The following is a 72,089-nucleotide window of genomic DNA, read 5'->3' as shown; positions in this document are numbered from 1 at the left end:
GACAGCCTCTTCCCAGGTACGCTCTCAGGCCCGCCTCTCCCTGGCCCTAGACCTCTGCTCAAAGGCACTCAGCTTTCTCACTCCAGGGGCCAGGAAGCCATCTCCTGCTGCCAGGTCTCTACTGTGAGTCTCTCCTGCCACTGCTTCTCACTGTATCAGGGTTACAGCTCACTCTCTCTCTCTCTCCCTCTCTGCCTCCAGGAACTTCTCAATGCAGGTATCCAAAGGACATGCTGGCTCCTGGCTGTTCTTCCTTGGTATCTTCTTTTTTCCACTCTGGAGTGGCTCACATCAAGCCCAGTGGGATGGCAAACTGACCAACCCCTTTGGTGGGCCACAATCGCAGTATCACACAGTCCCATCCAATCACTTGGGTGGGATTTACAAGACCATGGCTAAAAAGGCCACACACAAAAGTGACCCACCACACCACACTGTTTCACCTGCCTGCCACTCAGAGAAGTTCCTGGCAGTCTCAACAATTTCGTGGGTGACCCAAAAGTGTCCTCAAAAGCAGAGAAACAGTGACCAGAACAAGCTGATTGCCTAAAAGGCAGTAACATCCAGCTCAGGATCTGTGACAAAGATAAAAATTCCAGACATACTTAAACGCTGGCAAGCAGCCATCTAAAAGGCTTCAATTGGTGTCAACCCACCTGGAGCAAAGCAGAATGAAGAACACCAAAGACGTTAGGTAAAGATGAGCCCAATAGACATCAGAGACTATATCAGCCTGAGACTGAAGAACCAGATGGTGCGCAGCTACAAATGATGACTGCCCTGACAGGGAACACAACAGAGAATCCCTGATGGAGTAGGAGGACAGTGGGTTGCAGACCTCAAATTCTTGTAAAAAGACCAGACTTAATTGTCTGACTGAGAGTGGAGGGACCAGGAAGGACATGGTCCCCAGGCCCTTTGTTAGCCCAAGACTGGAACCATTCCCAAAGCCAAATCTTCAGACAGGGATTGGACTGGACTATAAGACAGAAGATGATACTGGTGAGGAGTGAGCTTCTTGGCTCAGGTAGACACATAAGACCATGTGGGCAGCTCCATTCTAGATGCAAGATGAGAAGGCAGAAGAGGACAGGAGCTGGTTGAATGGACACGGGGAATACAGGGAGGAAAGGAGTGTGCTCTCTCATTAGGGAGAGAGGAGCTAGGAGTACGTAGCAAGGTATGTATAATTTTCTGTATGAGAGACTGACTTGATTTGTAAACTTTCACTTAAAGCACAATTAAAAAAAAAAAAAATTCAGACATATTTTGGTCCTCACTGAAGATCTGGTTTAAGTGTCTTGAATAGTCATAGGACATACTTGAAATCATAAGTCATGGTCATGCCCATACAGTCTAAAATCAATGGCACAACTACCCAAATATCCCTGCATACACAACACAGGGACGGGGGCCTAGCCCGGTGAAAGTTCCAGAAACAGCCAACCCATAAAAAGGCAGAAACCAAGAATTGTAAGATATGCCCTCGAAGCAGGTCAGACTGTATTTTATGGACAAATAAATCAGCCTCAGTAAATAATATTTATGCTGTCGTAGGCCATTTCCTGGCTAAAATTGGCATGCAAATCAGTCTAAGGGTGGAAAGATAAAGGAAAAAGGGAGACAATTGGCAATCAGAGTCAATGAAAAGCCTTTGCAGTGATGAACGTATGATGACAAGAAATAAACCCCTGGGGAAATATTAACAATTCAGCACGTTAAAATATGCATTCCACGTGCCAACGAAAACATTACAGTCATGGCTAATACAATGCGCAGTATCACCGCAGAGTGGGCTGGGTGTCTGAGCTGGGGTTCCCTTCGGTTTCACTGTACAAAATTCACGAAGGTTACACTTTAGGGGAAAATACAGCTTTGTTTTCTTCTGCTGGAATAAGTTCTACTATTTGAACTCAGAGCCAGTGTTCAGAGTTCTAGGCTGCCTCCCACACTTTCCAATTCCAGCCTCTTCTCCTGTCCTCTCTCCTTCTGATACCCAAGCCTGAAAAAAGTAGGGAATCACAGCAGAGATGTTTCCAAGCATACTACACTATTACTCAAGACCCTGGATCTTTTCGAGGTTATTTTTATTGCCCTTAAATGGCACTATTAGAAGCTCACCAGGATCCCAACCACTACCATTTGCCTTCGAATTGATTCCAACTCATGACAACCCCATGTGTGTCAGAGTAGAACCGTGCTCCCTAGGGTTTTCGGTGGCTGATTTTCTGGAAGTAGAATACCAAGCCTGTTTTCCGAGGTTCCTCTGGGTGGACTCAAATCACCTACCTTCCAGCTAGCAGCCAGCGTTAACCAGCTTCACCACCCGGGGACTCCTGGAACCCTGATACTCACTTTCGATGGTTTACCTGGAAGGAAGACAGCGATGGTAGGGCAAATGGAGGAGCAGCTGGCTCCAAACCCAAACATGAACATTAGTAAAAGGAAAGTTTAGAAGGGAATCTATTTTATAGGAAGAGAAAAAGGCATCAAGTTAGCTGGCAGAAGTAAAGTGGGTTATATTTGTAAATTCAAAGAAACAGAGCCACCAGATCTTGTAGAAAGACAGGGGATGGGGAAGAAGAAAGGATAGAAACCAGAACTGAAGGGTGATTTGTGACCTCAAAAGACAGCAGAGGATCCAACTGAGGCTGAACTACATACATCCACTACTAATTGACCTGGTAGGGTAGCCCATCACGTCATTTTCTATTGGCAATGACATAAGAACCCAAAAAACAAAACAGTAATGTGGGCTAAATGTAGACTAATTGGCTCTGCCCTGATGAGGGACATCAAAAGAGGAGTTTGCAGAATTTGTGCTTTGGACAAATAACGAACATGGAGAATCTGATTAAAGGAATGACTTGGACGAGAGGGGGCTGCTGACTTGTCGCTCCTCCCACTGGCCAGCGGGGGAATAAATCATGGAACGACATAGCTACATCCTCCACCTGTTCTACACGTCAACATCACCACCTGGAAGGAGCCACAGGCTGGGAAAAGAGCATTCTCCCAGAGTCCTGTGTACGCTGGCCTGGATCAGAAGCACACTATACAGGCTGCCGTTGAATTACACCCTATTTGTTAGGCATTCAGCTCAGAGTGATCAACAAAAAAACTGTACACCCAGCTGTGAAGGAGGATGGGAAACGCAAAGTTTATTCCAGACAGTCATAACCAAAAACCAAACCAAACCCACTGAGGTCAAGCCAGTTCTGACTGACAGTGACGCTATACGTTAAGCTAAAAAATCAGGAGTTCTATTATCATAGAACAAATCAAAAACCAAACCAGCTGGTTTATAGGGTAGAACTGGTCCATAGGGTTTCCAAGGAGCTGCTGGTGGATTTGAATTGCCAACCTTGTGGTTAGCAGCTGAGTTCTTAACTACTGCACTACCAGGGCTCTGTTGTTACAGAAGGGGAGAACAAATACTGGGTGAAAATTAGCAGGCATTGCCTTTCTCTCCTTGACCTTACCATTACCCAGACAGGGTGAGGAAGGGAGAGCCGGGAATAAACTCACAGCAGTATATCAACGACTCTAAACGTCAATGCCCAGACTGATGGTTAGAGGTTTAGTCCAATGTATATTTTAATTTTCACAGGCTAAAGTAGACCCAGAACTGACCTTTAGGAGACAGGTGTAGTATCTTGGATGACCACTGGCCATGGCAGCAGGAGAGTGGTGAGGAGAAGGGCACAGAGCAAGAGTGAGGCGTGGGCAGGACCCTGGGAACCTGAGAAGACAGGTCATAGGCTTTCAGGAGCTGGAAAAGAGCAAAGAAAGGAATGTAAGCGGATGTCAAAAACAAACATCATCTACACGTTTGCACCACTGTAAAACTTCTCCAAGCACCTCGGGTTGCTGAAGTCCAACTAATTTTAAGCTCCACCTCAGATATCCTTACCTCTTAGAACCCTTACCTTCCTCTTTGAAGCACATCAACAAACGATGTCAGGGAGAGAACTAAAGGGCAAACCCAGCTTGGCGGAAGCCTCCATGTCAAAGACCTAGAGGAGTCCTATAGTTTCAAACAATTTATGGACCACACACTAGGTTTTTTTATTCTTGTGTGTATTATTAACTTGTTATTGAACTCTGAAGACATCTGAACCTACATTTTCCTATTCATAAAAACGGGAGTAATATTCCTGCCCTCTGGCCATCTCTGGGAGTATATGGGAAGGTAAAGCAGATGGAAGTAAAAAACTTGAAACTCCTTGGATATATATATTAAAAAAAAAAAAAATTGCCATCAAGTCAATTCTGACTGTCAGAGCTCTGTGTGTTTCAGAGAACTGTGTTCCACAGGGTTTTCAGTGGCTGATTTTTCGGAAGTAGATCTCCTGTCTTCCAAGGAGTCTCTGGGTTCACTCGAACCTCCAACCTTTCAGTTAGTAGCCAAGCACGTTAACAGTTTGCACCACTCAGGGTATGTATTATATAAAATAGTCTCATAACGTTCATGGTTTCAACTAATCTGTAACATGAGTTAGAGGTTTAATAGAAAATCTGTGGCAGAAGAAATCACTTAAGGAGTCCCAAACCGTGCCTCTCCCTGGACCTTCACAGACAGAGTGAGTCCATTCTACAACGCTGCATCGGCCGCTCCTGTGCCCTGGTTGCAACGCAGGCCCTTCCTTAGCTTCTGCTGAGTCACTAATGAATTCCCCTCCACGTACCTTCTTGCTAAAAAGAATCACAAGGCACTGAGGTAAACTACCCTGCAAACATTTATGGATCCTACAGTGCACTTTGTAGAGGACCCTGGCCACGGAAGAAATGAAAAGGATTGATTCCCTCTGGCTGAAAGGACTCGTATTTGCTCTCTCTCCTCCAGCAAGGTGCTTGCCCCAACAGTCAGCCGCAGCTCCGCCAAACCACCATCCAGGAACCGACCACGGGGTGTATTCTGACCCCTTCTCTGCATCTGCGACTGGTGCTGAGCAATCCAATCCCGAAGCCAGGACTGCCCTGGTGCCAGCTCTCAACCCCAACCACCCCACCACTGGATCACCCGGAGACCCCTGTTCCCGCTGGTTCCATCCTCACCAACAGCTCCAGGTTCCTTCTGCCAGCCCCCTCTGTGCTTACCACCCTACCCTACCGCCGTTGTCCTAGAGTCATCTTACCCTGCCCCGCTGGGCTCTTCTCGCTCTAAAGAAGCCACCGCTACTTCCAGGCCTCAGTCTGCGATATGCAGAGGTGACACAGCGACCTGCGATATGCAGAGGTGAAACGCAGCGACCTAACATGACAACCTTTAAGCAAGAACCTGTGGGTGCAGCAGCCACTTAGCAACCACTCTGCCTCCCCCACCCTAGGAAAGGAGCCCTGGGGGCACAATGGTTAAGGACTCGGCTGCTAACCGAAAGGTTGGTGGTTTGAACCCACCAGCCGCTCTGCAGGAGAAAGACCTGGCAATCTGCCCCTATAAAGATTACAGCCTAGAAAGCCCTATGGAGCAGTTCTACTGTGTCACATGGAGTCACTACACTTTGAAAATCGACTTGACGGCACCTAACATCGCAACAGCTCACTGCAGGACCTCCATGGGGTCTACGGCTCAGCCTCATCCAGAGGGCCCTCGCTGTAAGGGCCAAGGCCAGGGCACACTGGTCACCTTGTCAGGGACTCCAGTGCCCTGTACTCACCACTTCCACGCCTGTCCTCACTGCACTCACGTGCTCCTGGGGCCTGGCTTTGGAGACCCTGTATCTGTTGTCAAGACACGTGTGATCCAAACTTCCAAGGAGAAGGATCCTGTGTACTAAATAATTTTCAAGGGAGGAGGGGAATAGGCAAATGAATCTAGAGCAGTCACTCCCGACCTGTCCCTCGCCTCACCTCATCCTGGTTTCTACCAGCAGCTACTCCCTGAGGTGGGGAAAACCTCTAGGTTACAAATCTACCAATTTTCATTTACATCCAACAAATGACTGGCTTTGTGCTCAACACTACATAAAAAGAAGTTCGGTGGTATCCTACCCTCCAAAAGCTTGCAATCACTTTAGATTGGCAAGAGAGGCAGGCACAGACCAGTAAAAGAACAGCATAATGGCACACGATGGTGCAAACTGTGTGGAAGAGGCTATAAATCGGCATTTCTTTAGCATGCATCAGGGCACTGGGGGAGCTGATTAAAAACACAGATTTCTGAGCCTCACTCGCAGTTATTTTTATTTAGTAGGCCTCAGGGAAGCTCAAGACCTTTTTAAGAAAAACTCCAGGTGGTTTTGATGCTAGAAGGCCAACGGTAAAGCTGAGAGCTAATGGCACAACAGCTACAATGGATTACTTAGGGTTTTCACAGCAACAACCAAATTGCAGCTAAATGATTTAAGACTGGGTCCCTAGGTGGCACAGACAGTTTGTGCTCAAGTACCAACCTAAATGTTGGTGGTTCGAACCCACCTAGGGGTTCCATGGAAGAAAGGCCTGCAACCTGCTTTTGTAAAGATTTTATCCAAGAAAACCCTGTGGGGTAGTTCTATTCTGCACAGATAGAGTTGCCATGAGTCAGAATCAACTTAACAGCAAATAACAACAACAAAGTCTTTAGTTCCACCACCCATCTGTCAATTTGTTGTACTGTGGTGGTTTCTGTGTTGCTGTGATGCTGGAAGCTATGCCACTGGTATTTCACATACCAGCAGGGTCATGGTGGACAGGTTTCAGCAGAGCTTACAGACTAAAACATACTAAGAGGGAAAAAAAAAAAAGGATAACCAAACCCGTTGCTGTCAAGTCAATTCCGACTCATAGGGACCCTACAGGACACAATAGAACTGCCCCGTAGGGTTTCCAAAGAGCAGCTGATTCAAACTGCTGATCTTCTGGTTGGCAGCCAAGTTTTCAACCACTGCACCACCAGGGCTCTACCAAGACAAAAGGCCTATCAATCTACTTCCTAAAATTAACCAATGAAAACTTTATGAATCACAACAGAACACTGTCCAGCTTGCTTGCTTTGGACACATCATTATGAGGGATCAATTACTAGGGAAGGACATCATGTTTGGTGAAGTAAAGGGCTAACAAGGGTGTGGGTGACTCCTCGGTGAGACAGATTGGCACAATACCACAATGATGATCATGCTGGCGATTGCAATGACGCAAGACTGGGCAACGTTTCGTTCTATTGTACATAGATCACCATGAGTTGGAGTCAGGTGGCTGCTACACACACAGGTTCTTGCTTAAAGAATGTCTTAGATTGCCAAAATGAGTTTTCCACAACCGAAAGACATCTGAAAAGGGAAGTAAAAAGCAAATTGTTTTAGGGAGATTTATATGAAATTGCTACTGACACAAGAGGCAATTAGAGGGCACATTTGGTTTCTTGTTATCTTGACTTAGCCTCCAGGGCTATGAACCCTAGATCCAGAGACACGTATTCCCTACGTTCCCAAGGAGACAGATGATGTCAGAGGTGCGAAGCATAGGCTTATAGGGTCACCATCTCCCTACACAGAGCCCAGAGCAAAAAGCAACCTGGTGGCACAGTAGTTAAGAGCTCAGCTGCTAACCAAAAGGTTGGCAGTTTGAATCCACCAGCCAGTCCTTGGAAGCCCTATGGGGCAGTTCCACTGTCCTGTAGGGTCACTATGAGACCGAATCGATTCCACTGCAGTGGATTAAGCCTACAAGGTCTGACAGCCAGAGTTTGCCCAACCATACAGAACAGCATCTCAGCAGCCTAGCGCCCCCCTCCCCGGAGTGGGCCTGGGGAACCCCGGGCTGGCAGCTCCAGGACTGGGGGGCGGCGGGTCTTCGTGTGCAGGGCCCGAGCGGGGACAGGGGGAGGAAGGAGGCTCTTCCTGTGACTCATCTCCCCCTGCAGCTGCTGTCCCTCTCCCACTCTGCCCTGCCCCACTCCCACCAATTTCCTGATTTGGGTTCAAACCGTAGCAACTAGCACCCACAGATAAGGACATTTGCCCACTCAACAAACTGGCACGCAGTCAAGGGGCCGAGAGAGAAGCCGAGAACTCTGAGAGAGAAAAGAGCAGCTCAGGGAAAGGCTGCCCGCGGGCAACACGGCCACTTCGGCTCGCTCGGCCCACTCACCCCATCGGTAGAGCCCGCAGGAACAGGTGGCAGGCGTCGGCTCTGGCTGCTGCACTGAGCGCTCGCCACAGATGCAGCGTCACTTTCCTTACAGGGTTCTTGGCATCGTCTGGCCCTTCCTGAGCCAGCGCCTCACAGGAGCTGGCTTCCTGGGGCCGCATCCAGTCCCTTCAACATACCATCCAGATCTGTCACTCACCCCACAAGACGTGGGGCCTGAGTATTCTAGGTCCCGGAAGCCTCTACCTAAACCTCACTGCCTGCACTGCTGCCTGGTCACACAGACACAAAGTGAAGGAGAGGCCCAGAGATGAGAGGCCTTAAGGAGGAGGGTCGTCCTCACTGAGGAATGGGCCCCTCTGAAAAGCAGGCCTCCGTGTGCCTGTCCCACCCTGGGCAGGCCAAGCTGCCCCATATTCACACAGCTCTCCTCACACTCACATGGATCTGGCTGGTTAAAAAAAAAAAAAAATTTTTTTTTGTTTTGAAAAAGCTACTGAATATTAGATTTTAAGTCACTAGAATTTTCTGTGTATGAAATCAAGTGTCTGACCTCAAGGCACCTACACTCGAATAGGAACAGTAAGGTAGGCAACTATAGGTAATATTATCTTGTAACAGGTTCATGCCACTTCATGACACTGGGGATATAAGAAATGCCTTGTTTCTTTATTTTTTAATCAGATTAAAACTAACGAGACTCTACTTTCCAAAAGGGATGGAAAGTCTAGTTTTTGTCATCTTAGGGGGTCTTTCCTCTTCCCATGAGTACAAATACCCATGCGCTTAGAAGAAAAAAAAAAAAAAGAACAAGGACCCTGATCATCACCTGGAGATGATTTATACTGCTTTGCTCCTTGTCCAGGATACAGGCTCCCAAGCATTCAAAAGCAGGCCATTTTATGGCCTTCATGCCAAGTTCAACCAGGGAGGAGAATCCCTCGGTAACCTGTACTCAGACAACCCAGCAGCCATTGGCTTCAGAGCTCTTTCTGTCTCTGATATGTTGAATTCAAGTGAACGTAAATCTCCACTGTTGATAAAACTCTGAGCAATTTCACAGTGAAATTGTTCACCACAGAGGGTCTGGTAAGCAAAGTAAGCACTGTGCTTATCTTGCTTGTTGGATAATCTGTCCCTGCTCCTAACCCTCTTCCCAGTCCTGGGGGACTTCAGCCACTGCCTCCTCAGCCTTCCTAGGCCTCAGTTCAAATGATGCTCCTGTCACTGTGTGTCCCATGATTGCATTATATTTTTTTCTCAGAACCGATCTCTATCTGAAAATATCTGACTTATGTGTTGGTTTTCTGTGTTCCTCAGAAGAACATAAGTTCCATGAGAGCAGGAACCTTGCCCATCCTATTTGCTGATGTATACCCAATGCCTAGACCAGTGCCTGGCACAAGTCAATGACAAGTCTCTGTTGAATGAATGACTTACTGTAACAAAGCTCCAATTCCCTGCTTACACAGCATTCATTTCTTAGGGCTGCCATAACAAAATACCACAAACCGCATTGATGAAAACAGCAGTATTACTCTCTCACTGTTCTGGAAACTAGAAGTCTGAAATCAGGGTGTTCGCATATTGATTCCTTATGAGGTCTCTGAGAGAGAATCTGTGTTCCATGCCTGTCTCGTAGCTTCTGGTGATGATAGCAATCCTTGGTGTTCCTTGACTTGTGGCAACATAGCTCCAAACTCTGCCTCGTCTCCACACAGCTGTCTTCCTCTTTTGTAATGACACCATGTTGGATTTAGGGTTCATCCTTTGCCAGTATGACCTCCTGTTAACTCATTACATCCACGAAGACCCTATTTTCAAATAAGGTCACATTCACAGGTACAGGGGTTAAGACTTCAACCTATCTTTTTGAAGGACACAATTCAAACCATAACATATACTTTCCAAATTTCTTTGCCAACAAGCCCTATGCCCCAGGGACTTATATTTTCAAAGAAATCATATCTCAGGAATGGAAAATGGGAACATGTCTATTTTCTTTGAAGTTGACAGCAGAAGGAAATGCAAGTCAATTTTTCAATCACTTGTTACACATATACATACAGATGGTATCTATAATGCCAGGAGTATTTTGAGGATATAGAGCTGATTAGGGACAAAAGCTGGTCTGGACTCAGCGATTTTCAGAACGATGATTTCGACTTGGGTTAAGATTGCGTTTGCTTTTGTTTGTTACTCAACTAGCAAACAACCCGTGAAGAGAGTATATACAAAAGCATGATGGACAAAATTAATGTCACTGGGCTGTACATGTGAAGACTGATGAAATGTCAAATGTTTTGTTACATATATTCAGCACAATAAAAAAAGGATATACACGGGAACAAAGATACGGATGAGAATACTTCTTGTTTCCTTCCTAATTCCTCACAGGAGAGCTGCATAATTCAGTGGTTTCAACAAGTCAAGTACAGTAAGGAATCCACAAAGACAAAAGAGTCCAGAATCTTGGTTCATTGACTTTTATAGTAATTTCTTATACCATCTAGGGAAATTCCTGCTGCAAACAGGTACATACTTCTGTGTTCTATTTCTGACAGCACCAGTGGGCCTGCTTCAAGGTTTGTTGGGAGGACATTTGGCAATAATCCACCATAGAAGTGATGCTGACATGGCAGAGAACAGCTTGGTATCATCAGAAAAAGATAATAAAATAAGTTATTGGACTATTTGAGTCTTGAGCTATGGTTTAAAGAAGAGTAATGTGCTGCGGAAGATAGAAGCAAGAAGATGCTTCCAGACATACGAAACGGCTTAGTTTAAAGACGGAGAAGAGTAGAAGTTGAGTGTGCAGAAGGAAGAAACCCACAAGAGCAAGCCTGGCTCAAAAGAAGGCTATAGGTGAGGGTTTACACGAAGAGCCTAGGGCCATTTGGTGGAGAATTTTAAAAGCAACAAAGAATAATGAGAATCATTGAAAATCTGCTAGTGAAAATGAATCCTAGAAGTGTTGACTGGAAGAGACCTCTTTGCCTTTATATGTGAGGAAATTGAGACCCAGCAAACTTAAGTGATTTAAGCAAGATGAGTAAATGTATATTGTGTTTCACTCCTGAGAAGGCGAGGTGTATCTGCTACAGAGGCTATTGTTACTCACATTGATTTCTTCCAAATTAAGTCTTGCCTGGGCCCACCTGATTGGAATAATCTAGATTGCATGCTGTACCCTAGCTGCAAGGGAGTCTGGTGATGCAAGTTTTCTGACATCAGCCTGATGAGGGCAGGATTCTGAATGTGGGTGGTTACCGAGAGAAACTTAGAGCAGCAATAAGTTAAACATGCTCCCTACAGAAAGGAACAAATGTTTCACAGAAAAGGAAGCCTAAATGCCCAGTAAATATATAAAAAGGATTGTCAATTTCAGTAGTAATCATGGAAATGCAAATTTGTTTTAAAATAGACCATTTTATACCCATTAGTTTCCAAAATTTTATAAGGCTTACAAATTTGGCGATTATGTGGAGAAATAGGCGTGCTCATATCACCCTAGACAAAGTGTAAATTGTTGCAAACATTATGGGGAGAAAAATCGGACACTGTATTATAAAGTTGAAGATATACATTACAACACAGTCCAGCAAGTCTGCTTCTAGACATGTATCTTAGCAATGGAATGTCTCACATCAGTAGTTAAGTGCTTTGACCCAGAAGTGACACACATCACTTCTATTCACAGCCTGTTGGCCAGAACTAGTCACGTGATCTTGCCTCACTGTATGGGACCAAAACCAAAAAACCCACTGCCATTGAATTGATTCCAACTCATAGCAACCCTATATGACAGAGAACTGCCCTATAGGATTTTGAAGGCTATGATCTTTACAGAAGCAGACTGCCACATCTTTCTCCAGACTGTAAGGGACAGGGGAGGGTAATCCTCCCACGTGTCAGAGGAGGAAAAGAACTGGATATCAATTAGTGCTAGAAATCTCTACCACACTTTCTCAAAGAACTCGAGTGCTGAAGTCTTTGTTGCATGAATCTGCAAAGAAAACCTGACCATAAGACCTCACAATGCAGAGATTTGTCATCAAAGGACAGCAAGAACTTCTTGTTGAAGCAGAATCCATAATTGATGAAAAGGAAATTTTTGTAGCTCTAAATTTAGAAAGATAAAAATCATATTCCAAAGATGAGGTCAGAGTGATTCATTCTTTCCCCAATTTACAGACTCAGACAGTCTATGACGACATCCCGCCATCTGGTGTAACCTGAGAGTCCCAGTATCTGCATGTGAAATCACCTCTCTAGAACTCTTGGGAAGCAGTAATGGCACCTTGTTTTCTTACTATTGCCCATCCCAAGAAGGCATCTTGAAACTCACATGTTGGAAAGCAGCCAACAGTTAAGTAGTGATTGGACCTATGACGGGTATATGTACAATTATCCAGATAGTCCAAGCCTAGCCAAGTCTGCACTGTTGAACCCACATAATCACAATTCAAGCAAACAAACAAAAAAACCTACTGCCTTCCACCTGGATTACATTCAAATTAAGGTGATGTTTTCACACTCGGTTCTCACAGCAGCACCTTCGCTTAATACCTGGCACGTAGATACTTGACAAATGGTTTTTAAATCAATGAATCAACTCAACAATCAATCTGGGTAATCATATGCATACCACTGATATCTGGTCTACAAACTAACTTCCAGGATAAACATGGCCAGTAAAAATCACAACCAGAGCTAGATGGTTGTATATGTACATGGAATTTTTGTCCCAATGCCAAGAGGAGGTGGAGGAGGAAGATGGGAAATATCCCAGCTGGCACAGCTTTATATATACCACTGCCAAAGGAAGCACAGAGGCGGAAACAGATCTTTGAGCCAACTCAGTGAATTCAGGGACTCGGGGATTTCATCCCATCTCAGCTCATGAATGACTGAGGCAAATCATTTATTCTCGCTAAGTTCCTGTTTTAGCCATCTTTAACAAGCAGATTAGGAAGGAAGGGACTGAAGTTCTGATCAGCTTCTCAAGCAGGCAGAAAGGAGCAATTATTTTGCTGAGTAATACTAAGTTCTTAGCTGTAACATCCCAATTTTCCTGCTTGATTTGGAAATTGAGGTAAAGACCCGTGCAAAAGAGAGATCCCAAACTTACCCAGGTAAAGAACATACGTGTCCCTAGGAACTATTTTAAGTCAAACCCACCTTGATCTTTGGAGGAAGCAGTCCCTGAAGAAAGAATTTCCAAAGAAGGTGGAAGGATCACAGCACTGCTGAGCTACCTGGGTACCTAGTGACTGTTAGATCCAGGCAAAAAAAAAAAAAAAAAAGATGCTGTTGCTGAGATAAAACAGTGAAGGGAGGGTTCTGAGTGAGGACACTTGCAGTCTCCTTGGGTGGCGCCTATGCAAAATTTGAGATAATCCAATTTTCTTTTTCTCAGGTGCCTTCTTTTCACTATTTCTCTCCCTTAATCTAGTTTGCTATTTTTGTATTCCTTACTCTCTTGGCTTCTAGACTTGATGGTTATTAGGGTTTTTCCTCACTCAAAGAAAAGTCACCTAAAAACAACTGAATGCTTACTCTGTGCCAGAGTCCCTAAGTGGTGCAAACTCTTAATGTGCTCAGCTGCTAACTGAAAAGTTGGAGGTTCAAGTCCACCCAGAGGCACCTTGAATGAAAGGCCTGGTGATCTACTTCTGAAAAATCAGCCACTGAAAACCATATGAAGCATAATAGTTCTAGTCTAACACACATGGGGTCACCATGAGTCAGAGTCCACTCGACAGGACCTGGTACCGGTTTATTGAGTACTTACCATGTGCCAGATACCATGCTAGGGCTTTGTATACATTGTCTCTTTCTTCCCAACTCCCACTATGAGATAAGCATTATTACTCTCTTCTAACAGATGGAAACTCTGGTGGCGTAGTAGTTAAGGGCTATGGCTGCTAACCTAAAGGGTTGGCAGTTTGAATCCACCAGGTGCTCCTTGGAAACTCTATGGGCAGTTCTACTCTATCCTTTTTTTTTTTTTTTTTTGGTTTTTCTAATAGATGAGAGACAGAGGCTCAGAGAAATTAAGTAAAATATTAGCGTTTTTAGAGCCAGGAAAGGCGATTTCTTCATTCTCGCTAACAAGCTCGGAGAATTAACTGTTATCCTTCCCAAGTATGTTTATGCTTTAAAAGACCACCACCCCATGCTGGGGATTTTGTTGTCTAAAATTAATCCGTGTCTTTTAGAGACACACCCTAAAATATTTACAGATGAAATATGTGCAGGACTTTTTTCTAAATAATTTTGAGGATTGTAATAGATGAAGCAACATTGGCCAAAGTAAACAACTATTGAAGTTGGGAGGTCATGTTATTCTGTTTTTACATATACTGGAATTTTTCCAAAGTAAAATGTATTTTTAAAAAAATGAGTTGAAACAAAAATGAGTTTTAACAAAAGGCTAAAAAGCAAGGGCAACCCTCCTAAAGAAGGCAATGTTTCACCCAAAGGAAAAGAAATTCCAGTAATTATGGCATCCCTATGTTAAACAGGAAACCCTGGTGGTGTAGTGGTTATGAGCTACGGCTGCTAACCAAAAGGTCGGCAGTTCCAATCCACCAGGCACTCCTTGAAAACCCTATGGGGTACTTCTACTCTGTCATAGTGTCACTGTGAGTTGTAATCAACTCAATAGCAGCGGGTTCAGTTTGGTTTTGGTTGGTTTTGTTAGTATCACCATATTCTTCTGAGTTAGAAGAGAGATAATTGTCCACCTCACCTTTACGTCTTCTTCTGTACACCCCTCAACCTACCTCTCACCCACCTGGTTAATTTCTACTTCCACCTTACAACTCAACTTATGGGTCACCTCTTCTGCAAAACCTTCTACGACTCCAATGCCCTTCCTCTGCGCTCTCATAGCAACTTGTGCTGAGTGCTCATAAGAAAGGTAGAAATAGGGCAGGCGGCATGAGTGACTTAGGTATGGACAGCCTGCCAAGGATTGAAGGTGGTGCAGGTGTACCTGGAGAAGCCCATCCCTGCTCCAGGACACACATGCCTACAAAGCTGCCATGATAGGCACCAAAGCCCACCCATGCCCCAGGTCTTCCTCAGTTTATCTTTCTGAGTATCTGTTCTGTACTTCCATCTTGTGCAATGAAGAGCCCTATTTGGCACTAGCTTTATAAATATCAATATGGTGATCAACTGCAAAGGAAAAAAAAATATCTTCAATTTTTTGTCAACCCAGATATCTGTACTAGAGACCTTCTGTGACTGGCATTGTGGTTTTTTTTTAATAATTTAGCAGACATTTCCAACCATCTTCTTCTTTATTACCTCTCCTATATAGACTAGAAAAGCTAAATACTCCCTTTCCCAGCCTCCCTTGCAGCCACAAGTGACCATGTGACACAGCAGTGACAATGAAATGTAAACAGATGCTTGTTTAGGACTCTAGGAAGGTTTTTCTTCTTTGATAAAAGAGGTTGATGCCAACCTGTGATTGATTGTTTCTTATCACTCTGCATAACCACCACCCACCCCCAAGATCTTCAAGCATCACAGAGGAGAAGCCAGGAACTACATTTCCCAGGATTCCTTCTCCCATATGGTTCTGAGTTTGAGTTTACCATGAGAGACAGTCACCTGAGATTCAGAAGACAAAAGAATGAGAGACCATCATCCTTCAGATGGCAGTGGCAAGCAAGTTCATGGACAAAAGTAGGTTTAAAACTGCATCCGGAACCCTTGACAACAACACGCTTTGCTATTTCTTATGGAGATCATTGGTGGGAGCTTTGTCAAAGTCCTCGAGATTTGTAGCGGCTTCTGAGTGAGCTCTGAGACCACTCACTTTGCTGCTGCATGCTGAGGTCTTCAGTAGTGGTGGCCCTCAGCTTTGCTCCCCCATCCCTTCCAATGGTTATATAAACTACTAGTTCTGTGTATTAAAATATTTCATGTTTGGGATACATAGAGTATTTTTCTTTTTCTTGAACAAGTTTTGGTGATTTCTGAAATATTCGATGCCTGGAGCCATGACAGCTCTTTTGTGACCATGAGGGAAAGGCAAACAGAATCACAGAGATGCCAGCTCAGAGGTTTGACCTCACCAAGCTTCAAGCAGCCACCAATCTCCAGACTTTTCCTTACTGAGAAAATGAACCCTTGTTTGGTTAAGCCAGCTTTGGGTGGGTTTTCTATTTGCAGCCTAATGCATCCCTGATACATGTTCCAATTCTTCGACAATAAATTAGAGTGGGAGAGAAAAGGGGGAAAAAAAGCTATTCCTGATGAAAAACAGTCAATTATTTTTAAATCTAGGTCTGGCAGATGAACAATGCCCATCAAAGTGCTAGTGGTAGCGAGTAGAAAGAATTATTTACGGGAAGACTAAACAATCAGCAGAGAAGCATGAACACCGCTGTTTCCGTAGACCGCTCCCACCAGAACAGATGGCTTTTCATCCAGCAAACTCATGTGTGGAAACCCCAGGAGAAGAGGGAGGAGGTGGTTTCTCTCTGAAATTTGAAAGAGAAAACCGGGAAAGAGACGGGAGTATATACACTACAGGGTCACTATGAGTCAAAATCGACCTGACGGCAATGGGTATATACATGACTAATGTTATAGAATCATAGAATGCTAGTATTGGAAGGGACTTTAATTTCACATCTTCATTTCACAAATGAGAAAAATGAGATCCAAGGTGGCTATTTAACGTGCCAAAAGTCGCTGATGGGAACAACCACTTTTTGTTGTTGCTGTTCGTTTGCCTGATCATTTTTGCTCTTTGATTGCAGCTCCCTCCCCACACAATTTTGCCATGAGACTATGAGGCTGGCTGTGGGGACAATCCAAGGAACAGATCTCCAGTTGTGCTCAGAATCCCTTCTTCTCGAAATATCTAGACTAGGCAAATGTATAGAAACCAAAGTTTATTAGTAGTTACCAGGGGAAGGGGGAGGTGGAAGTGGGACATCATTGTTTAAGAAGCATTGAGTATGTTGATGGTGATGGGAAATTTGGCAACAGATCTGGGTAAGTCTTGTACTCATGACTAATGTAATTGATATCACTGAATTTTACATGTTAAAAAACACTGAATTAGCAAATATTGGGTTATATATTTTTTACCACAATTTTAAAAAAATCCCTCCTTCTCTTCTCTGCCACCTTGACCTACTGTCTTTGAAGTAAGCAGGTACATATGACCATTTCTTCCTGATGAATAATTTTTTTGCCAAGTGGCTCACAAAATGAACTCCAAATGAGCTCACTCACTGTCCTTCAGCATGGTGAGATCTGTCTGACTCTTTGGGTGGACAAAAGTTGCGTTTTCAGTCTGTGACCTTTATGACATGAGAAAAATTTCCAGCTGAGCACCAGTGAAAAACCATTCATCTTTAATTGCACCATCTTCTGGAGACATGCCTCACCTTTCAGCCAAAGTTGTGTGTCCCTTGGGTGAAATTCTCTGGAACGTAATGATTAGTGTGAATGTCTCTGAAATCAAAGGAACTGTCCACAAAAAAAGAAAATACTCAACCAAAGTATCTTATATACTCTCTTCCTAATTATCACAATAGAAGATTTTTATTACTTTCAGGCCCTGGATAGAAAGCTATCCATCCACGAAATTTTAAACAAAATCAGAAAACATCATCTTCTGAAAACAAAGCTCAAAAACATTATCATGAGTGGCGTAGTTATCAGATGACGTACCCCCAATTTTATAGATTGCAAATATATTTCTTCCCAGCTATGGAAGGATGCTATCTAAAGATAACTGAAGTATTCGTGATATGTTAATGACACATATTTATCATTGGCTGAGTTGTAGTCTCAGTAACATTAGAGAGAGAAACATTGAAAATGTGTCAACCTTCCTCACTTTTATAAAAATACAAGAAGAGGCAAATGTATGGAGACCAATGTTTATTAGTGGTTACCAGGGGCGGGGGGGAGGGAGAAAGGGAGAGCTACTGCTTATGGAGCACCGAATTTCTGTTTATGGTGATGGAAAATTCACATCGATTAAGGGAAATGCTTGCACAGCTAGTTAATGTAATTGATGTCAGTAAGTTGTACACCTGTTAAAAGTTGAATTGGTAAATATTGTGTGATATATATTTTTATCAAACAAAAAAAGCAGCTGCTGAGGCTGCTTATATACAACCAAAAGCCTCGTGGGATTTGGTTCCTTGGTTTGGATGTTTAGGGTCATGGTTTCATGGGATATCCCAGTTAATTGGCTTAAAATCATTTTTAGTGCTTCTGTTCTACCTCCTAGTTTGTTGTGTAGCACCTAGTGTCTTAAAATCTTGTAAGCAGTTATCCAAGATGCAACAATTGGTCTCTACTCACCTGGAGCAACAGAGGAAGGAGGAGAGTCAAGGATAGGAGGAAAAGGAATATGTGGCTGATTGCCTCCATGAACAACTGCCTCCTCTGCCATGAGACCAGAATGCTCAGCTACCATTATTGAACGTTTCGGTCAAAGATTCTATAGAAGAATCCTGTTCAAAAAGGGGGGACATGCAGAACAGAATTTCAAATTCTCATGGAATCCAGACTTTCTAGAGACACCGAGGCTAGATGAACCCCTGAAACTATTGCCCTGAGATAATCTTTAAACCTTAAGCCAAAAATATTCCCTGAAGTCTTCTTAAAACAAAACAATAAAAAAATCTCAGCTAAATGAGTAAAGAATGTCTGCCTTGAGCATTGTGCTCTTTTAAAGAACTATCAATATGGGATCATACTGACAACAGCAACTTGAAAGGCTAGACAGGAAGCTTAGGACACCGTGAGTTTATGTTAATGAGGGAGCAAGAATTTGGTAAAGGAGAGTGAAAATGGTTGCACAACTTGAAGAATGTAATCAATGTCACTGAATTGTACATGTAGAAATTGCTGAGTTTGTGTGTTTTGCTGTGTATATTTTCAACAACAAAAATAAAATAAATTATTTAAATTAAAAATATGTGAATCTTTTCAAGAAACATAGGTTCCTTCCTATACTGTAATACGTAAAATGAGGAAATCACCAAACCACCACAGTTCAGTAACAGAATCTCCCAAATCATCCAAAACCACACTCCAATTTTGCAAATGAAGTAAGCATTTGGTATTAATCTACTTTCATTAGAGAGGCAAGATAGCATAGGATTCAATTACTGAGTGACATCAGTGAAAATGGTGGAGTAGGGAACTCTAAAAGTTTGTGCCTCCACAAGAGCAAAAAATGTACTGGCAAAGAATGTCAGAATTAACTTTTTCAGGACTCTGGAATCTAGCCAAAAACTTACAGCAACCAAAGGATGATGTAATAAGAAATAACAGCTGAAATCTCAGTAAGAGAGCCTTTTGGTATTTTAACTTATTCTGGTACCATACCACACTCTCCAGCTTAGGGGTGGTCTTGAAGACAAAAAGCAAACCAGTTGCCAGCAAGTTGATTATGACTCACAGAAACCCCATATGTGCAGAGTAGAACTGTACTCCATAGTGTTTTCAAGATTGTGACCTTTTGGAGCAAATAGCCAGGCTTTTCTTCTAAGGAGCCTCTCAGTGGGTTTGAACCACCAAACTTTCAGTTAGTAATCAAACGCTTAACCATTTGCATGACCCAGGGCCTTGAAGACAACAGTCCACATTCCTGGTACAGGTACCAAGTACCAGAGGAAATAAAACAAACCTTATCCTCAAAGAATTATGGTTGTTTATTTTCACCAGTCTACAGGACCTGCCACAGAAGGACCAGACAAACTCATAATTCTCCCAGGGCATTGGCAGCTAACTGGGCAATGTTTGTTGAAAATATTTAAAGACAAATGTATTATCGCTGCCACCTGGAGCAAGGGGTAAGAGTTGAGACACAACAATAAACTAACCAAAAAGCTTGAAAGAAAATGCTGGTAAATGGCATGTTTTGGGCAATAAGGACTTTAAAAGCTCTCACATAGTCCTGGAAATCTAAGGGGTCATGCATATGCCTAGGATTGGGCACATGCTAAGAAAAGACCCAAGAAGACCCTAAGCTCTTGCCTATGGCTCAACTTCAGGCTTGCACAAGCAGGATGTGAAGGCTACAGCAGAGTTGTACACTGCCTGGCTGAGGGTTAAAGGCATGCCCCAACATACACCCAGAACTCATCTGCAAAGACCAAGAGTTGTTTGTTTGTTTGTCTGTTTGTTTGTTTTGTTTGTTTAGGGGGAGAATGTTGTTGTTTTGGTTTAGTTTGGTTTCAGGCATTTAAGGAAATCACTAGCTGATCACTCAGCTAAAGGAACAGAGAATTCAATAGCCACACACGACAAAGAATACAGAAAAATCCACCATAAACAGCAGAATACACATAATTCTCAAGTACACATAGAACATTTTCCAGGATAGACCAGATATTAGGCCACAAAACAAATCTCATTTAATTTGAAATCAAACAAATCATCTTCTCTGATCACAATGGAATGAAATTAGAAATTAGAAACAGAAATAAATCTGAAAAATTCACAAAAGTGAAAATTAAAGAACACACTCTTAAACAACCAATAGGTGAAAAAAGAATTCACAAGGGAAATTAGAAAATACTTTGAGATGAGTAAAAATTTAAACTGAACATACGAAACTTATGAGATGCAGTGAAAGCAGTGCTCAGAAGGAAATTTATAGCTATAAGCACCTACATTTAAAAAGAAAGATCTCAAAAAAACAACCTAACTTTCCACATTAAGGAACTAAAAAAAGATCAGTCTAAACCCAAAATTAGCAGAAAGAAGGAAATAATAAAGACTAAAGCAGAGACAAATTAGAGAATTAAAAAAAAAAAAAAAAGACCAGTAGAATCAACAAAAGTTACTCAGTTCATTAAAAATATCAACAGAATTGGTTGGATTCTGCCGGAAGTGGCTCCGTTTCCTTGGCGAGTTGAAGTGACCTCAGGTTGAGGGTCCCAGACGACTTCTGCGCCCTGCTTCTCGCCGGCAGAGTCCAGTCCGAGTTGGATAGACACAGCCCTTGGCGGGATTTCAGAATGACGCTTCTGAAGCTGTTTTTGATTTTGAAGAGATGTTTGCCAGTAGATTTACAGAAGATGACAAAGAATACCAGGAATACCTGAAACGCCCTCCTGAGACCCTGCCAATCTTCGAGGAATGGACCAACAGAGCTAGTGGGAATGAGAGAAATATGGCAACCGGTAGCAAGAAAACAGTTTAGAGGGAGGCCTAACAGGTGGGATTGGCGAAGTGACAATCGATCCAACCAGTGGCATGGGCGATCCTGGGGTAACAATGACCCCAAAAGAGACAAGAGCCTTATCACCCCCACCAATATGGGCACTATGGTTACAACCAACGGCCTCTGTATGATTACTCCTGATACGATGTCGGCAGCTTTTAGTAACATGACCAAAGTTTGTGTGTGTCTTCTGTTTGGTCATACTTTTACATCTGATTTTAGAGAATGGATTGTTAATTTTTTACAATTTGAGGCTTTTTTTTTTAAGAATAGATTTTACTAGAGACGTGATGGTAGCTAGGAATAAATAGTCCCTTAAAAATGATGGTGGATTACATTGCTTGACTTCTACCGCAGATTCATCTTTCTTTCACAATTTAGTAGTGTTTTCAGTTTGGTGGAAACCCTGGTGGCATAGCGGTTAAGTGCTACGGCTGTTAACCAAGAGGTTGGCAGTTCAAATCCGCCAGGCACTCCTTGGAAACTCTATGGGGCAGTTCTACTCTGTCCTGTAGGGTCTCTATGAGTCTGAAATTGACTCCACTGCAGTGGGTTTTGGTTTCAGTTTGGTGTATTTTTTCCATGTTTGACTCCTAGGAATTCTGACTTTGTTTTACACAAATAAAAATTTTTAAATGGAAAAAAGAAATTAACAAAACTTTAGATAGACTGAGTAAAAGAAAGAGAAGACTCAAATTACTAATATCGGCAATAAAAATGGTAACATTACTGCTGGTGTTACCAAAAACAAACAAGATTATAAGAGAACACAATGAATATTTGTATGCCAACAAATCAGAAAACCTGGCTGAAATGGACAAGTTCCTAGAAACACACAAATTACCAAGTTGATTCAAGAAGAAATTAAAAGTCTGCATAGACCTATAAGAAGTAAAAAGATTGAATCAGTGAGCAAAGAGCTCCTTAAAAAGAAAAATCCGGGACCAGGTAACTCTATTGGTGATTTCTACCAAATTTTTTTTTCACTTGTTCTTTTTTGTACTTTAGATGAAGGTTTACAGAACTAGCTTCTTATTGAACAGTTAGTATGCATATTGTTTTGTGACATTGGTTACCAATCCCACGACATGTCAACACTCTCCCTTCTAGACCTGGAGTTCTCTATTACCAGCTTTCCTGTCCCCTCCTGCCACCCAGTCCTTGCCCCTGGGCTGGTGTTCCCCTTCAGTCTCGTTTTATTTTATGGGCCTGTCTAATCTTTGGCTGAAGGGTGAACCTCAGGAGTTACTTCATTACTGAGCTAAAAGGGTGTCCAGAGTCCATACTCCCGGGGTTTCTCCAGTCTCTGTCAGGCAGGTAAGTCTGGTCTTTTTTTGTGAGTTAGAATTTTGTTCTGCATTTTTCTCCAGCTCTGTCCAGGACCCTCTATTTTGATCCTTGTCAGTGGTGGTAGCCGGGTACCATCTAGTTGTACTGGACTCAGTCTGGCAGAGACTGTGGTAGTTGTGGTCCATTAATCATTTAGGCTAATCTTTCCTTTGTGTCTTTAGTTTTCTTCATTCTCCCTTGTTCCCAGTGGGGTGAGACCAGTGGAGTATCTTAGATGGCCACTCAAGCTTTTAAGATCCCAGATGCTACTCACCAAAGTAGAATGTAGAACATTTTCTTTATAAACTATGTTATGCCAATTTAGCTAGATGTTCCTCAAGAATTCTACTAAATTTATAAAGAATTAACAACCATTCTTTTCAAATTCTTTCAAAATGGCCACTCAAGCTTTTAAGATCCCAGATGCTACTCACCAAAGTAGAATGTAGAACATTTTCTTTATAAACTATGTTATGCCAATTTAGCTAGATGTTCCTCAAGAATTCTACTAAATTTATAAAGAATTAACAACCATTCTTTTCAAATTCTTTCAAAAAATTGAAAAAGAGGTAATACCTTCTAAATTATTCTGAGGCCAGCATCGCTCTTGATATCAAAGCCAGACAAAGACATCACAAGAAAACTACACACCAATCTCTTATGAATATAGATGTAAAATCCTCAACAAAATACTAGCCAACCATATCCAGAAACATGTTAATAGAATTGTAGGTCAATGCAAGGTCGGTTCAACATACAACAATCAGCTAATGTAATACACTATATCAATACATGAAGGAAAACCCACATAATTATTTCAACTGACACAGAAAAAGAATCCTAACTGCCATTTTTACAGAAATTAACAAGGACATCCTAAAATTCATATGGAATTGCAAGGGACCCTAACGAGCCAAAACAATCTTGAAAAAGAAGAACAACTTTGGAGGACTCACACTTCCCAACTTCAAAACGTACTACAAAGCTACAATAATCAGAACAATGTGGCATTGGAGTAAGGATAGACATATAGATTGAAGGATGTATTTTGTTTGGCATTGTCTGTATTGTTAGTGAGAAAGCTATATTAATAAAACTAAAAATCTTCAATGTTCTGTTTAATCTATCAAGGGTCTTTGTCTATACCACCTTATCACAGTCTAATTTACATACACACCATACACTTACAGAAAGGCATGGTGCAAGTGTGCACACAAACATACCCACTCTCTTCTATCTTCTACCCTCTTAACTTATGGAAAGCTCTGTTGTTGTTCTCACTGCAGTGGAGTCGGCCCCATACTCATGATGACCCCATGCACAACTGAATGAAATACTGCCCAATCCTGAGCCATCCCCATGATCGGTTGCAGATCAGACCATTGTGATCCACAGAGTTTTCAGCGGCAGCTATTTGGAAGTAGATTGCCAGGCCTTTCTTCCTAGTCTGTCTCAGTCTGGAAGCTCCACTGAAACCTGTTCAGCATCATTGCAACACACGACCCTCCGCTGACAGATGGGTGGTGGCTGTGCGTGAGCTGCATTGGCCAAGAATCCAATCAGCGTCTCCTACATGGAAGGTAAGAATTCTGCCACTAAATATAGTTTAATTCAGTTTATCAAAAGCTATAAGTCCTGAACTTAAGAAAAAGAAGTCTGTTGCAAATAAAAGACTCACCATTAGTCCCTGTGTGATTTCTTCCTTTACAGCATTTAAATGAAAAAGCAGAAGCGTGAACGTCTAGAAAAAGCTTTCTAATCAGAGGCAGTTTCTTTCCTTTGCCTCTCCATACATTATTAATGGAAGCTTTTGCAGGAAGTATAACACAGTAGTCAATACCCGAGCAGTCAGACAAGCATGTGCTTGAATCTAGTCTTTGCTAGTCTGTGACCTTCAGCAGCTTGTTTAACCTTTTTAGCCTCAGTTTTCTCACCTGTGAAATGTGAAGTTTAAGTGTTGTGAGGGTGAGAAGTGTGAATATAAAATCAGCATGGTGTTTGGCACATACAAAGATCTCAATTAATGTCAGCTATTCCAATTATGATTATCATTTCTTTTTATCCTTTGAAAAACTCATTCCCACCCCTGGACACCCTTATAGCTCGGTAATGAAGTCACTCCTGAGGTTCACCCTTCAGCCAAAGATTAAACAAGCTCATAAAACAAAATGAGACTAAATGGGCACACCACCCCAGGGGGAAGGACGAGAAGGCAGGAGAGGACAGGGAAGCTGATAATAGGGAACACAAGGTCAAGAAGGGGAGAGTGGTGACATGTCGTGGGTTTAGCAACCAATATCACAAAACAATATGCGTATTAGCTGTTTAATGAGAAACGAGTTTGCTCTGTAAACCTTCGTCTAAAGAATAATAAAAAAAAAAAAAATTTTTTTTAAATCTTCAATCCCCTTCAAAAAAACCTCTGAGGTCCTCCTGTCAATTAGGTTAAACCGTATGAAATTGCCATATTTGTTAGTCAAAAACCATGAAAGATTGGCAGTTTCATATGGTCCAATGTAATACTTCAGAGTGTGAATCCTGTTTTGAAATTGTTAGAGGGAGGAACATCAGAAGGATAGGTTTTGATAACAGAAACACAGATCGTGAATCAATCTCTGGGGACAGACAGAAAAGTCCCAGGTGTTGAATTTCTGCCCATCTGAATTCCCCACTTCCTGAGCATTTCTTGAATTTTATTCTGATTTACTCAATTTTAACCTTGCCTAATGTAGATGAAGTTTTGCCAGAAAGTCCTAAAAAGTTATATATTTCAGGATATTGAAATATTTGAGATTTAAAAAAACAAACCCAGTTTGGAAGTGATCATTAAAGACAGGACCAGACAGCTTGTTAGTAAGCATGGATCTTTCAGTGGGCCGGGGCACCTCATTAGTGAGCTCCTAAGGTGGCCCACTGAGTGAGGAGGAGAAAGAACTGAGAGTGCATTTTCATACTTGTAGATCTGATCTTCTCGCTAACACTGGACAGTCGATGACAAACTGTGGAGAAAATAAAGGTCCTGCTGTGTGGCCCACTGCGAGCCATACATAATTAGCAGAAACATCCCTTGCCAAACAGGGGGCTGCTGCTGTATGGCTGATGAATAACCACCTGACTCTGCGAGCTGGAACTGAGCCAAACTCCTGTCACTTTCCCTTGTAATTTAACTGTGTGATTCACTGACAAGAAAAGCAGCTCTGTGAGGTAAACCCTCCCACACCCAGGGTCTCTCAAACGCCAACTGACTCCTTTTGAATTCACATCTATTTTACAGATACGTGATTAGGCAACCTCTCTGACTCAGTTTCTACAATTAAGTTAGAAAATTAGTGACAATTAAATTGGATATGGGAGAGACTCCAGATGTATGGCCTGTCAAGATACAGTTACTACATTCGGTAGCACTTCATATGATCTCCTCAAGATTGGCGCACTTAGCTTCTGAGGTAAAGTCCTGTAAGAATATTACACAGCAGCTGAAAGAAATGAACTGAGCTACATGTACTAATAGGAATAATTCTCAAAAAAAAATGGCATTACAAATTTATACAATTTATACCAAGTTTTGTGTTGTTGCATGCTATCAAGTTGGTTCCTACTCATAGCAGTCCTATAGGACAGAATAGAACTGCCCCACAGGGTTTTCTTAGCGGTAATCTTTACAGGGGAGCCCTGGTGGTGTGGTGGTTAAAGAGCTTGGCTGCTAAACAAAAGGTTGGCAGTTCAAGTCCACCAGCTGCTCCTTGGAAAGCCTTCATGGTGGTTCTACTCTGCTCTGTAGGGTTGGTATGAGTCAGAATCGACTCTACCGCTATGATTTTGTGGGTTTTTTTTTTTAATCTTTACAGGAGCAAATCACCAGGGGTTTTCTCCCTTAAAGCAGGTAGCTGATAGGTTAGAACCGCCAACCGCTCAGGTAGCAGCTGAGCACTTAACCACTGCGCCACCAAGTTTTAACACTTGAAATATTCTGTACATGATCATGCGTGCATATATGACTAAAATTTTAATGAGAATGATAAACTTCAAAATTAGGATAGTGGTTACTTCTGGGGGAAAAAAGAGATTAATGAGATCAGAGAGTGGTACACAGGGTTTGAAACTATCTGTAGTGATTTATTTTTTATATATATATATGAAACAGACATGACAAAGTTTTAAGATTTAATAAACTTAGGGAGTGGATACAAAGATATTTGACATACCATTGTCGTATTTTTCTCATACTTCAAGTCTTTTTAATAACTTTAAAGTTAATAATTATTCACAAGAAGACATAAAAGTCAGCTCTGAGTCTGAATTCCCTGCTTCGGTCCCTGTAGATCCTGACACTTCAGGGAGAGGCTTCAGTCCAGAGGCTCCACCCTCCACAGTTACGTCACAAGTGACGTCACCAGGTCAGGAACACCTCTAGAGGCTGGAATGTGAGGAAATGGGAACAAGAATGTATCCAAGTAAGCTGCGTAGAGTAGAAAGTAGCTCAGGGAGTCTCAACCCTGTTTACTCCACAACATACCTGAGAAATAAAAGTCCCAGGTGAGACACGCTGTGGTTGCTATTGGCAGGTACCACGGAGCCTGTTTCGACTCCATGTGACAGAGAACTGCCCCATAGGGTTTTCTAGGGTGCAATCTTTACGGGAGCAGATCTCCTGGTCTTTCTCCCGTGGAACCCCTGAGTTGCCAGTCGAGCGCTTAACCGTTGCACCACCAGTGCTCTTATTTGAAACGTACTCCCCAAAAAGTAACCCAGGATGTTTAAAATAACTAGACTGGCTACAGGTTAGGCCCAGCCTCCTGATCTGCTGATCTGTAGCCTTAAATCCACCTGTTTTCCTCATATCAGGAGAGAGCAATACCCCTGACCTAAGGTTTGAAAATAGAAAGGCATTGACTTTGAACATCTGGCCTCCTGACTAGACTAGGCCAGAGGACCAGTCCTACCCCTGGCCTGAGTTGTGGTCTGTGAGTTATAGGGGATGCCTTGGGCTGTTAACTACTGTTTCCTCTCTCACTCCCTCTCCCAACTACAGTTTTAACAGCAAGGGGCAAGGGAGTAGGGCAAGTTCAAGGCCTCTGAGAAAAGGTTGAGGAATTGAAAAAGGATGCTGCTTCTATTGCTGGAGCCAGCCCTGACAACGGTGGTGGAGGCGGGAGCTGAATGGATGGCCCCGAGGGTTTATTATCCCATCTGGCTCCTCGCTTTCTCTCACTACCTCTTGTGGTATAATAGCAAACCCAGTCATCTAAATTTCCCCAGCGCCTGCCCTGCAATAGTATGAAAGAAGAACTAGAAAGAGTAGCCCCAGCCAGGGAGATGGGAGGAGAATTAAACAGGAATGGAGGTTAGTAGGAAACCCTGGTGGTGTAGTGGTTAAGAGCTATGGCTGCTAACCAAAAGGTCAGCAGTTCAAATCTACTAGGTGCTCCTTGTAAACCCTATGGGGCAGTTCTACTCTGTCCTATAGTGTCACTATGGGTCAGAATCAACTCGATGGCAAGGGGTTTTTGGATTTGGAGGGTAGTTTTTTTTTTTTTTTTTAGGAGCTCTGGTGGCACAGTGGTTAAGCGTTGGGCCACGAACCAAAAGGTCAGCGGTTGGAATCCACCAGCAGCTCCTTGGAAACCCTGTGGGGCAGTTCTACTCTGTCCTATGGAGTCTGACTGTGAGTTGGAATCAACTTGGCAGCTTTGGGTTTATTTTTTTTTTTTTTTGGAAGGTGGTAGAGAGAGGCAAGAAGGTACATAGCTAGATCTTCCCAGAGGCTGTGTATGTACGTGTAAGGAACATGGTGGGCTGGGTAAACGTAGATAGGGGATTAGCAGAGGAGCCCAAGCTAGTGTGGCCCCATTGCCCAAGACCACTGCTGTAAGGTGATCCCAACTCATAATGACCCTATAGGACAGACTGCAACTCCCCCAGAGGGTTTCTAAGGCTATGAATCTTTACGGAAACAGACTGCCACAACTCTCTCCTGCCAAGTGGCTGGTGGATTTGAACTGCCAACCTCTTGGTTCACAGCTGAGCACTTTAACCACTGTGCCACAAGGGCTCCTCAAAACTAATATAAAATAGGGAATTTACATGATGTTTTCAAAATACTAATGCTAAAAGCTACTTTTATCAAAATTTATACTTTTCACAATGCTCGTCATTTTGTTTTTAAGGTAAAGAGTGAAGGCAAAAGAAGGTCAAAAAGAGGGTCTTTTTAACCCCAAGTATGTCAAAGCAGAACTGTGCTCCATGGGTTTTCGATTGGCTAATTTTTCAGAAGTAGATCACCAGGCCTTTCTTTCAAGGCAACTCTGAATGTACTCGCCAAACTTTCGGTTAGCAGCTGAGCACGTTCACCTGTTGCACCACCCAGGGACTCTGAGGTGTTCTATTTTTAAGTATCTTGTCCTGTTGGAACTCAAAATTTTAATCATTGTGAAATAAAATTCAAATTCACAAAAAAGACCAGACTTACTGGTCTGACAGAGACTGGTGGAACCCTCCAGACTGTGGCTACTAGACACGCTGCTAACTGAGAACGGAAGCCACTCCCGAAGTCCACCTTTCATCCAAAGATTAGACAGGCCTATAAAACAAATAATAACACACATGAAGAACATGCTTCTTAGTTCAATCAAGTATATGAGACCACATGGGCAACTCCTGCCCAAAAGCACAGACAGAAGACAGGAAGGGACAAGATGCTGGGACGAATGGATGCGGGAAACCCAGAGTGGAAAGGGAAAGGGCGAGAGTGCTGAATCACGCTGGAGATTGCAAAAAAAGTCACAAGAAAATTTGTGTATAAATTTTTGAATGAGAAACTAATTTGCCCTGTAAACTTTCATCTAAAGCGCAAATGTAAAAAATAAATTAATGTTGAATAAATGAATAAAAACCAAAAATAAAAGTGCAAAAACAGATTGTAATCATTGGGTAGGTATTTCCGATGCTCCGAACATCCCGCTGTCACTAGTTGAAAATAAGTAGTTAATGAAGGAAAGAGTTTATGAATTTAAGGAAATCAGGCCATTGAAGATCCTAACCCTTTTTCTGATGGACCCTGGTCTTAATTGGAAAATACACACACACAGACACACACACACACAGACACCAAATTCTTTCACTCCAGGAAAAAGAGATTTCCAAGGCTTCTTTGAAGCCAAGGCAAGCATCACACCTCTTCATTTCTTGACTATTCTTCCCTCCTATGCCCAGGAGGAGCTAAAACAATTTCTTTTTGAAGTTTCACATTCTCATTTCTGGGAGGTAGTATTGGAATGGCAATGTACCAGAATCATAGACCCTTCAAGGTGGGAACCATCTGAGAAGTCATCTTTCTGTGTCTCGCCCATGCTGGCATTTTCCCTACAGAAAGTAACAGTAAATCCTTTCATTTCCATGAAGTCCATTAACTAACAAATAATTGTGAATCGCTTTACAAATATCGAGTTAAGCAATAGTGAACTAATGATAAGAATGCATATATTTAAAGTGAGTTTAAGGACGCCTGGTGGTGCAACAGTTAAGGGTTTAAATCTGAACTGAAAGGTTCGCGGTTCAAACCCACCCAGAGGCTCCACTGGAAAGACCTGGCCATCCGCTCCAGTAAAAATGACAGCCTAGAAAACCCTATGGGACAGTTAGTTCTACTCTGTCACCTGGTGTCACTAAAAAAAAAAAAAAAAAAAAGCGTCACTACAAATTGAAAATAACTGGACTACAACAACTACAATTTTTTATATTAGTTTCCTAGGGCTAGCATAACAAAGTTCTTCAAACTGGGTGGCTTATAAGAACAGAAATTTATCGTCTCACCATTCAGGAGGCTGGAGGTCCAAAATCAGGGTATAAGCGTGTGGATTCCTTCTGAGACTCTGAGGGAGGGTCTCTTCTATGCCTCCCTCCTAGTTCCTAGTGACCTTGGTGATCCCTTTGTCCCTTGTCATTGTGAAGCGTCCGCCAAGACGTCCCCCGCTCCGCTGGCGTCCCCCCTGCCCTCGCAGCCCACCAAGCCGGGGCTTCTAACTGCTCTTTGGCCCGCCCACCCAGCGGCCCCAAACCACAGTTTGAATTTGGCGCCAGAATCCCGCGCATGCGCAAACCAGGACTTTGGCGCATGCGCAGGACCTGAAGAGCTGTGTCCTCAATCCGTCCTTTGACCTGAGCATTACCCACGTGATTCAGCATGGGGACCTCATATGTAGACATGGAAGGGCTAAGGGCGGAGAGTTCCTGGCACTAAACCCAACCCCCACACCACTGAAAATAAAAAGCTCCCCAGCCCCCTCACATGGGGAGCAAGTGGTCTTTTGGCTGCCAGGTCCCACATTGCTCCTTGTTTGTGCAAACAATAAATTGCCACGTTCTGTTTCCCTTGCAACTGGTGCTGTGGTGTCCGTCTTATTTCCATGGGCTAATAGGATGGGATAAGAACACGTGTTTGGTTACAATTCCAATCTCTGCTCTATCTTCACATGGTGTCCTCCCTCTTTGTCTCTTCTCTTTTATAAGGACACAACTTTTATTGAATTAGGATCCACCATATACCTGTGTGACCTCATGTTAAGTTAACTGATAATATTGTCAAAGATCCCATTTCTCAAAATGGTCACATTCCCAAGTACCACGGGTGGGACTTCAACATACCTTTTGGGGGGACACAATTCATAACATTTACCATTATACTTATGAATCCAACAGTGAGGATAATACAGTAAAGAGTATTGTCAATCTGTTTATTGACAAGATGCTTTAGATGCTTCCCAGTGTCAAAAGAAGACTTCATTCTTCCAGTAGGACATACTACTTGCAAAGACTTTCCTGTATATTGTTGTTTTGAATAACCACAGAAAGTAATTTATCTTATACACGTCCTTGTACTCCTTTAGCTAGCCAAAGCACATCGGGTGGGCTATTGCATAAGAAGGAAATGACCATGATCAATTGGTTATTCATTCATTCAATACCCGTTTATCGAATCCCTACTGTGAGTCAGGCACTGTTCTGAGCAGTGTGGGTATATAGTATGAACCAATATCAACAAAAATCCCTGCCTTGGGGAGCTTATATTCTAGTGGGGGGGGTAGAAAAAATAATAACAAATAAGTAAATTACATAAGTTAGAAGATAATAAATGCTACCGGGAAAGATGCAACAAAGCTACAAAGACCCAAAATGCTGGGGTAGAAGTGACACGGTGGAAATTTTAAATACAGTGGTCTGGTTTCATAAGTGTTGTTCACCAAATAGATCTGATTTTTCATGTCCAGGTCCATGGTATTTTGTACCACTTGATGGCCCAGGGGTTAAGTGCTCAGGCTACTAACCAAAAGGCCGGCAGTTCGAACCTACCAGCCGCCCCTTGGAAACCCTATGGGGCAGTTCTACTCTGTCCTACGGGGAGGGGGGGGGTCAGTATGAGTCGGAATCAACTCTACAACAATGGCTTTGGTTTGTTCCTGTTTTTGTTTTTACCATGTTGATTAAGGTTAGGTGTAGTCACGTGACTTCCTGTGGCCAATGAAACGTGGGAATAAATGCTGTGTGTTCCTTCTGGAAACCCTTGGTGGCCCAGTGGTTAAGTGCTGCAGCTGCTAACCAAGAGGTCAGCAGTTCAAATCCACCAGGCGCTCTTTGGAAACTCTGTGGGGGCAGTTCTACTCTGTCTTATAGGGTCACTATGAGTCGGAATCGACTCGACAGCAGTGGGTTTGGTTTTTTGTTGTTTCCGGAGAGAAGCTTTAAGGCAATGCATGATTCCTACATGCCTGTCCCACGGATGCAGCGATTGCAAAAGAACATGCCAGAGGGAAGCTTCGATCAGCCAGAATTCCCGAGTGCCTGCAATGAGCAGAAGCCCCTGCCAACCTGTGTTAGACACTTACCGTCAACTACACCTTCATTAAACTAGTGGGATTTGGGGGTGTTTTTCACTGCTGACTAGCCTAGCCTATCCTGATACAAGTAGTCAGAGCAGACATCACTGAGGGACAGGTGATGGTGGCTTGAACCTAATGGCAAGAGTGAACAAGATGAGAAGTCATCAGATTCTAGATATATTTTGATATATACAGCAGGGGTAAGTCCTACATGGCTGAAAATGTGAGTCACGAGAGACCGCCTTGGTTCCGATGGTATGTCAGAGACATCTTGTATAAAATGCCAACTCTAACGGAAATTCCCTTTGATTCTGGTAACATCTGAGAGGAGATAAATAATCTATCTACTAGGTCTACAACAGCATTTTAACCTGTTAAATATTAAAAAAAAAAAAAAAAAGACTTAATTGCCCAAGATGGTTTCCTACTTTGTATAGTGGAGCGTTATCGCCGTCTAGTGGCAAAAGAGAAAATGAACTTAAAAAATCACAAAAATGACAACCGATGCTGCTGAGAAATACACAAATTTTGGGCTCTCTTTCTGCCACGGCAGGTTGCTTTTAGCAACTTTTTACTGGGGTATGCCATGAGCAATTCTATGTCAGGAAAAATCAAATCTGGCATTTCTCTTCATATCATTTTCAAGAAAGCAAGAGTCCTGAAACCCACTTGGCTAAGGTACTATGATCATCGTGGGTATAAGAATTAGGAGTATTAGAAATGATATTAACAACAACAAAAATATTTTCTTGTTTTCCATAAACGATAGGCTAAAAGTAAGGTAATGGCATTTAATTAGTATAACCGGGAATTCCTAAATTTGGTTCTGTTTTGTTTTCGTAGTCTATTGCACAAAGCAGGATAGTGGCCAACCGCCTGAGTGTCGTTCCTGTGAGGTAGTTTTTTAAATCACCTTCATAACCTCAACGTGAAGCAATAGTGAGATGTAGCTGTCCAAAAGGCTGCAGTAATTAAACGCACACCCAGACCACGGCAGAGATCTATCCGCTGAACTCTGCACTGGTATAGCCAGTGTGGTTTACATCGTCAGCTCGAGGTACAAATACATCTGCATCTCTTATTTTTTACTAACTAGACTAGGTTAGAACCTCAACATTTTAGATTAGCTGGTGGTATAGTACATCTTGGGGGACCTCTCTTCTTCCCCTCATTTATTCAAGAATCCCAGGGACTTTTTCCAGAGTGGCTGAACATATTTCTTAAATTCCTTCTGAAGAGTGCTCCAGAGAATCTGATCCACCCACCAAAACTAAAACCAAATTCCTTGCCATTGAGTCAATTCTGATTCATAGCAACCCTATAGGACAGATTAGAATTGCCCCATAGGGTTTCCAAGGAGCGGCTGGTGGATTTGAACTGCCAACCTTTTGGTTAGCCGCTGCAACTCTTAACCGCTGCACCAGGAGGGCGCCGATCCACCCACCAGCAGGACCTAATTTTCTGTGGTTGTCACATTCTGAAGACTGGTCTGGCTCAGTGAGTTGTATTCTTTTCTACTGTTCCTTTCAGTCCAGATCGCTGTACCGGCCACAACGGTGCCATGTTCCTAGATTTCCCAGATTATAGCTCCCTGCTTTAGACTCACATCCTCAGCCATTCTTTCTGAAGCATACTCATTGTGCCCTGGTGTGAGATCTGGGGCAATTCAAGTCCCAGACACAGCCAACCTAAGCCTGGATGAGATTTTCCCCAAGTCTATACGGAATCTGGTATACATATATTACACACACATGGGTTTATTCCAAACAAAATGTGTTTAAACATGTCTCAGTGGATGACTGCAGACAAGTTCTCTCAGTAATACACTTGTCTTAGTCTTGTTAGGGCCCCTTCAAAAAAAAGGATGCTCCTTATGCCATGGAAAAAAACAATTTTGAGGTCAAGGCTAATGTCAAAATTTTAACAAAACTCAAGTGGACATCTTCCCAAATCATTGAAGCTTTGCAACAAGTTTATGGAAATATTGCCCCACATAAAACAATCTGATTTTCTAGATGGATCAAGCATTTCAAGGAAGGTCAGGAAGGCCTCAAAGATGAACCAAGAGAGGGAAGACTTCTCAGAAGGTTACGGCAACTGTTTTTTGGGTGGGGATTCCCAAGGGGTAATCTTGATAGATTTTCTTGAAGGACACAAGATGACCATTGGGACTTATTATGAAGAAGTTTTAAGAAAATTGAAAACTGCATTGGAGAGACAGTTGTGCCAACAAATTTTTTTCATCACAACACACCTACTCATTTTTCCAGGGTAGCGAGGGCTGTCCTCCAAGAATTTCATTGGGAAACCTTACCCCATCCACCCTACAGCCCTGATGTTGCCACTTCAGACTTCTTTTTGTTCCCAAAACTCAAAGGACATTTAAAAGGAACACAGTTTGAGTCCCTTGAGGATGCCCAAACTGCCGTTTTCACGTGGCGTAAGTCGCAGAGTGCAGAAGTCTTCAGGGAAGGGTTACTGAGGTGGAAACACAGCCTTCAGGAGTGTATAGACCTAGACAGAGGATGTGTCGAGAAGCAACAGTTCCACGTTTTGATCTTTTTTGTTTAATAAAGGTTTCTATGATTTTGTAGCAATACTTTTTGACTTACCCTCATATGTATATTCCAGTTCTGAAATTCCACCTGAACAACTTCCACAAAAAATTGTCCTGGCATAAATGTTCTAGAAAGCAGAGCCCAAGGCAAAGATCAAAACGCTGGCACTTTGAGAACAGTAAGTCCAGAGACAAAAGGGTGAGGGGAAAAAGCCAAGTGAGACAATGAAAGACATGACGCAACGCCATTCAACGTATCACCTCACCAGCTACTGCTTCACAACGCACAAGAGACACAGCAGGCCACTTGGCAGGCGTGTTCACGCTGCACACAGGACTTCTCCAGAAGAGCTGCAAAGACACACTTCGCAGTAGTTCCTGAAAGGAGGGAGAATTTATTTGCTCAGCTCCCTCCCATTTCCCATTTTCTGTTGGTCCACGGAGCTAATTCCCTGAGCTTCTGAATTGCAACATCTGGTTCCTTGGCAGCCACATAGGAGTCATAGCCCATGCCTTTCAGGGCGTGTTTCATTCATGTCAGAGTGGAGGGGGGACTTGATGTAGGTGAGATATGGGCCAAAAGGGGGCCATTGACCAATTCTGAGAAAGCACACCAAGTAGGGCTGATAGAATGAATTTGGAAGTTCAGGTGCTCAGGGAAGGATTGCTTCCACCAGGAAACAGAGAACTTGGTTTGGCCTTTTGACTCTGGTTTCTGAAAATAACTCAGAACAATCAAGATGCCTTTGTTTTCCAAAATAGCCAGGCAAGTAAGGGCTACACCAACAGACCCCCACAACCTGGCAAACTAACTTCAGAAAGTGAGGGGAGCCTAATGCAGTCGTACATATTCATCAATTGAGGCGATCATAGCTATGCATTAAAACCCAGGTCATGAATATCCACTGAGGTCCTGATGACTAGGGGACCCAGGACCTTGAAGCACTCCTTTTGGGGCTTCCTGGATCAGCGAGAACATCAATGCACAGAAGAGAGAGTGCCGAGCTGGAGGCGCTGTGTTGGGAACTCTCCCAGACCTCGCCTGATGTGTCCCTATGCTTGTGTCCTTTCTGGTTATGATAAACGGGTAACTGTAGGTATAGGTAATAGTCTCCATCAATTTCATGAGCCGTTTGAGAATTAATGAACACACAGAGGCAATGAACCAGCACGGGCTGTCAGTACAGAATCGATTTGTGTAGACCCACCTCTGGGTGGCTGGGTGATAGGGAAAGGCTGCTGGGCGGTCGATGAAGGATGAAGTCCTTCTAACTTGTGACTTAGTCCCAGGGGACGAGAGAGAGAGACACCAGCTGGTCTGAAGGGCAGGGAGTTGAGCAGACTCCTGAGCTTACAGCTGCTCCCCAGTGACTTGGCCTCAGGTAGCCAGGGATGTTTTGACCTGGCTCAGGATAGCCAGAGATGAGGTATGAACTCTGGTAGTTAGGGTCAGGGAGAGGGATTTCCACAGAAGTGGCTGACAACCAGGAAGTGGAAATGTGGGAGGGTGAGACCTGGACCCACTTCCAGTTGGGAACTGGGTTCATGCTGATCCTTCGTACGCAGTTAGTGCTAACGGTGGGGTTTGCCTGCCTGGTCACTTTTATATTATAGAGCAGTTTGTAGCCTCACTGTCCTCGCAGAATGTCTCCCCAGGAACCATCACCAGACTCTTGCCAATGCCTTTGCTACACCTGTGACTATTCCATCAGTGCTGAAAATAACGTCTAATTGTCCAGAGGTCTTTGTGCCACTCAATCCAAAGACCTGAAGGAAGCAACTGATGGACAGAACTTAGTCACATGACCATGCCCTAGCTGCCAGGGGCAGGAGGAAGGGCTGTTTGTTTCCCCCACAGAGCTCAGGCAGTATTGAAGAACTACACTTAAAAAGATAAATTATAGCAAAACCTGCAAAAGGCAGAAGCAGTGAAGGGCAAAAACCTGTCAGAGAAGGAAAACTCAAATATTTTCCACTAAAACAAGCGATTGAAAAGTGGTATGACTGCATGCTGTCAAAGGCGGAAAACTTGCAAGACCTGGAAAAACAAGGCAGTCCCATCAAGTTCCGGCTCTCACAGGTTTCACTGTACAAGGCCATGTACCAAATGCAAAGGAAAAAGTGTACACAATGTGTTATGGAAGAATAGGTAGACCGAAGCCAGTCTCGGTGGAGAGGGGGCAGGATGACAGAGATCAAGGAGCTCCCGAGAGAGGACCGCTTGAAAATGTTAACTGGTTAAAATACCAGAAACCTCATTCTAAAATTCAAAGTTCTGCTGAATCCTGTCGGTAAAATTGCAAAGTTTGTCTTCAGCTCCTTTCAACTCTCCTCTCTCCTCTTCATGCCTCCCAGTCAGGCACGCTAAGCGCCCACTGAGGTACCCCACTCTTCCTTGACAGCAATCACCATCTTGGGCCAACAATCCCCTAAGAGAACCTAGTTGTACTGTCCTTTGTCTTAGGTTTGGGGAGGTGATGAGAAGGAAATTTCAGAATCTTTTCCAGAAATGGCAAGGAAATGAAAATATATAACAGATAAAAGACAAACACTTCAGTGGGGGTGGGAGGAGGAGCTTGAGCCCTATTCATTCAGCCTCCTTCTCTCCCCTCCCTCCAGGCAGCCTCTGAGAGTCTCAAAGAACACCCCTAAGATAGTGCTGAAGGAAGAAGTCCAAGCTGCACTGAAGGCACTAGCAAAAAACAAGGCTTCCAGAATTAACGGAATACCAGTTGAGATGTTTCAACAAACAAATGCAATGCTAGAAGCACTCAATTGTCTGTGCCAAGAAATGTGGAAGACAGCTACCTGGCCAACGACTGGAAGAGAGCCATACACATGCCCATTCCAAAGAAAGGTGATCCAACAGAATGCAGAAAGTAGAAAACAATATTATTAATATCCCACTCAAGCAAAATTGTTCTGAAGATGATTCAAAAACAGTTGCAGCAGTACATCTACAGAGCACTGCCAGAAATTAAAGCCAGATTCGGAAGAGGATACGGAACGAGGGATATCATTGCTGACGTCAGATGGATCTTGGCTGAAAGCAGAGAATACCAGAAAGATGTTTACCTGTGTTTTATTGACTATGCAAAGGCATTCAACTGTGTGGACCATAACAAATTATGGGTTAACACCGCAAAGAATGGTAATTCCAGAACACTTAATTGTGTTTATGAGGAACCTGTACATAGACCAAGAGGCAGTTGTTCCAAGAGGTAATCGTTCAAACACAACAAGGGAATACTGTGTGGTTTAAAGTCAAGAAAGGTGTGCATCAGGGTTATATCCTTTTACCATACTTATGCGATCTGAATGCTGAGCAAATAATCCGAGAAGCTGGACTATAAGGAGAACAGAGCATCAGGATTGGAGGAAGACTCATTAACAATTTGTGATAGTCAGAGGACACAGCCTTGCTTGCTGTAAGTGAAGAGGACTTGAAACGCTGATAAAGATCAAACACTACAGCCTTCAGTATGCATTACGCCTCAGCATAAAGAAAACAAAAATCCTTACAACTGGACCAATAAGCAACATCATGATAAACAGGTAAAATATTGAAGTTGTCAAGGATTTTATTTTACTTGGATCCACAATCAATGCCCATGGAAGCAGCAGTCAAAATATCAAATGATGTATTACATTGAGCAAATCTGTTGCAAAAGACCTCTTTAAAGTGTTAAGAAGCAAAGATGTCACTTTGAGGACTAAGGCGTGCCTGATGCAAGCTATGGTGTTTTCAATTGCCTCATATGCTTGTGAAAGCTGGACAATGAATAAGTAAGACGGAAGAAAAAATAACGCCTTAGAATTATAGTGTTGGCGACGAGTACTGAATACACCATGCACTGCCAGAAGGACAAACGAATCTGTCTTGGAAGAATACAGCCAGATGCTCCTTAGAAGCAAGAATTCTGAGACTTTGTCTCACATACTTTGGGACATGTGATCAGGAGGGACCAGTCCCTGGAGAAGAACATCATGCTTGGTACAGTAAGAGGGTCAGTGAAATAGAGGAAGATCCTCAAGGGACGGATTGACACAGCAGCTGCAACAACTGGCTCAAACATAGCAACGATTGTGAGGACGCTGCAGGACCTGGCAGTGTTTCGTTCTGCTGTACGCGGGGTCGCTAGGAGTCGGAACCTCACCCAACAACCACAGGCCTCTCCAGAGTAGTCCAAAAACCAATTAAGTCAACTCTCTTTATATTCGCTTATTATTTTCCTAAGACCTCGATGGCATGCAATAACGTGTTCACAAAGAAAAATCTGAGTATAATGTTTTGTGGTTGTGTGCTGTCAATTCCAACTCACGGCAATCCTATAGGACAGGGTAGAACTGTCCCATAGGGTTTCCAAGGAGGCGCTTGGTCTATTCAAACTGCTGACTTTTTGGTCATCAGGCTGAGCTCTTAACCATTTAACCACCAGGGCTCCCATAGTGTTTTAAGAACATGGAATTTAAAACGCATATCATTACCTATTGCTGTTAGCTTCCTTTGAGTCAGCCTGATTCATGGCGACCCCATGCACAAATGGAGACGCTGCCTAGTCTTGCACAATCCCCATTGTCAGCTGCAGATCCAACAACGCTGCATTGTGATCCATGGGGTTTTCATTCTACTTTGGGAAGTAGATCACCAGGCTTTTCTTCCAGGACCATCTTAGTCTCGAAGCTTTGCTAAACATGTTCGGCATCATAGCAACACATAAGCCACCAACGACAGACAGGTGGTGGCCGTACGTGATGTACACTGGCTGGGAATCAACCCGAGAGTTCCATAGGATAGGCAAGAACTCCAACATTGACCTACCAATGTCTCACAGCCCAATTTATACATCTTTAAATTGACAAAATGTTTTATTATGCTAAGTAAAACATACTTAATGTAAGATTGTCAACTTTTATAGCAAAAAATACACTAAAACCCCAAACAATAAACAAACGGGAAAACGGCAATAAACTGGACTCTCTAGTTTATTTAATTTCCTTCTTCTAAGAAGAAATGGGCTAAAAACTGAGTCTAACATACCTAAAGAAAAACTGTTTCCTCCATAACATAAATTAAAATTTCAACCAAGTTTTACTGAGATGAAGAAACAATAGCTCTAGCCACAATGCCCTTGCAACTACCCCCTAAATCACATTGTTTGCTTTTAAATTGGTCCCTAAAACACAAAAATGAGGCTCTCAGGTTACAGAGCTTGACTAACTGTGCAATCTGTGTTGATGGTCCAAGAGACTTGGGTAATTTTTTTTTTTTTTAAAGCAATTTTTTTAGCAAAGGCTTCCATACCATTCCTCAATTCCTTTTTGAAAACATTTACCAAATGATGGTCCCCTAAGTCATAACCAGCCTGGGAAATTCTTACGTAAGGGAGACAGAACCTCTTACATGAGCCCTTGTCCTTTGAGGAAAAAGATTAAAAAAAATAATAATAATAACACCAATTTGTGTCAAGGCTGGTCGAAAGAATGAGACTGAAGCCCCAGAATTCTTGTTTGTTTTTTATTCAGTCATTTTAATGTAAGCGTCAAACAGATGGCTACAACGATATTTGAAATTCCACAAAAACTACATGCTTTTGCTACTAAAAGACTTGTGCGGAAGCACTTGAACTTTACTTCTCGGGAAGTTAAGAAATATGGAGGCTGCGGGCATTCTGTCAGCACACAATCATTCGCCACAACCTTCTAGATGCTTATTTTCTACCTCTTCTTCTAAAGGTAATTCTCACTTACCAAAGCTACACCACTACTGAAGGATTCCCAGCTCCTGAGCTCAGAGTGATCAGAACCCACAGATTGGTATAATCAGTAGACCACAGTTTGTGTAAATGTCTGAAGAACAGCCAACACCAAAAAATACAACATCAAGAGAGTATTACTGTTCCCTTGAGGTACTGACTCATCAGCTAAAACCTGCTCAAGATTGAAATGCTCTCCACTTAGTGTCTACTGGTACAAAACCTTCATTCTGAATGCTGGTGGATTCTCACGACATCACAAGTTTTAGAAATGAAACAATATATTTTCAGCATTCCACAGTCATCATTGCTTTCAAAAACTGCAATATACACCCAGGGGTTATACTAACATACACAATTCTCTACATAAACATTCTGTTATGTATCAACTCTTGGCCTCAAATCATAGAATACAAAATGCTACACAGGACAAAATATGACACAACTTTTGCATATTCCCTCCCCTTCCCCAGCTGTTAGCAGGTAGCACTTTTTTTTTTTTTTTTGAGAAAGAGAAAGTGATGAAACATCAGAAAGTTTGCATCCAATGTCTGACGTCAAATTTCTCCCCTCTTATCGTCTTCTGGTACCACCATATCCTAGAATGAGAAGAGTAGAATGTATATTATTTTTTTTGAATGCATAAAAATTGCTTATAAAATTACAAAAGTAATGCATGTTTATTGTTAGCAAATGCAGAGAATATGTGAGGAGGAGAGAATGAGCTGGCCAGGTGGAACAGGGGTGTGAAGGACGTAATACAAGCCTTCCCAATCCTCACCAAGTCTACTAAACTCACACACGCTTGGTATACTCAACTTCAAACCTTATACATTAATATATTTTACATACTGCTACTCAACTTGTAGTCAGAAAACCAAAGATGGATTCTACAGAGGAGACAGTGTGCTACAGGCAATACTCAAAGACTGAGCCAAAAAAGCTGAGGCCAATGGAGCCTAAGCCATGACCGGCTACCTCTCAGCCTCTGACAACTCCAGCAGTGGTTAGAAGTAACGCTGGGGAGGGCTATGGGCTTTCAGTAGAAAATGTTCCTTAAACCTCCCAGATAAAGGATTCTCCCCTCAGCTAACAGATTACAAGATGGCAAGTTTTCCCCTTTATAAAGTCTCTCCATTTTTTTCCGATTATTTGGCAATGTTTTATGATTTTCTTCATATAAGTCCCATACATCTCTAAACCGAAAAACCAAACCCATTGCCGTCAAGTTAACACCAACTCACAGCGATCCTATAGGACAGTATAGAATTGCCCCATAGGGTTTCCAAGGAGCAGCTGGTGGACCTTTTGGTTAGCAGCCAAATGTTAAACCACTGTCCCACCACGACTCCCATACATCTCCAGCTGATATTTATAATTTTTATTTTAGTTTTAGTTTTTTAACAAATACTGTTTCCATTAAGAACAAGTTTTCTCCAGAGACTACATCAACCTGAGACTAGAAGAACTAGATGGGGCCCGGCTACAACCAATGACTACCCTGTTAGGGAACACAAGAGACAACCCCTGAGGGAGCAGGAGAACAGTGGGCTGCAGACCCCAAATTCTTATAAAAAGACCAGACTTAACGGTCTGACTGAGACTAGAAGGATCCTGGAGGTCATGATCCCCAGACCTTCTGTTAGCCCAAGACAGGAACCATACCCAAAGCCAACTCTTCAGACAGGGATTGGACTGGACTCTGGGATAGAAAATGATACTGGTGAAGAATGAGCTTCTTGGATCAAATAGACACATGAGACTATGTAGGCAGCTCCTGTCTGGAGGGGAGAGGAGAGGGCAGAGGGGGTCAGAAGCTGGCCGAATGGACACAAAAATAGAGAGTGGAGGGAAGGAGTATGCTGTCTCATTAGAGAAAGAGCCACTAGGAGTATACAGCAAGGTGTATATAAGTTTTTGTATGAGAGACTAACTTGGTTTGTAAACTTTTACTTAAAGCACAATTAAAAAATATATATATATATGAGTTTTCTTTTGTCACAGTATGTCCCTACCTAATTACATATATTTTTTATTCTCCCAATCACTACCTTTATTTTCTTCCCAAAAATAACCACTATTTTAACATCTAAGGAACTCTGGTGGCACAGTGGTTAAGAGCTCACCTGTTTACCAAAAGGTTGGAGGTTAGAACCAACCAACTGCTCCAAGGGAGAAAAGACATGGCAATCTGCTCTCATACTGATTTGGGGTGGTTCTACTCTGTCACATAGGGCTGTTATGAGTTGGAATCGACTCAACGGCAGATGATAATAACTCATCTTAACATCTAATACCATAGAGGCTACTTTTGCTTGTTTTTAGACACATGTATTTATAAAATATAAACATTATAATCATATCGTATATGTTCTTTTGTGCCTGGGTTCATTCTTTATATTTGAATATCCATCCACATTATCGCGTACAGAAACCCTGGTGGTGTAGTGGTTAAGTGCTACGGCTGCTAACCAAAAGGTCGGCAGTTCGAATCCGCCAGGCATTCCTTGGAAACTCTATGCAGCAGTTCTACTCTGTCCTATAGGGTCGCTCGTAAGTCAGTGGGTTTGGTATTTTGGTTTTTTTACTGCATACAATACTTCATTCATTCTCATTGTTGTACAGTATCCCAGAGTATGACTACACTCAATTCATTCATCCATTCAACTGCTGATGTATACGTGGGCTGCTTCCCTTTGAGGCCATTATGACTAGGGAAGCTATAAACATTCTTGTCTTCCAGTGTACAAGTATCTGTGTTTCTGTTGCTATATTTATCTAAAAATGAAACTGCTGGATATTGAATATGATTATATTCAATTATAGTACATGACGTCAAACATCTTTTCAAAGAGATTGTATCTATTTATATTCAAACTAGCACTACTCATCCCACTCTTACATTTTTAAACAGTTATATTTTTTCTATCAATTTCAAAAATTCATCATTGTTCTGTAACTTGCCCCCCTGGAAAAGACAGCCCCAGTCCATAGCACTGTACTACAGCCCCATCACGCACCACTCCACAGATTAGCAGAGTGTTTAACTCCAAATAGTTACGAGGTTGTTTTTTAGATCATACCTTTGTTTTTTACAAAATACTCTCTTAGCAACTGCAGTGTACGTTACAATCACATTTTTGACAATTATTTAAAGTATGGCTCAGTACATTTTTATTGAATTTTACTGCATTTAAAAACTTCAAACTTCTCAGTAGAAAATTCCATTTCAGAGCTTAGAGATCACAGAATTAAAAATATGTGGAAACCAAGGTCCAGGAAGCTTTAAATTAAAAGCTTGATTAGTAGTAGAGCTGAAATTAAACCAAATCCCTATTGGATTTTTTAAAAAAATATTTAGAAGTGGCAGGAAAGAATGAATCTAAATTATATTTCACCCTCGGTTAATTACATTATTGATATTTTTTGTAGGTATACCAAGTAACACCAAACCAAAACCAAACCCAATGTCATCGAGTGGATTCCAACTCTAAAACTCTAAGGGACCCTATAGAACAGAATAGTATTGCCCCATAGGGTTTCAACAGAGTAGCTGGTGGATTCAAACTGCCCACTTTTTGCTTAGCAGCTGAGCTTTTAACCACTGTGCTACCATGACTCCCAAATAACACCATGATTGCTAAATGTGAAATCTTCTTCCTGAGTTTCCAAAATATTTCTGTACTTGACTGCTACATAATAGGAACCCCCGTGTCTTCTGCTCTTACCTGATGCTGTCCTGGTTCTTGTATCTGAGCCTGAATATGCTGAATAGCCCCCTGGGCCTCCACGAAGCGGTGAGTAAGAACGGCTATTCCATGCGCTGGAGTATGATGGAGGGTAAGAGGGGTACTGCCACGAGTCTGAGAAGGGCGTTGCTGCTCTAGAAAGACATTAAAAAAAAAGTATGCGTTTTTCTTGTGGCTACAATTTTTAAACACCGTTCTGTTCCTAAACCATCAGGAAAAAAACATCTTTATTGTTTTTTCTGAATGTCCTGGTATGTATCACAGTTAATATAAATAGACTGTTTTCTATTTCTGTCACTAGTATGGTCATTGCTGGGGGACAAGACTGTGACAGGAGTAGACACTCTTTCTTTCTGAATTTGCACTCAAATAAAGTCTAAACCTAACCTAGCATTAATACTCAAAACATTCCAAACTCTGGCCTCAAGCTCTATCCAGCCTTACTTCTTATTCTCAGGCCAAAACAGACTGTGGCCCAAATATTATGTGCCTTCCTGCCTTCTCATTTTCTCAGACTTCGAGTAGACAGTTCCTGGATCTGAGTTCCTAGCTCACACTGTCTATGAGAATGACAGAGGAAGGAAGAAACACAATGAAAGAAAATAATATCTATATATATAGTATTGACTAAAGCATACAGTATGCCTTTTAAAAAAGAAACATAAGATAAAATATGCCTGTATTTTTACTGAGGTAGAAGAGTAAACAATGCCAATTACTCAACATAAGAGTAAGTATGCGTTTACAGTGATGTGAATAAAGAATTCTATCTTCCAAATGGATCTAGCGTTTACCCTAACATTAAAAGATCTATATTCCAAAGGAAAGGAGAGAAAATTAAGGAAATATTCTGGGCAAGTTTTAAAAACTCATTATTGCCTCAGTGCACTGTCTCAATTTCCCTTTACTAACAGAATCTGGTTTTAGTCTAACACAGTCTAATCTAAGGTGCTGTGCGAGCCACAGAAATCAGCCCCAGAGATTTGATTCAGTAGGGTTAACAGCACCATAGTTTATTTTCCTTAAGCAAAACAAAGAAGACGCTAAAGTTGAATAAACAAGTGAGATGAGTGAAAAGCCTACCTATTGCTGCCAAACAAATACCCTAACATCCCTCCAGTTCCCAGTCCAGTCCAGAATCCTGGCCCTGAATTTCCGAATCCTTGCTGTCCTGTGAAAGCGTTGCCAAAACCGGAAGTCCCACCATGGCCAGTACTCTGCGGTCCTTAAAATAAAAACAATTCATTATGTATCCTCATTCAAACATACCAGAGTCTACACAAGCAAAGACATTTCACTTGTTTAATCTGTACTGTATATCAGTAATCAGCAGGCCTCAGTTTATGAACAAGTTTAATTCAAAAAAGTACACTGGTAAAATGTTGGTTGATAACTAAGGAGTACATTTCCCACAGACATGGAGAAGGAAGGATATATCTCGGGATTGGGGGGCCTTCCTGTAAGGTAACATCTGCCCTGCACAAGGTCAGCTGCCAGGAAATGACCCTCCCTTTCACGCTGACTCCCCTTCTGTGTTGTATCTTTAAAAACTCCAGGTGATAGCTGTGCCTGAGCCTCTAACAGAGGGATCACGTGCAGGCAGCCAGACATTTGTTTCTATCGACTGGGGGATTTAGGTCTTAAAGGGGCCAGAAAAGTACCTTCTGCTCAAGGTGAATTTTTTTTTTAAATTGGTATATAATGTACATATAGGAAACTGCACTAACTTTACATTCACTGCACAATAACTCTGTACATGTGTCTACATCCATGTAACCACTACCCACATGAATAAAACAGTTCTTTTTTTTTTTTTTAGCACCTCAGGAGGCTCCCTCCTGACGACTCCCAGTCCATCCCCACCCGCATTAGGGGTAAGCGCGACTCTCACTTCTCTCTCCATACTTTAGCTTTACCTTTCTTGAACTTTATATAAACAGAATCGTGAAGTATGCACTCTTTGGTGTCCAGCATATCATTACGTCTGAGAGTCAACCCTATCATTATGTATATCAGCAGCTGGCCCTTTTTTACGCATGTGTTCCATTGTGTGAAAAAATTCAAAATTTGATCCATTCTAATGTTTATGGACACTCCATTTCTAGTTTTGGGTTGTTATGAATAAAGCTGTAATGAACATTCTTATGCATGTCTCTTGGTATAAGTATGTATTCATTTATCTTAGGTATACATCAAGGGTTGGAATTGCTGAGTCATAGGGTAGGCATACATTTAGTTTTAGGAGATATTGACAGTTTTCTGAAGTGTTTTACCATTTCACACTACCATCAGCAATGGATGACAGTTCCAGTCACTCCACACCTTTGCCAATACTTGGTATTCTGTCTTTTTAATATTAGTCATTACAGTGGTTACAGAATGATCTCACTGAGGTTTTAATCTGCACTGTCCTAAAGACTAATGTTGCTCATATTTTTATTGGTCCTATAGATATCTTCCTTTATCATAAAGTGCCTGTTCAAGACTTTTGCTCATTTTTAAATCAGTTGTCTATCTTTTCTAAGCTTTGTGGGAGTTCTATATATTCTAGATACAATTCCTTTGCTGGAAAATTTTTTGCAAATATTTTCTCTCAGTCTATAGCTTGCCTTTTCACTTTTAACAGTGCCTTTTGCTGAATAGGGAGCCCCTGGGTGGTGCAAACACTTAACACACTCAGCTGCTAAAGGCACCTCAGAAGAAAGTCCTGGCAATCTACTTCCAAAATTTCAGCCAATGAAAAACCCATAGAACACAGTCCTACTCTGACACACACGGGATCGCCATGAGTCAGAGCCAAAGTAACAGTTACTGGCCTGTTTTGACTTTTTTTTTTTTCTGCTAAAGAGACATTCTTAACTTAAATAAAGCTTAATTTTTGTTCATCTTTTCTTGTATGGTTAGTACTTTTTGTGTCCTGTTTATAAACATCTTTGCCTATCCCAAGGTCATGACAAATAGTCTCCTATGCTTAAGTTGATTGTTTTACCTTTTATATTAAGATCTTCATTGCTTGAATGAATTAACTTTTATGTACAGCACAAGAAAGGAGCTTATCACCAAATCTGATCATGATTTTCTAATTAAGATGATTTATAATTTATCACGCACCCTTAAAATACTAATCACAATGTACCTTCATAGAGAAGCAGAACAGAGCGGTAAAAGTTGAAAACAAAAAATAAAATGAGAAGACAGATCTGCTTTGGCTTCCCAATTCAGCCATTTCCTGTTTCAGAAACCAACACAGTGCTCACTCCCGCACAGCTTACTACCACTGATGAAAGAGGCATACCTGTGAACTCAGGCTTAAAGCCTGGGGGCGGGGACCCTGCTGAGTTGGTGAATCTCTGGTCTCGGTGGGAATATGGCGGATACTCAGAATACGGTGGAGGAGAATCTTGACCATCACTGAGAAACAGCTTATAAACTGCAAAGGCAATAGTGAGGAGCACTACGATGGTCATCAACCCACTGACGCCACGGGAATCGGAGGAGTACAACTTATTATAATAATTAGAGAAAGAGTTAAAGCCGTGTTTTCTTCCAGACTCTCTCAATTTCTTCAGGCCATCTTCTGTGTAATCTAACTCATACTCCAAGCCACAGGACCCTCTTAGTACATACGGGTCTTCAGGGGATTCATAGCCTTCACAGCTCACCATCGTTTTTCCAAATTCGTATGCAATATCTAAGTCGGTCTTACATTCCCACTGTGAGGAAAAATAGAAGTAAGTAGGTTATTCGTAGCAAAAGGTTTTTTTTTTTTTTCATTTAACATATACTATGTGGGCTACATACATGTCATAAAATTGCAAGATAAAGCAAGGGAATGATTAACAGAATTCAGGACAATGAATAGTTCTGTGCTAGAGGAACTCAAAGTAGGGGCTTCAAAATTACTGGTGACATTAATGTTCTACTTCTTAAGCTGAGTAGTAAGTACATGAGTGTTTTATGACTATTCTTTATCACATATACACGTTATATTCTTTTGTATATATTAAGTATTTCATAATCTATAAAATTGTAAGTAAAATTTTTAAATGCCATCTTTTTGCCACTGTGTTCAAGATGCTTTCTTTAAAAACAGATTTTTCTTAAAGGTTTGTGAGCGGCCATCTAAGTTATAACTATTAGTCTCTACACATCTGGAATAAAAGAGAATAAAGGAAATCGAAGACTCAGAGAAGAAACTAGTCCACAGGGCTAACAGTCTACACCAACCATGACCTCATATACCCTGAGACCAGAAGAACTAGACGGTGTCCGGCAACCACTTCTGACCATTCTGATGAAGAACTAGATGGTGTCCAGCGACCACTACTGACCACTCTGATGAAGAACTAGACGGTGTCCGGCGACCACTTCTGACCATTCTGATGAAGAACTAGATGGTGTCCAGTGGCCACTACTGACCACTCTGATGAAGAACTAGACGGTGTCCGGCGACCACTTCTGACCATTCTGATGAAGAACTAGATGGTGTCCAGCGACCCACTACTGACCACTCTGATGAAGAACTAGACGGTGTCCAGCAACCACTACTGACCATTCTGATGAAGAACTAGACAGCGTCTGGCGACCACTACTGACGACTCTGATCAGGAACACAACGGATGGACAACAGACAGATCCTCAAAGGATGGGAGCAAAGTGTCAAACAGAACTCAAATTCTTAAAAAGACCAGACTTACTGGACTAGTTAAGACTGGGGGACTCCCTGAGACTATCGCCCTGAGATACTCTTTAAACCTTGAACCAAAACTATTGCATATCCTTTAGCTAAATAACAGGTTGGCTCATAAACAATTTCACCCATGAGTACTGCGCTCCTTTAAAAAATCATCTATGAGGCCAAAAGGACAACACTGACCACATTTTTATGCAAATAATGCGCACCTCCTACGTTTGACCGCGGGCCACACTCACCCCACCCCCCACGAGGTATTTTTGTAGGTAAGTTATGCTAATTTTTTTACAGCAACATGTGGAAAAGAATTGGCATTGCAGCACTTGTGAAGATGCCTCGTGGGGGGACGGCATAGCTGGCAAATGAACGTAGAAGATGCACGCTATTTTTGTAAAAATACGATTCTCCAAAGCAAAGATGAGAAAGCAACGGGGCAGGGAAACTAGATTACTGGAAACGGAACATCCAGAATGGAAATAATGAGAAAGCTGACACACTGTGTAAAATATAACAAATGTCACTGAACAAATTGTGTAGAAATTGTTAAATGGGAATCTAATTTGCTGTGTAAACTTACAATGAAAACACAATTTTTTTAAAGATTTTTTAAGATGTTGAGGCAAAAAAAAATCATCATTCTATATGAAGCTTTGATAGCTATATGGAGTATGAGAGATATTATATAATCGTCTTAAAAAAAAAGCTTTTTACGCAAGTGTTATAAAACCATTGACTAAACGTTCCAGGGTCCAATGCTATCTGATCCTCTTACATTTTTTTTTAAAAAAGATATTCAGAAAAATGCAAAAGAATCCATGCTAGCCTCAAAAACTTCCGCCTTATCAAAAAAATAAAATAAAATAAGCCCAAGTTTAGTCAAAGTCTATAATAATATTTTGAGTTGAACAGAAAATATGCTTCTTTAAAAATATTTAAAGAGATACAAGCTATTGCCTTTCTGGCAGTTTTTATACCAAATCTCTTTTTCTCTCAAAGTTCAAATACTCTATTTTACTTATTTTTTAGGCAGTTTTATTGGGATATAATTCACATACCATACAATTTACCCATTTAAAGAGTGAAATAAAATGGTTTTTAGTATACTCACAGAGTCGTGCACATCACTACTATCAATTCTGGAATATTTTCATCACCCTCAAAAGAATCCCCATTTTCCCCCAACTCCAGGAAACCACCAATCAACTTTCTGCCTCTGTGAATTTGCTTTTCTGGACATTTCATATAAATGGAATCACACAATGTGTAGCCCTTTGTGACTGGTTTCTTCCACTGGGCTTAATATTTTCCAGATTCGTCTATGTAGTAGCATACATCAACACTTCATTCCTTTTCATGACTGAGCAATATTGTTGTACGAATATACCACGTTTTGCTTACCCACTCATCACTTCATGGACATCTGGGTTGTTTCTACTTTTTGGCTAGTATGAAAAATGCTGTTGTGAACATTTGTGTACAAGTGTTTGTGTAGACGAAGTGTTCAATTCTCTTGGGCATCTACCTAGAACAGAATTACCGGGTCATGTGGTAACCCTTGCGTATCTTCTGGAGGAACTGCCCAGTTGTCTTCCTAAGTGGCTGTACCGTTTCACATTCCCAACAGCAGTGTGTGAGGGCTCCAACTGACCACATTCTCCCCGGTACTTGTTATTATCTGCATTTTTTATTGTAGTCATCCTATTGTATGTGAAGTGGTGTCTCACTGTGGTTTTGATTTACATTTCCCTGATAATTAATGAGGTAGAGCATTTTTTCATGCACTTATTTGGCCATTTGGGTATCTTCTTTGGAGAAACGTCTATTCAGGTGCTTTGCCCATTTTTAATCTGGCTGTCTTTCTATTACTGAGTTTTAATTAAAAAAATTATAGTTCCTTGTATATTCAAGATACAACTCCCTTATCAGATATTTGATTTGCAAAAGCTTTCTCCCATTCTGTGAGTTGTCTTTCACTTTCTGTGATGTTCTTTAAATAACGAAAGTGTTTAACTTGGGTAATGTGTAATTTTTCTTTTTTGTTTGTTTGTTCCTTTCTGTTGCTTTAAGTCTTCTCTAATCCCCTCAACTGGACATGACTTTATAACACTTTGTTAGCATCTACAAAACTCTCCCAAGTAATCCGAGTGTTTGTCTTATCTCTTCTACTAGGAAGAGAGTTCCCTGAGGGCTGTGACTCCATCTTATTCATTTTTGTGTATCACGAATTTAATATATATTTAATGAATGACTTCACCACTCTTTTTTTTTCCATCAAGACTTATAATGTTAATGTAAAACAGGAGTGGGACTTCTGCTTTAATGTAAAGATTCTATTATTTAATTAGCAATGCTGGTGGAGGGATGTTGTGAAACAAGTACTACACGATAAACACAAAGCCTGTCTCTGAACCACATAAACCATGGATAGAGGTTACATCAAGCAAGAAAGTCATTCTGCTGAAAAGGGAAGCCTTCAGTACAAGTTTTTTGCCTAGCGATCAGTCATCTTAAATCCTTTTTGAAAGCAAGCAAAGTAGAAATATATTTAATCTGAATTCATTTGATAAAATTTATTCCACTTCTAAAATATGTTAAGTTTTGCAACTTCAAGGAGATGCTATGCCTTATATACAAAATGCCAGGGTCACCAATACAATAAATAAAACACATTAAAATGCTTTCATTCAAAGTAACCATCCTAAGCAGTAAAACGGCTTTAAAATCACGTATTTGAAGCATGGTGGGGCCACATGTGCCCTTACTATTTACCATCTATGGCCCTTAAGAGTAGGCTGGTATTCTTTGAGAAATGACCAGGAAATGACAACAGAAGAACTCCACTACTTCCAGCCAACTAGATACAAAGTCTTGAAAATCTACTAATGTCTTAGAAGAAAGTCATGGTACAAAAATGACAATGAATGTTTCCAGGCTTTACTTCAGTTCACTGCTTTTGGAGAATGTTTCCTCCAGAGGTTAAGTGACTGACAGAATTAGAATGATACACTTTAAGTTAACCTGAGATTTTATGTATGTGCTTCCCCAAGACACTGAATAATATCCCAAAAGATACTTTATTCAATAGAAATCCCATTTAGACTGTCATCAACGTAACAAACATTACCTGGACATCATAACCGTCCCAGCCTTTGTTCTGACACTGTATGACTTTGGGGGTGTAAGAATTACACCCAGCTGTGCCTCCAATACATTTCAACTGTGGGACTGGATCCAGTCTGCGGGAGGTGGTATAGCGGTTATAATGGAGGGTAAGGGCTTTGACGTCCCGCAACAGTATTCTGTCTGAAAGAGCAACAACACAGATAAGCAGACAGTAAGTACCTGGTCAGGCACAGAAAGATTCACTCTAACAAAACTCTTGTCATAGGAAATACTTTCAAAAGTAAGTATGTTTCTCACCTTTTGAAGATGCCTAAACCCTGGTGGCGTAGTGGTTGAGTTCGGCTGCTAACCAAAAGGTCAGCAGTTTGAATCCACCAACCACTTCTATAGGGTCGCTATTAGTCCCAATAGGCTTGACAGCCAATGGGTTTGGGTTTTTGTTTTTTTTTTTTTATTTTAAGAAAGAGAGGATGAGACAGTTTCTCAAAGTCATCCCAACAACGTTCAGGCCTTGTGCACAAAATTCAAACAGTCACACTTTTAAGGCCTCCCTTCATTTCAGACCAGATGCCTCCCGAACTGCCCCTATATCACAAGTTCTATGCAATTTTTGTTACATTAGAAAAACAAAAAGTTCATTAACTTGAAACATATTATTGCATAACAACATTAATGGTTAATTAAAATAGGAAAAAATATGTAAGCATATTTGTGAAGCACTGTTTATACTAGTGAAAAACACGAAATGACTTAAATGTCATTAACAGGAGAATGAATTAATAAATTCTGGTCTATTCACACAATGGGATTTTCTACAGCAGTTAAGATGAGTGAACGGCAACTCATGCATCCAACTAGATAAACGGGCAAAAACATTTTAAGCCAAATGCAAGTTGGAGGATATGTTTGGTATGACAGTTTATATAAAATCTGAAAACAGGCAAAACAGTATTATATATTACTGATGTTTATTTTTTTTTAATAAATTTATACAATAATAGTATGAAAATACACGTGGAAATCATTATACACCAAATTCAGAGGGGTATCTCTAGGGAGAGAGGGAAAGAAGAGACTTTAGTTCTACTTCTAATGTGTTACTATTTTTGAGAAAAAAGATTTGTAACAAACAGGGCAAAATGGAAAGAGTTAATAAAACTGAGTAGTGAGTGCACCGGTGTTCACTGTGTATTGCTGCATATTTAAATTTTAAAATATCTCACAATTTTAAAAATTAAAAAATATTTAAAATATTTCACAAATTACAATTCACTGACAAAGTCTAAAAATAGGAAGCCAAAACAATGAAATTTATGACTTATTTCATGTACATAAATGAATTCCTTTAAGTGTTATTGGAAAATGAATACAGTATATCTATTTATCGTGCTTAGATTACAGGTGGAAGATACCGTGGACTGGCTCAACTCAACCTCCATTTCACCCTCGAGCTGGTGTGCCTTCCTGCAAAGTTGAAGGAATCCCCAAACCTCTTGCAGCTACAGCTCCCAAAAGCGATTTCAGTGCTGCCAATCAGAGAACTTGTGCAAAGTCTGAGGAACAGAGTTTAGACTTTAGACAGTACCCGGTCCTCCGACCAGCAAGCACCATCATGGAGAAATGGGGTTTTCCTGGCACTACTCCAGTGCCCTGTAAGTAGCTTCATGGGTTATCAAGAGACCTGATGTGATCAATTCCTTTTTCACTGCAGCAGATATAGCAGGCATCACTTTCTACCATTTTGCTAGCACCCAAATCCATATATTCAAGCCGTTTCTATTTAAAATAGCCTAAATGGTTTCCATTTCCTGCAACATTTTCATGAATGCCTATTAAAAGGCTTTTTATAATGATAACAGTAATACCAGGATTCTTCTGGTTATTTCCTCCCTAAATACCACTAAAACTACAATAAATGGATTGTTTTAACCATGTGAACAAACAAGATCAGGAAAAACAGAAGAGGAAATGGCAACAAAATTCAGGAAGGAGAGAGTAGATGGACCAGTGATAAGCAACTAAAAAAAACAAAGATCCGTTGCCATCGAGTCAATTCCAACTCAAAACGGCCTTATGGAACAGAGTAGAACTGCTCCATAAGGTTTCCAAGGCTGTAAGTCTTTACAGAAGCAGGCCGCCACATCTTTCTCCTGCAGAGCTGGTGGGTTCAAACCACCAACCTTTCTGTTAGCAGCTGAGCATTTAACCACTGTGCCACCAGGGCTCCAATGTACATAATACCCAAAAAATAATAGAATCCCTAAAAGGAATAGAAAATGGCAGCTCTGGAATTGGAGATGCCTAAAACAACCACTGTAGGGTAAAAGCTAGATTTCCGGGTCCTTTCCCCAGCTCCATGTTGCTCAACTGTTCCTTCTCCACCCAGGAAAATGTCTGGAGATTTATTCTCTAGACAGGGTAAAAAGGAACTGCTCTGCCCTGGGGTCTTTCATGGATTGAACTGTGTCCCCAAAAAATGTGTATCAACCTGGCTAATCCATGATGTCCAGTACTGTGTGACTGTCCATCATTTTGTCATCTGATGTGACTTTCCTTATGTGCTGTAAATCCTACCTCTGTGATGTTAATAAGGCAGGATTAATGGCACTTATGTTAATAAGGAAAGACTCAATCTTCGAGATTATGTTGTGTTTTAAGCCAATCTCTTTTGAGATACAAAAGAGAGAAGCAAGAAGAGAGACATGGGGACCTCATACCACCAAGAAACAAGAGCCAGGAGAATAGTGCATCCTTTGGACCCGGGGACCCTGCACTGAGAAGCTCCTAGACCAGGGAAAGATTGATGACAAGGACCTTCCCCCAGGGCCAACAGAGAGAGAAGGTCATCCCCTGGAGCCTGCATCCTGAATTCAGACTTCTAGCCTACTAGACTGTGAGAATAAATTTGTTTGTTAAAGCTACCCACTTGTGGTATTTCTGTTATAGCAGCACTAGATAACCAAGACAGGGCCTGTCTGGCAAAGTAAAGGACGTGAATATAAAATCATAACAAAACAGGGAACCCGTCCCTGTATATACTCTAAATGCTCAAAGTATAGACCTCTTCCTCGTCATGGCTCACAAAATGCTAGCAATCATTCTCTTGCCTTCCAAGCAGGATACCGGTCTATTCTACATGTAAATTAAAACCTGTTGCCACGGAGTCGATTACGACTTATAACAACCCTATAGGACAGAGGAGAACTGCCCCATAGAGTTTCCAAGGAGTGCCTGGTGGATTTGAACTGCCGACTTCTAGGTTGGCAGCCGTAGCACTTAACCACTATACCACCAGGGTTTCCTCCACATGTAAATTAATCAACTCAAAAAAAACCAAACCCACTGCCATCGAGTTGATTCTGACTCACAGCAACCCTATAGGACAGAGTAGAACTGGCCCAGAAAGTTTCCAAGGAGCGCCTGGTGGATTCGAACTGCCAACCCTTTGGTTTGCAGCCGTAGCACTTAACCACTACGCCAGCAGGGTTTCCAAACTAATCAAGAACACCTAAATGTAGTGACTTCAGGAGTTTCCCCAAAGGACCACCCAGGTCACCCCATACCAACAAAACCAAACCTGTTGCCGTCCAGACAATTCCAACTCCTAGCGACCCTATAGGACAGAGTAGAACTGCCCCATAGAGTTTCCAAGGAGCGCCTGGTGGATTCAAACTGCTGACCTTTTCGTTAGCAGTCGTAGCTTTTAACCACTACACCACCAGGGTTTCCAGGTCACCCCATAGTAAAGTTCAAAAAAAAAAACAACCATAAACTGATAACTTCCCATCAGCTTTTTGGTTCCCCACCCTTAATCATGAGGAGAGAGCCAAAGATTATAAAAATATGAGGAAAGCCCCTAACACTGAATATAGCAACTAGGACAAAATGGTAACAAAAACCAAAAAAAAAAAAAAAGGCAATTTGGAGGAAAGAGAGGCTGTGCAAGGAGAAAAGAACATGGGGGGAGGGAGGGTCTATGATATCCTCAGAGAGTTAAGAGAAAATATTGTATCCATAAAACAGTCCTTTTTAAAAAGAACACTCAGAGAACAAAAAGAGCTCTTGGAAGTTAAAAACAGGTTGAGCTGAAATGAAAAATTCAATAGAATTGTTAAAAGTTAAAGATAAAATCTTCTAAAGAAAAGTAAAGCAAAAGATATGCAAAGTAGGAGGGAAAATGAAAATTAAAGGCTCAGTTCAGGAAGTCCAGTATCCTACAGAGGTTCCTGAAAGAAAGAACAGAGAAGTCAGATGGCAAAAACTCAGTGATATGGTTCAAGGATAAGTTCCCACAACTGAAGGATGTGAGTTGTTACACTGAAATGACCCAGTGAAGGCGTAGACGTGAAAAGAGACCCAAACGAAGGCACATTACTGTAAAATTTTAGAACACTGGGGACAAAGAAGAGTCTACAAACTGCCAGAAGAAAGGGAGAAAAACAGGTTACATACAAAATACAAAGAATCAGAAAAGCTTCAGATATCTCAACAGCATAGAAACAAAAAGAAAATGGAGATATGTCTTCAAAAACTCCAGAGGAAATGTTTGGCTGGGTATAGAATTCTAGGTTGTCACTCAAGCAGGAGGGTAGAAGAACTACATTTTTAGGCTTCTGAAAGGTTTCAAAATATTACCTTATGGTACTCACTCTCGATAAAATACTGGAAGATACACAGCACCAAAAGAAAAAGGAAAACATGGAAATCAGAGGAGCAAAGAAAAAGTAATGGTATATACAGAGAGGGATAAAGGGAATCCCAGGGAGAATGATGAACGGAGGTACCAGGGTGATGGTCATGCACCAATCAGAGCACAAGTCCTCACCGGAAGAGTTTAACACTTGGAGGGCGGCCAGCATTAAGACCCCTGCTGCTACTTAAACCTGAAGACAGAATGCTCAGATGAACCTGGCCTTGGTTTTTATCTGTTCTGGGCTTATATTGACCTTGAGCTGATGAAGCTCTTCCTCTTCTCTCCATGTCCTGCTACCTGGGCCAGCTGAGGACTCTCATTTCACCCCACAGAAGCATTCAGCTTTAGCCTATTCCTGAGTGCTCAAAACACACCATGGTGAGCTTAGTAAAAGATATAATATGAACATATTTCTATCAGTGGACCAGTAGCCAGCCCACTAGAGCCTTAACGGACACCCTGATTGTGGGCAGCCCTATGCTTCCCGTGACTTTCCCCCATAATTTTCCCAGAAAAGCTCTTCTACTATTCCAGGAAACCAGAAGCTAGTGCTTTCTTTATGCTGACAGGAAAACAACTAGTCAGTTTTTCAAAATTTCTATAGCTTTACCACAAAGAAACTAACTACAAAGTAAGGAAATTATTGTTTCAAAAATCAGGATAGTAGTTATCTCTGGGAAAGGAGATGTGCTTAAAGAACATGTAGAATACTTCTGACGTTCTTTCCCTTGACCAGATGGGGGGACTACAGGTGTCCACTTTATTATTCTTCCTTAAACTATACACGTATGTTTTATGTATTCGTGTGTACATATATATATTTCACAATTTTTTTTTTAACTAAAACTAATACCTTTTCCTTTCAAAAAGTGAAACTCAATCTCCCTACAATTTCACATTTCTATGACAACCAAAATTAATAGCCTGGTAGGTATCTTGCCTCATCCTTTTTCTTGCTCACTCAAACAGATACCTATGCTCGGTTGTTTGGAGTTTTGTTAGTTTATTTTATAAAAATAGAGTATAAAGTACATATTACTCTTCAAATTGCTTTTTACTTAACCACACATCATTAACATTCCTTCATTTCAGCAGATACAGATCTTATTTGCACTTGTCTCCCAAAAAAGAACTTAGTACATTCCACCAAGCTGAGATTTATACTATTCTCTCAACAAAATGCAATAAAACTAGAAATAATAAGATAAAATAAGATAATAATAAAAGGACTGGAACTAATTTAATTGGAAAATAAGAAACATAAACTTTATCAAAACAAATTTAGAACTGGGCTTGCAAACTCAAATGCCTTCAAGAGCCAGTCAAACATCTAAGATACGACAGGTCACTGGGTAAAAAAGCAGCTGAAAGAAAACACAGGAAGAGGCAGGCCTTGTAGAAAATGGAGAATTCAAATTTCAACCAATGCTATTCAAGTTTTAAACTTTTAAGGCAAATCAGTCCAAGAAAAACATTGCTGCAAACATCAGGTTCTGATAGAAAAAGGTTTTTTTTTTAATCAAAATCTGTGAGCACAGGGGCATATTTATAGCCTAGGCATTTTTAATGTTTTTAAGTTGGACATAAATAAACCAGGAAATAAGAAAATTATAAATCAAAATAAAATGAGAGAATAAAGATTAAAATCTCAAATTTTAAATAGTAGAAAAACAAGTAAAGCCAAAAGATGGTGCTTTATAAAATAGATAAGCAAAGCACAAAACCTTTATGTAGAAAACTGCAAAACTTAAAGATATAAAATGTAAAATGAATAAACGGCAAATTTACGATACACATGGATGGAAATACCAATAGCATATTGTCAATTCTCTCCAAATTAATCAATCAAATCCCAGTCAAAATTCCAACAGGACACTTCTTGAAATTCTGATAAGCTGACTCTAAAACTTAAAAGTAACAATATATGTAGAAAAGTTGTTAAGATTATTTTTTTATAATAATTTTTATTGAGCTTTAAGTGAACGTTTACAAATCAAGTCAGCCTGTCACATACAAGCTTATATACGCCTTACTCCATACTCCCACTTACTCTCCCCCAATGAGTCAGCCCTTCCAGTCTCTCCTTCCGTGACAATTTTGCCAGTTTCTAACCCTCTCTACCCTCCTATCTCCCCTCCAGACAGGAGATGCCAACACAGTCTCAAGTGTTCACCTGATACAAGTAGCTCACTCTTCATCATCATCTCTCTCCTACCCATTGTCCAGTCCCTTCTGTTAAGATTATTTTTGAAGGAAACACCAACAACAAAGAAAAAATGGGGTGACAGACATTAAAACATATAATTAAATCTATATTAATGTAAATAGTATAGTATTGGCACAGAATTAGAAAAACTGATCAATGAAATAGAATTAAGTATCCAGAAACAGATTGACGGGTATATGAAAATTTAGTGTATGACTAAGGTGACGTCTCAAATCAGAGAAAAAAGAACAAATAATAGTTAAAACATAGTATTGAAACAACAGGCTATCAATGCACAAACAAAAAACCAAACCCACTGCCGACGAGTCAATTCCGCCTCATAGCGACCCCACAGGGTTTCCAAGGCTGTAAATCTCCAGGAAGTGGACTGCCACATCTTTCTTCCACGGAGCCGCTGGTGGTTTCAAACCACTGACCTTTCATTTAGCAGTCGAGCGCCTTAACCACTGCACCACCAGGGCTCCTTATCCATGGATGGGGGAGTTAAATCCCTACCTCACACTATTCACGAATATTAATCCCTGACTATTAAAAACTTAACATGAAACATACAACAAATTAAAAATATTAGAAGCAAGCACAAGAGAAAATGTTCATGATCCTGGGATGTAGAAGGTCTTCCTAGGACACCAAGGCGAAAGGCTGACTAGGAAGGTGATCGCTGCGGTTGATCAAATCACGGTGAACCCACAGCAATGTAAGACTCCACGCAGGCGCTCAGAGAGAAAGCCAAAAGTTCATTTGTCACCACTTGCGGTGGCTACTAATTACTTTCTTACTTTGAAAATTGGTAATAAAAGATTAAAAATTAAATGTTATTCTCTGACTTTTCAATAGGAACTGTAACCCGAAATAGCTTCAGTTGATAAGGGAAATTTCTACTTTACTGGAAAATGCCAGCTAATAGAGAAGAAATTGCAGAATTAGAAAAATCATCATTTTACAACTGATTCAGACAAGGAATAATCAGTGTTAAAACCACTAGGTGAGTGGATATTCGTACGGTGTAAATAAAGTCATGTTACACAGAATGCTTTCTAGTCACGAGTGGAAACCGTGTAACTTTACAAAGGAGACAAGGCTGCTTTAATCTAGTGGTCAGTCACGAACGGTGGGACAAGCTGATGGTACACTATCCCCTATGATGGTACACTATCCCCTGTGATGGTACACTATCCCCTGTGATGGTACACTATCCCCTGTGATGGTACTCTATCCCCTATGATGGTACTCTATCCCCTATGATGGTACTCTATCCCCTATGATGGTACTCTATCCCCTATGATGGTACTCTATCCCCTATGATGGTACTCTATCCCCTATGATGGTACACTATCCCCTATGATGGTACACTATCCCCTATGATGGTACACTATCCCCTATGATGGTACTCTATCCCCTATGATGGTACTCTATCCCCTATGATGGTACTCTATCCCCTATGATGGTACTCTATCCCCTATGATGGTACTCTATCCCCTATGATGGGACACTATCCCCTATGATGGGACACTATCCCCTATGATGGGACTCTATCCCCTATGATGGTACTCTATCCCCTATGATGGGACTCTATCCCCTATGATGGGACTCTATCCCCTATGATGGTACACTATCCCCTATGATGGTACTCTATCCCCTATGATGGTACTCTATCCCCTATGATGGTACTCTATCCCCTATGATGGTACTCTATCCCCTATGATGGTACTCTATCCCCTATGATGGTACTCTATCCCCTATGATGGTACTCTATCCCCTATGATGGTACTCTATCCCCTATGATGGTACACTATCCCCTATGATGGTACACTATCCCCTATGATGGTACACTATCCCCTATGATGGTACTCTATCCCCTATGATGGTACTCTATCCCCTATGATGGTACTCTATCCCCTATGATGGTACTCTATCCCCTATGATGGTACTCTATCCCCTATGATGGTACTCTATCCCCTATGATGGTACACTATCCCCTATGATGGTACACTATCCCCTATGATGGTACACTATCCCCTATGATGGTACTCTATCCCCTATGATGGTACTCTATCCCCTATGATGGTACTCTATCCCCTATGATGGTACACTATCCCCTATGATGGTACACTATCCCCTATGATGGTACACTATCCCCTATGATGGTACACTATCCCCTATGATGGTACACTATCCCCTATGATGGTACACTATCCCCTATGATGGTACACTATCCCCTATGATGGTACACTATCCCCTATGATGGTACACTATCCCCTATGATGCACCCTCCAAAAGTATTTAGTAGGATTTAATAGACTCTAATCAATCCTTTGGATCTAATATCCAGTTTACTAGAAATACAGAGGAGAGAAAAACAAGCTAAAACGGTACCATGAGGAAACAATTAGAATCCAGAAGGTATGGCAGTCTAAAGGACAGCTGGCCCATTCTGTTTAGCCAATCAGCGGCATGAGAAAGGTGAGTGTTCTGATTTAAAAAGACTTAAAAGACAACCAGATGCAACATATGGTCCTGGCTTGGGTCCTCGTTTGAACAAACTAGCCATAAAGGATGTCTTAAGCACAAGCGGATATCTGAAAATAGAATGCAAAATTAGATACTACTAAAAAATTAGGAATAACTTTGTTAGGTGCAACGTTATTTTACCATGTGAGGTAAAGTTCACTTTTTTAAAGAGATGAATACTGAAAAATTTAGTGGTGGCCTGTCATGATATCTGTAATTTAAAACATTTCAACATTTTTTTAAAAAGAGTCAAAAGAAAATAAAGCAAGGAAAAAGAGTGATAAATTTCCATTAAAATTTAAAATAACTTGTCCAGAGCCCTCCAGGGGATGGACTAGAACTAGGTCACACGAAAATGATAACATCAAATGATTCTATTTAAAGGAGTATTTGGCTTTTCTAGCATTTACATGGAGGTGGACAAGGGAATGGATTTTGGGTAGTCATCTAATAGTGTCTGTCACACTTGGTACAAACAGTGAAAGAGTTAACAGTTCCTCAATAGCTTTTCTTAATACCTGTAATATCCAGTTGGAGCCCTGGTGGCGCAGTGGTTAAGAGCTCAGCTTCTAGCCAAAAGGTTACCAGTTCAAATCCACCAGCCAGTCCCTGGAAACCCTATGGGGGCAGTTCTACTTTGTCCTATAGGGTTGCTATGAGTCAGAATCGATTTGACGGCAACAGGTTTAGGTTTGAAATATCCAGTTAGAAATGAAAATGGAAAACCTATCAATCAAATTGGTGATAAAATACATACATATATACGTAAAATACCTAGAAATAAACTTAACAAGGCCAATACAGGACCTAAATAAGAAAAAATATATATACTAAGACCTAAATAAATGTAATGCACTTCCAACTTGGAAGGCAGTTGGGTTTTTTTTTTTATAGAATTGGAAGGAAATTATTTGAAAGGCCCTAAGGAAAAATTAATGTCCATAAAGAGCCAAAAAATTTTTTAAAAAAGAATACGTTGCTTTGCCAGACAGTAGAGCTTTCTATAAAATTATTATAATCAAAACAGCAAGAAATTGGAAAAGAAATAGATAAGAACAGTGAGACGCAAGTCTAGAAATAAATCCAAATACATGTAGGAATTCAATATAACATAAAGCGGGCTTTTTAATTTAGCAGAAAATGTATGCCTTCTTTAACAAATGGTGCCGGCACTACTGACCGTGCAGCTAGCAGAAAACCCACCTAAAACTATACTGAAATACAGTACGCTAGATTAAGCTCAAATCGCCTCTATACATAAAAAACTAAAACAATGAAAATGTCTGATGAATTGTTGCTGTTGCTGTTGCTGTTGCTGTCAGGGGCCGTTGAGTTGGCCACCCAACCCATAGCAACCTCACGCCCAACAGATGGAAATACTGCCGGGTCCTGCGCCATCCCCATGATCCAGTTGTAAATCCGACACTTGTGGTCCACAGGGTTTTCACTGGCTGACTTTCAGAAGCAGATCACCAGGCTTTCTTCCTAGTCCAATCTTAGTCTGGAAGGTGCTTTGAAACCTGTTCAGCACCATAGCAACACACACGTCTCCACTGACAGGCGGCTGATGGCTGCACATGAGGTCCGCCATAGTTCAAAAAAAGTCAGAAGGTATTATCAAACTAAATAACATAAATAAAACTTCAATTTATTTTAAAAGGGTTGGGATAATGCAAAGAACACTGGACCAAATCCCATCACCAACCTGCTATATGGCTATGGCTAAGCCACTTGATTCATCTGTGTAGAAGTTTCCTCATCTGCAAAATGAGGGTGATATCAACCTTGAGATTTGTTGTAAATTATATCAGATATAATTACTAAAATTACCTAGCAGAGTAAAAAACCAAAAGCCAAATGTGTTGCCATCAAGTTGATTCTAACTCATGGCGACCCCATGTCTTACAGAGTAGAACTGCTCCATTAGGTTTTCTTGGCTGTAATCTTTATGGAAGCAGGTCACCAAGCCTTTCTTCCACGGCACCACTGCGTGGGTTCGAACCGCCAACGTTTACTTGACACATAATGCATGAATTCAAAGTATAATAAATATTACGGAGAATGTTCTAAGAGCTATATACCCTTGAGGTAACACTACCATAACCCTACGGGGGCATCTTTCCTCCCTAGAGGTCTTAAAGATCAAGAACAAAGTGCTCACACCCACGCTATTTCATCAGTCAACAGACATGGAGTCCCCTGAACTCCAGACTCACAAATCAAAATCCACTCACAGGTCTCAAACTTAAGATGAACAAAGCCAAAATCCCCTAAACCTGATTCCCTCACAATCTTCCACATCTCAGGAAAGGATAATTCCATCCTTCTAGTTGCTCAGGTTATAAACCTTGGAATCATCTTTGTCTTCTCTCTTACTCTCACCCCCACGTTTAACCCATCCGAATATCATGTCAGCTCCACCTTAAAAGCAGGTGAGAAGTGAATTCAACCACTCTCACCAACCCCACTGCTCCTCACTGGTCCAAGCCACCACCATTCACTGACCTCCTACAACCTCTTCACTGACCTCCTTCTCCCTTACCCGCTACAGGCTGTCTTCCACACAGCAGTCAGAATGAGCCTTGGAAATATAAGTCTTATCAGGTCATTTATTCCTCTTCTTCCTTCAGGTTTCTGATCAAATGTCGCCTCAACAGAGACTTCTTCTTGGACCAGTGTGTATTTTTAAAAGTTCCCAATTTTGCCTGCACACTCTAGCGTCCTTACCCAGCTTTATCATTGTTCGTATTATTTTTCACTATATGACACACTACTTACCTGTTTATTTGTTTACTGTCTGTTTCTCTTCAATATATATAAACTCTTTGGAAGCAAGACACTGTTTTGCTCACTGCCATATTCCCAACACTTAGAAGAATGACTTAAATATATAACTATATTCAATAAAGAATTTTGAAAATTTTTAAGTAAGGCCTTTTGAACTGTGCTTCTTCCCTCCCCCAAATTACTGCTCCATGTCAGCTAAATTCAAAATCAGTGGATCCAAAGTCAAACCAAAGAAATATTAGCAAGTGACTCCTGCTTTACTAAAGGACTTGATAAAAGGCATTCCAAGAAAACACCCTCATAAAACAGTCCCTCAAAGTGAATTTAAAGTGAAGTCAAATTTATAAAAATTGATCGAGTTTACTCTGCAAAATATTTTGATGCCTCATTTTGTTCAAGAACAAAGGTTTCACAGCAGGTAGGCAAGTGCCACCAGAAAGCAGTTTCTTTTTATACAGTTCTCCTGACTCCTCATCTGTAAACTTCCTTTTATTTTTTTTAAAGAATTGACTGAGGAGGGTTCAACTATTTAATGTTTCATTCCAGTTTTCAAACTATAATTCTGATCAAAGTCTTTCATTTACATAAAATTCCCAGGAATACATATAACATATGTAAAGCAGTCTTTCCTACTGAGTTGAAGAAACCACCTCCCGCACCCCGACCAGATTTGTTTCTTTAAGAGGGGAAACAAGTCTGCTTCAGCAGAATTTTTTTTTAATGAGAAACTAAGTTAAATGTTCGTACTTTAAAACGAGGGCAGCTTCAGTGCCATTAGTGTATTACCAAGACAGCAGCCTGATGGTCGGTAAAAAATTTATTCCTTTGATGATCACACTGTTCAGAGTGGTGGTTTGGATAGTTCCAAACTGCTTATTCCTGAACTTACATTACTTAATTTATACACATAAATGGAGGATGTACATAAAAGGAAGCAGAGGATTCATTATTTTAAAATACAGCAAGTTACTGAGAAGCAGAAAATAATTCTGCAATTTTCTTCAAGAAATCCTCACCAGATCCCTAAATTGCATTCATCTGATCAAGATCTCCGTAAGTAAGGAAAGCTGGAAAGTGACAGAGAGAGAGAAGGGCAGAAGGAAGGGCAGGAGGAAGGAAGGAAAGAAGAAAATGTACGGGCATTTAAATTCAACTTGGCTTTTCACTTACTGGTAATAAAACATCCACACCAAATGGGTTATTCGAAGTCAAGTGCTTGCAAGCAGCATCTTGCCTCTCACTTCAGCTTTAGAAATAAAATAGAAAACTACAGAAATAAACCTATTGCCTCAGTGTAAAAATGTAGGCATTTCCAACCATCAGTTCATAGATGCAATTCCGGTATACTTTCCATACGCCAACATTTTTACGCCCCAAACAAAATACGTCGGTTTAAGTGTTGAAAAGTCATTTTTATATAGTTTCTCTTTTAAAAGTATGCATCATCTATTAAATGAAAAAGTAAAATCTCTGTGCATGCGTATACATACATATATTAATTACACAGAACAGTGATTCCATAAAAATTCTTTAGACCACATTTTAATAACATTGATATAAAAGTATTCCTTCCCTAGAAATCACTTCTGTACCATCACCGAAATAAATAAGATGAAAAAATTTTTTAAATTCCCGTGTACAGTGAAAAACAATGGGAAAGCCTGGTGTAAGGAAAGGTACACCCATACTTCGCAGGAATGGCCAAAATGAGAAGCATAAGTTCTGCTCCCGAAAAATAAGCAGAGTCTAAGCTTCTGCAAACCCGCCTACAAGAACTGTTGCCCTGTCCACTAAGCGTGATGCAGAAAGTGCCGGAGACTGCCGGTGGCAGGGCGGCTGCCATAGCAACCGGCAGCCATGACAACAGGCAGCGACGATGACATCAGACAGTCACAACAATGCCAGCCGCGCAGGTGAGCGTCGAGCTTTTCAGCCCGACTGCGGGATGAGGGCTGGAGCCCGGAGGAGAAGATGGACGGATTTCGCCAGGCCCGGGAGGAGAGGCAGGAGGCGTTTAGAACTGGGTGGTCCCGGCCCGCCCACTCTCCAACCTTCCCCGCTGCTCCCGGAGGCCATCACGGACGCGCCAAGGGGCCACGGGGCCACGGGGCCACGGGGCCGAGGGGCCGGGGGGCCAAGGGGCCACGGGGCCGGGGGGCCGGGGGGCCAAGGGGCCGGGGGGCCAAGGGGCCAAGGGGCTAGGGGGCCAGGGGGCCGGGGGGCCAAGGGGCCGGGGGGCCGGGGGGCCAAGGGGCCGGGGGGCCAAGGGGCCGGGGGGCCAAGGGGCCAAGGGGCCGGGGGACCAAAGGGCCAAGGGGCCGGGGGGCCAAGGGGCCAAGGGGCTAGGGGGCCAGGGGGCCAGGGGGCCAGGGGGCCAAGGGGCCAAGGGGCCGGGGGGCCAAGGGGCCGGGGGGCCCAGGGGCACAGGTGAAGAGCCAGGAGGATGGAAGTGAGGGATGCGGTCAGGCTCAGGGCGACGATCGGAAAGGGGCGCCCGTGGGGCCTCGGCGCCGCCTGACAGCGGCGGGAACGGGCGAGCCAGGTGCCAGCGCACCCCAACGACACTCACCAGCGTCGTTCCAGCCCAGGGCAGGGCCCGAGATGAACAGAACCGAAAGGAGGCGGAAGAGAGGGCGCAGTCCGGCCGCTGCCATGGCGCTCGGTGGAAATGGCGCGCCGCGGCCTGGCGCTCGCAGGCCGGAAGCTTTGACGCCGCTGCGCAGGGACGCCGGGATCGCGGGCTGCGACGAAGGGCAGCTCTGTCCGCAGAGCCGCCCCCGCTGCGGAGGTCCGTGCGCCAGTCACCGGTCACTGACTCTGCGACACGCAGACGGCCGTGAGTGGCCGCCGCCGGCCCCGCCCCTAGGGCTCAGCGTGCATGCGCGCTGGCTGAGCGCCGCGGCTCCCGGCAGGGCAGGGGGCGGGGCGCCGCGACTGTGGGCGGAACCGTGGGGCGGGGCGCAAGCGTATGGGCGGGGTCGAGGGAGGGTACAGTGGCTGTGGGCGGGGCCGAGAGTGGGACCAAGGGTTCGAGCGCAGCCTTGGAGCGTGTTGTCTCTGAGCTCCGACTCCAGGAGGTTGCTGCGATCTGAGAAGAAAATAAATCGCAAGGCGAAATCCAAGTGTAGTCAAGTTATGTATTTCCAAAATCCCAATAACCTTCCCGAGGTTATTCAACCTGTGCTTTATTGAACTTTATGTCTCCAGCGCCTAGCATAGCGCCTGACATATGATTGGTGTTCTATTACTGTTTGCTAAATAAAAAGAAGATTCAGGGGAAACTTGGCATAGAAATACATTGTCTACTCTCAGGAGCTTAGAATCTTTAGGTAGTTCCTTGAATGTCAGGAGGAGAAATAAGGCCTAGATTAAGAAATAGAGAAAACAACTGTAAAGAGTTATGAGTCTGTCAGGCTTGGGTTTCTTTCATTCGTTCATTCAATAAGTATATGTTGAATGCCTAAGACGTGTCAGGCATTGTTCTAGGCATGGAGGATACCAACAACGTCCCTGTATTCATGGAGATTACCCTGAAGTTGGCTAAGACAACATTTAAGTGTCTTGATGAAAATAAAACACTAATACGATAGACGCTGAGAGACAACTTCAGAGAGGACCTCACTGAAGAGGTGAATTTAAGTCTTGAGACCTGAGTGATGAGAAACACCACCTAGGAAATGGTGCACTCAGAAGCCCTGGCTTTTGCACATTGAGCACCTACGCTGTGCCAGGTACTGTTATAAGCATTGGAGATACAACAGTGAATAAAACAAAATTCAGGGGTGGGAAAGGCAGAAAGAAGGCCTGTATAACTGAAGCAAAGTAAGTTAGGGGAAGAGGGGAACAAGAAGCGGCAGAGTAGTGGAGACTTGAAATGGGACAGCAAAATTGGAATAAAAAAGTAGACAATTCTCTTCTGGGCATGTTAAATTTGTGGTGCCCGTTAGGAATCCAGGTAGGTATGTCAAAGAGGCATGTGGATATACAAGTCTGAAATCCAAAGCTGAGGTAAATTTGGTAATTATGTTATCAACACGTAGATGGGATTTAATGCTGTGGGAATAGATACAATAACCTAGGAAGAGAATTTAGATATGGAAGAAAAGGGGACCCATATCAAACTATGTGAACACTACCATTTCAAGGTTGAGCAGAAGATCCTAGAAAGAGTCCAAAAAATAATCTCTGGTGACATACAAGGAAAACAGAAAGAGTAGATATGGTAGTTAAGAGAAACAGGGAATGGTCAACAGTGTCCATTGCTGATGAGAGGACAAATCAATAAGTGACCTTGGATTGTGCAATGTAGAGGTGGCTGATTACCTTAACAAGAGAATTTCTGTTATTTGAGGTCTCCCAATGTACCATGTACCATTCTAGACAACAGTGAACAAAACATAAGAAGTCGTACTCTCTTGCATTCTGGTGGGAAAGAGAGCTGAAAAGCAGTATGACAGTTTGAGATACAAAGCGTCTAGAAGAAGGAAAGAAATGGGGAGTGCTATAATGAAAAGGATGGTTAAGAAAGATTCTCTGATTATGTTTGAATCATTATTACATTTTGCATGTTGTTTCAAAATGCAAAGATAATAATGCCTGCCGACAGAAAGAAGATAGACAAAGTTTCTAATGCAGGCGTTGAACCAGTTGCACAAAAAGTCTAAAACAACAACTTCGTCTTTCAACCCACTACTTCTCCGTCTACAAATTTATCAGAATTGCTATGGATGACACAGAGATGCATGAGCTGTTCACTGCAGCACACGATAATTATGAAAAATTGAGACAAACTGAATGACAAAAATATATGTACAGTTAAAATAATTCTACTATATCCCTTTGGTGAAATATTACACAGCCATTAAAAAGTATACAAGCAAGAATTATGTGGAAAATTATGAATAAATTTACATGACACAGGCTTGATACAAAATATTTCCATTTTTTAAATGTAAATACAAATAACGAAATGGAAAAGTAAAAAAAGAAAGGTTCTCTGAGAAGCTAGCATTTTAGCTGAGATCGAGATGACAAAAGGCAGTTTCTTAAAATGTCTGATACATACCAATAGCAATGTGCGAACTTAATTTGGATCCCGATTCATACAAGCTATAACGTAAATGACATTTATGAGACAGTTGAAAATTTGAATACTGACTGGATGTCTAATGATATTAAAGAATTAGTAATTTTTAGGTGTGATGAAGTTACTATAGTTATGTTGTTTTTTAAGAATCCTTTTAGAAACACATACTGAAATATTAAAGATGAAATTATATTATGTCTGGAATATGGTAAGTGATTGGGGATATGGTTAAAACATTAATGACCATGTATTGTTAATTATTAAAGGTAGCTGATAGTACACTCTTCTGACTACTTTTTTCATATTTAAATTTTTTCATAATAAAACGATTTTTTCCATTTCTTAAAATTTTTATTGTGCTTTAAGTGAAGGTTTACAAAAAAAAAGTCAGTCTCATACAAAAATTTACATACACTTTGCCATATACTCCTGGTTGCTCTCCACCTAACGAGACAGCACACTTCTTCCCTCCATCCTGTATTCCCATGTCCATTCAGCCAGCTTCTGACCCCCTCTGCCCTCTCGTCTCTTCTCCAGACAGGAGCTGCCCACATAGTCTCATGTGTCTACTTGATCCAAGAAGCTCACTCCTCACCAGTATCATTTGCCATCTTATAGTCCAGGCCAAGCCCTGTCTGAAGAATTGGCATTGGGAATGGTTCCTGTCTTGGGCTAACAGAAGGTCTGGGGACCATAACCTCTGGGGTCCTTCTAGTCTCAGTCAGACCATTAAGTCTGTTCTTTTTACAAGAATTTGGGGTTTGCATCCTACTGCTCTCCTGCTCCTTCAGGGATTCTCTGTTATGTTCCCTGTCAGGGCAGTCATTGGTTGTAGCTGGGCACCATCTAGTTCTTCTGGTCTCAGGTCTCTGATTTATGTGGCCCTTTCTGTCTCTTGGGCTCGTAATTACCTTGTGTCTTTGGTGTTCTTTATTCTCCTTTGCTCTAGGTGGGTTGAGACCAATCCATGCACCTTAGATGGCTGCTTGCTAGCGTTTAAGACCCCAGACGCCACTCTCCAAAGCTGAATGCAGAATGACAAAATGATTTTTTAAAAAACTTCTTTGAGCTTTCTCTGGCTTGATCCGTAAGAGTAATTCCCAGTTTAGAAAATCGTGAAAAGGATTAAATCAGATAAATGTTTAAAACACCAGGCACATAGCAGTTGCTCAGTATTTTCATTTTTGAGAATTAACTTTGAGGATAGGAAACCACCTCTATGAAAAATATTGAAACTGGGAGAGGTAAGATTGGTTACCTATGTCTCAGGCTGGGGTCTCTAAAAGAGCAAAACAGTGAAGTGTGTACAGAGAGAGAGATTTATTTCGAGGAAACAGATCATGCAGTTGTGGAGCATGGCAGGTCCCAAATCCATGGGTGGGATGCCAGGCTCAGGCTTCTCCTGACTCATGTGGTTTGCAAGGGGTAATCTCGTCAGATGGGTGTGGAAGGGTTAACGGTTTTACTGGGGAGGGTGGCTTAGGGGACGAAGATGGATGAATCTCTTCAGTTGGGAATAAGAGGGCTGGCTTTGTGGGCAGTAGCAATTCAAGGGAATTTATGGGCTCGATGTCCATAGCTTCCTGATTATCTGCTCATATGTCCCTATCCCAAGTTTCAGGATCCCATTTCTTCCCAATGAATGCCCTCGCTTTAACTTCAAACATCAATCAAGGTTGGGAATTCAGTTGGTGTTGTAACTCAGCCACTCTTAAAATAAGACTCCGGGTTTGGTTTTTGGCAGTATCAACTCTATTATTAGAGGAAATAAGGCTTTCTTTCAGGGCACAAGTGGCAACATTTAGGTCTTCTATGCAACGCTTGAGCTGTGACTCTGAAGCCCTAAGCTCATCTCTTTCTTACACCACTTTGTCTAGCTAAAGTAGGACCAATCAACCAGCCTCTCCATACTTCTCATTCTGACAAAACTGTAGAAAAATACCAAATATGCAATCACCCAGAGCCTTGTTTCTCACAAATATTTGATTCATTGGTGGTGATATTTTGCATATTTCTATTGCCACCTCATGCCGTGGGTTAGCAGTGCCCCCTTTACTCTAGAGGCAGTCATCAGCACCTTTAAGACTACCCAGACTTGAGAACCAATTCAGAAAACTCATCCTTAACGATTTTGTTCCTCTGGAACCACTCTTGGTACCAAATATCTTAGGCTGGGTTGTCTGGAGGAGCAAAACCAGTTAAGCGTGTATATATATCTATATAGACAGATAGATATACACAGATACAAACATATATACATATGTACTGTTTGTTTTTTGTTTTATATATACATATTTATGCATTTATGTTTATAAATATATAAAGAGGTTTATTTATTCAAGGAAATTGCTCACGCAGTTGCAGAGGCTGGCAAGTCCCAAATCCACAGGTCAGATGGCAGGCTG

The 72,089-nt window shown here is 41.7% G+C and overlaps 1 protein-coding gene across 2 annotated transcripts; it reads right to left on the bottom strand.

Annotated features, from left to right (window-relative positions):
* Positions 1-40,563: 40,563 nt before the first annotated feature.
* Positions 40,564-67,399, bottom strand: SARAF (store-operated calcium entry associated regulatory factor). Of its 2 annotated transcripts, none has more exons than XM_010592479.3 (6): positions 67,168-67,399; positions 52,382-52,560; positions 47,860-48,277; positions 45,648-45,789; positions 44,544-44,698; positions 40,564-41,414 (listed from the first exon to the last, which is right to left on the bottom strand). In XM_010592479.3, exons 1-6 carry the CDS (start codon positions 67,250-67,252, stop codon positions 41,389-41,391), a joined length of 1,005 nt encoding a protein of 334 aa, XP_010590781.1. In that variant the 5' UTR covers positions 67,253-67,399; the 3' UTR covers positions 40,564-41,388. The 2 variants fall into 2 exon arrangements, with proteins under 2 accessions (XP_010590781.1, XP_023406910.1); XM_023551142.2 differs by lacking the exon at positions 67,168-67,399 and adding an exon at positions 57,327-57,457.
* Positions 67,400-72,089: the final 4,690 nt, after the last annotated feature.

The sequence above is a fragment of the Loxodonta africana genome, chromosome 19 (assembly GCF_030014295.1).
Source record: "Loxodonta africana isolate mLoxAfr1 chromosome 19, mLoxAfr1.hap2, whole genome shotgun sequence".
In the NCBI taxonomy this organism is placed as follows: domain Eukaryota; kingdom Metazoa; phylum Chordata; class Mammalia; order Proboscidea; family Elephantidae; genus Loxodonta; species Loxodonta africana.
Note: the sequence above shows the minus strand (reverse complement) of the source record. Positions and strands in the feature narration are given on the sequence as shown.

Coding starts and splice junctions, on each gene's coding strand:
- SARAF (XM_010592479.3), bottom strand. CDS start 67,252: ATGGCAGCGGCCGGACTGCGCCCTCTCTTCCGCCTCCTTTCGGTTCTG. Junction 48,278..52,381: donor GGGACGGTTATGATGTCCAG/GTAATGTTTGTT, acceptor TTTTCCTCACAG/TGGGAATGTAAGACCGACTT. Junction 45,790..47,859: donor CTTTAAGCCTGAGTTCACAG/GTATGCCTCTTT, acceptor TTTTATTTTAAG/GACCGCAGAGTACTGGCCAT.